The following is a 71,221-nucleotide window of genomic DNA, read 5'->3' as shown; positions in this document are numbered from 1 at the left end:
ATGACCAAGAATATATATGTAGCTTCATATGCATCGATTTAGAGATGTAGCTATTTTCTATATATTATGCATGTAAAAAATAATATCGCATTTCCACTATTATTCGAGCACCACATCCTCCAAACGATGCCGATGCCGATGCCGATATCGGCATGGTCAGAACGGCTATGCTCGCCGCCACTGCTAGGTCAACGTCGGGATACACAATGTTTAGCATAAGAGTCACTTTAGATTAAGCTGCGAAAATGGGCTGAGGCGACCCCTACAGAGCGGCTCTATATTATATTCTCTAAATAAAATAGACGACCACAGCGGTCATTGGCTGCGGAGGCCCCACAGAGCGGCAATATATAATTTTCTATAAATAAATAGACGACCCACTGGTCATTGGCTGCGGCAGCCCCATAGAGCGGCCCCATTTGTCATTGGCAGCACCGCGTATACAATCAGGAAATAAAACGGCCCACGCGTCGGCGTAGATGGATCCACCCGTCAGCACGAGACGGTCAGCGAGGAACTGACCTCACGGTAACGGTAAGGCCTCTGACCTGACGGCAACCCGCGTCTTCGAGGGGTTTCAAACTAGAGGGAGGGGAAAACTGAGGAAAAACTAACGAGCTGGGGAAAACTGAGTACAACTAACGAAGCAGGGGCACGAAAATAGAAATCCCATAGTTTTATCGATGAATTGTGAATGGTTAGTCGTCATCGGCCACACAAAGGAAGAAATGCTCTTGTCTGATGACACCGCGCTCACCGATTCCCATCCGCATTCGAATGGATATAAGCTCTTTACGTGTCCTAGAGGGTAAAGCTCCCATAATTGGAGCATATCAGCAGGAAAATCACTATCCACCTTTCGATTTGAGTAACTTTTCTTAACCCTGTGAGAGTTATGAGCGGGGTGCTTATCTCTAAGCATAACTGGAGTGTCATGCAAGCATGTATTGATGCATATCCATTCGTCCGCGGAATGGTGTGTGTGTTCCCGGTGGTTACGGCTCTTTTAGTTTGAGTTTGCTAACCCAGTGCATGTATACTACTTCCCTTCCAAAATGTAACATGTTTTACTAGGTTACAAAAGAATCTTCACCGGTGCTCCCGATAGCGGTCCCGACAGCATTTTTGGGCCGGCAACGAAAATGGGCTCACACCGGTGCGCTCCAAACGGCGCCGGTCAATTTTGGAGCCCAATAGAATCGCCGGCAACCCCGTGCCGGCCCCTTCGCCAAGGGTGCGAATCGGGCGCGCCGGCACCTTGCGGCACGTCTGAAAACGAGTGTGGGCTCCGCCTGACAGCTAGACACACTGTTTTCTCACCTCCTACACACGCCCAAGATGACTCCCATCCCTCTAGATCGCCACCGTCGCCGTCGCCGCCGCGCCCACCCTGCTTGCAATAGACACCGCCGACCGTCTAGGAACCGCCATCCATCGACACGGCCGCCACCTCCTCGAGTGGCGGCTGTTGTTTCGCCCGGAACAGAGCTCGTCGCCACCGCGATAGTATCGCCCCGCCCGCAAGGTGTTCGTTCGATTGCCACGATGGACAATTACGACGAGATGATGGTGCAGCTGTTCACGGAGGAGCAGAATGCTCAGGCTGTTCGGCGGCAATAGCAGCAGCTGATTCTGACAAACATGTTGCGCGCTCGCCAGCCTTTCTTCGTCGTGCCTCGGCGCGGCGGCTCAAAGCCAGGCAAGAGGAGGAACATCAACCGGCATCGTGAAGCCGGCGCAATGCTGCTTGACGCCGACTACTTCAACGACGACGCGACTCATTCGCCGAAGGAATTTCGGCGCCGATTTAGGATGAACAAGGACCTGTTCTTCAAGATTGTCCACGGCGTCAGGGAGTACGACACGTACTTCATGGCCAAGAAAGATTGCACAGGTTTGTGGGGCTTCACCTCAATTCAGAAGTGCACTGCTGCAATGCGTTGTCTTGCATACGGAGCTCCTCCAGATACAACCAATGACTACCTACGAATGGTAGAGTCGACATGCACATAGACTCTCTACAGGTTCTGCCGAGCCGTCATAGCGGTGTTTGATAAAGACTATTTGAGAGCACCAAGAGCAGATGATACAGCTCGGATCCTGCAGAAGAATGCAGCAAGAGGATTTCCTGGTGTTGTGGGTATACTTTATGGGTATATCAACGGCATGGCCTAGATCCGGCAAGCCCGGGTGGCCCATAGTTGGTGATGAGGCATGTGGCCCATCGGGCGGCCCAGTTGTTGTAGATCCTGAATGATGAAGTCCAGCCCAGGAGCAGGAAGCCGGATCCCAACCGACCTACAGATGAGGCCGGATCCGTGAAGGCCCATGAAGTATCTGGATCCAGCACGTACTTAGGGGAAGGCGGATCCTTGACGTACACGGCAAGACTTTGTACCGTAGTTAGGCAACTTGTATTCCGGCTAGGACTCTCCATGTAAACCCTAGATCCGTGCGCCTTTATAAGCCGGATCCCGGGAGCCCTAGAGGCACAACCACAACTCATTGTAACAACGCGAAAGCGCCCAGATAATTCCAGACAAGCAGCAGTAGGCCCTGTCATCGTGCAGGTGTTCCGAAGCTGGGTAAATCGCGTACCATCGTCCCGTGTGCACTCCGCCCTATGGCCCCTACTTCTTCTCCCCCTCGTGAGGATCCCTCCTCCGAGGCACCGTCGAATAGGCAACGACACCTGGGATGCTCGGAAGCATTGACTGTATGCATTGAGGCTGGAAGAATTGCCCTTTCGCTTGGCAGGGGATCTGCAAGGGTCATACTGGTGAGTGCAATGTCATTCTTGAGGCGGTGACATACCAGGAGCTTTGGATTTGGCATGCACTTTTTGTCATGGCAGGAACAAACAATGATATCAACGTGCTGCAGCGCTCTCCGGTGTTTGCCAGGCTAGATGAGGGACAAACTCCTGCCGTGAACTTTGAGGTAAATGGCCACGCATACAACAAGGGGTACTATCTAGCTGATGGTATCTACCCGACGTATGCTACATTTGTGAAGACAAATCCCTCTCCATCAAACAAGATGGAAGCCTATTTTGCAACATGCCAGAAAGCATCACGCAAGGATGTTGAGCATGCTTTTGGGGTGCTTCAGCAGCGTTTCTCTATTGTCAGGTACCCTGCTCTCACTTGGTCTGAGACACAGATGTGGGAGGTTATGAACGCATGTGTGATCATCCACAACATGATCATTGAGAGCGAGCGCGATGCACCTGTGAAGGATGATCATCCATTTGATTATCAAATGCCACTAGATGAGGTAGAGCATGTGCCCAAAAAAATTGCTGCTTTTCTTCATATGCACAATGAAATTCGAGATGCAGGTGTTCATGCACAGCTGAAGGTGGATCTAGCTGCGCATTTATGGGCGAGGAGAGGAGCAGCCAACAGTGCATGATTTATTTCTATTTTTTTGGCTGGAAGAATAATTTAAGTACTATTTATTTGTTGGGTTGTACGAATAATTTAAGTACTATTTGTTTGTTGGTTTGTATGAATAATTTAAGTACTATTTGTTTGATTGATTATATGAATAATTTAATTCTATTTGTGTGATTCTATGAATAAAATATGATTGATATGTTGTTTCAAAATATTGTAAAAAGAAAAGAAAACTTGGGGGCCGCCGTTTGGGAGGCGCCGGTGTGGGAACAGCGTCCCTAAATGGAGGATGCACTGCCGACGCCCTCCATACAGCAGTGTTGGTGCTCCTGCCGGTGACTATTTGGGGTCCATCGGTGGAGATGCTCTAAGGTACTAAGGTAACATATCAGACTATGCTTTTTGGGGAAGAAAAAAAGATAACCTACAACGTCTAAACAGTTTAAAACAGAGGTAACACATCCGAATAACCAGGATCAGTCCATCTAACGGTTCAACGAATACGGAAAAAAATTCTATGGGACCGGCCCGTATGGTGCCCCCGTGGGTGCCCCTCCCGTGATTGCAACACGTCAGGTTACAACACTAATCTCAAAGCCTTTCATCCCCTAATCCTTTCGTATGTATTCTCTCTATATACATAACTCAAGAAAAAAAAGGCATGGATGTACCGTAGCGTACCCGTTGGTAACATGGCACATCCTCGTCTCCAAGTTAAAAAAAAAGTCAAAAAACTTCTGGCGACGACGAGCATGGTTTCCTAGCTTTGAGATAAGTATTGTAACCTAACGTGTCACAATCACGGGAGGGGCCTCACGAGGGGCACCATACGGGCCGGTCCTATAGAATTTTAAGTCAAAAAACTTCTGGCGACGACGAGCATGGTTTCCTAGCTTTGAGATAAGTGCTGTAACCTAACGTGTCACAATCACGGGAGGGGCCTCACGAGGGGCACCATACGGGCCGGTCCCATAGAATTTTTTTCCAACGAATACCACTAGAATTTCCGACGGATCATTGCTTCCGACAAGAGAAATTTTATGTCATATAGTAGTATTAGTTATACTAGAGGATTTGCAATTTTACTTTTGCACAACGATACAAGTTCTGGTGAGTTAACATGGGACCTCTAAAAACGGATTAAGTAATCAACAGATGCACTGCACGATTGCAGCCCCAAGAGAATATAGATGCATCTTTCTTTTTCTGGTCGCTCTCCTGCTAGTGTTTCTTGTCCCAGTCGTGGACTTAGGAGTAGAAAGAGACGCGCGAGCCAAGTTGAGCCCCTCATCTTGTGATTAAGACGGCGCTCAACATTTATACTCCGTTAACTGTATAATATACAGACCAGTAAAATTTATTTTTCGCCGTGGATTGCATTGTGAGGTGTAACTTGTAGTGACAAGGTAAGGAAATCAAGCAAGCAAGAAGGTTCTAGAGTAATTCCATCGGACAAGGTACCGGTGCATATTTTATTTGTGGTCATATTGCTTGTCGTAAGGACACTGGCGAGGCAGAAGCAACACCAACACCAGCAAGCTGAGAGCTTCCCGACCTACACGTCTATTTTGAATTTTACGATTCGATCGCCTCGACAAGAGAATTTTGCGTTTTTCCTTCTTTCTAAACGACAACCTCTTGATTGTTGTTTGCCATGGTACTTTTTTTTTTTTCTAGTATTTTCACCTGCTGATATCGATTGTTGTACTGTGTTTATTTGAACAGTTGCTAAAATAATTCCTCAAATGTCTGCTGGTAATTGAGAGGGTAAATCTAACTTGTAGATAGACTATTAGTTTATATGTTCTCCTCGACTGATTTTTATTTTCTAATTATTGATAGACTATTAGTTTATATGTTCGATTGGGAAGTGAGCCTAGCTCAACTGGCTGGGGGAGTGGATGTACAAACCCAGCACCTGAGTTCAAATCCTCACGGATGCGAATTAAGGTTCCTATTTTTACTTAAGGCCCAGGCTGGTCCTGGTACTCATGCAATTTATCTTGAGGACTATGCTTTAATCTTAACAAAGATTAAAAATCTTAGTACTCATGCCAAATGGCTGTGTGCATCCCTGGTTGGTGCAGAGGCCGGGAAGTGAAATTCTCCCCATTTAAACCCCGCGAAGGGGGACTCGCCTGGGGCTGCTGTGATACAGGGGGCTACATCACCTTCTACCCCTGTATCGACATGCGGCGTAAGGCTGAGAAGAACCTCGACACGGCAGGTAATAAGCAACCATCCAAGTCGTTTAATTCGTTTTCAGATACTCGTATTTCTTCAAATTTGAGTAGCATAGGAGTTAATATGGGTAGTAGGTCTGATGAGATTTCAGTTTCGGCCAATGTGTTGAGACAGACGGAGCTTGACCGTCTAACGGTTGTTCCGAATGTTTCCACTGGGCATGAAACAACAGTAGTAGACGATGAGGAAGAGGATGACATCCTAGATGGTCAGCTTCTCTCGGCTATTATTGGTAATATTTCAGAAGTCGATTTAGAACACGTGGAGCTTAGTTCTGATCTACAAGCTTCTGAACGTGGTTCTCGATCGTCGGCTGGAAAGAAATCTCGTAGATATAGCAAGAATAATAAATCTAAAATAGTTTCTCGATGAATGGCATGTTTCGGAATAGCAGAGGTCTTGGTGACTTGGCTAAACATTCCCACATTGCCGATTGTTGTAGAGATTATGATTTAGATTTCATTGCTATATCGGAGACGGGTAGGCGAAATTTCACACAAAGTTTTCTCGACCGACTGTCAGGTGGGATTAACTTTCAGTGGTTTTCTCGCCCGCCTCGTGGTAGGTTCGGTGGCATTTTACTTGGCGTCCGTATAGACACCATGACTGTCTTAGCTAGTTCTGATGGAGAGTATCACATTAAGCTCGACATTCAGAATAAAGCAGACGGTTTCACGTGGAGTCTGGTTGCTGTGTATGGTGCCGTCCAGGATGCTTTTAAGGCTGACTTTTTACGTGAGTTGGTAAATCTTACAAAAGATAATCCTTATCCGATTTTAATCGGAGGCAATTTTAATTTGTTGAGATTTCCTCACGATAAAAGTAAAGGCTGTTTCGATGGACATTGGCCTTTCTTGTTCAATGCTGTCATTGATAGCCTTGACTTAAGAGAGGTGTTTATGTCCGGTCGACAGTTTACTTGGGCCAACAGCTTGCCTGAATCCACATACAAAAAACTAGATCGCGTGTTGATGGATACCGAATGGGAAAATAAATACCCTATGGTATCAGTCCGTGCACTAGAACGTATTGAAAAACTGTCTGACCATGCTCCCATCCTCCTAACCACTGGGAATCCCCGTCCTGTTTGTAAACGGCCGTTCAAATTTGAACTTGGCTGGCTACATCGAGAGGGATTTCATGATATGGTTAAGAAGGTTTGGGAGAGACCGGTCGGGGGCAGCACTCCAATTTTGAGATGGAATAATAAGGTGCGGACAATGTGCAAACATCTCTCTGGTTCGGCTGCCCATACGGCCGGTATCCTTAAAAAAGAGAAGGCTCGCTTATCAAATGTAATTGATGAGCTTGAGGCTGTTGCGGAGGTTAGACCGTTGTCTACGCAAGAGATTGAACTTAAAAATCAATCAAATGCGTAGATGGCGAGTCTTCTTCGCGAGGAGGAACTCAAATGGTATCAACGTTCCAAAGCTCAATTCATATTGGAAGGAGATTCAAATACGCGATATTTCCATGGCTTAGCCAATGGGAGACATCGAAAAAAACGTATTCATTCTCTTATTCAAGATGAAGGGTTGATTGAAGGTCATGAGCAACTCAAATCTTACATTACTAATTATTATAAAGGTCTGTTTGGTCCTCCGGAGGAAAGCACCTTCTCTCTTAATGAGGACTTAACGGACGATATTCCCCAAGTTTCTATGGAAGAAAATGGTCTACTAACTGCACCTTATACTGAGGAAGAGGTTCAGAAGGCAATTTTCCAAATGGAATGCAACAAAGCACCGGGTCCTGATGGTTTTCCAGCGGAGTTTTATCAAATTTTCTGGGATACGATTAAATCGGACCTTCTAGATTTGTTCAGTGACCTACATATTGGACAACTAGAATTATTTTGTCTAAATTTTGGTGAAGTAATCTTGTTACCAAAAGTTAATGAGGCAGAAAGGATTCAACAATATAGACCTATTTGCCTCTTAAATGTAAGTTTCAAGATTTTTACGAAAGTGGCCACCATTAGACTTAATACGGTTGCGGATCATGTTGTCCAACCATCACAGACAACCTTTATGCAAGGAAGGAACATCCTTGATGGATTGGCGGTCTTGCATGAGACGGTACATGAGATGCATTCTAAGAAATTACATGGGGTTATTCTAAAACTAGATTTTGAAAAGGCGTATGATAAAGTTAAGTGGTCTTTCCTACAGCAAACACTCAGGATGAAAGGTTTTTCTCTAGAGTGGTGCGCTCTAATAAATGATTTTGTGTATGGAGGTAATGTTGCAATCCGGGTTAATGATGACACCGGCCACTATTTCCAAACACGAAAAGGGTTACGCCAAGGGGATCCGTTATCACCGATGTTGTTTAACATTGTAGTGGATATGCTGGCTATACTCATAGAGCGGGCCAAGGCTGATGGCCAGATTGAAGGAGTGATTCCACATCTGGTTGATGGTGGTTTATCTATACTTCAATATGCCAACGATACAATTCTGTTTATGGATCATGATCTTGAAAAAGCTCAAAATCTGAAATTAATTTTGGCGGCTTTTGAGCAGTTGTCAGGATTGAAAATCAATTTCCATAAAAGCGAATTGTTCTGTTTCGGTGATGCCCAAAACGATACGGCTCTGTATACAGAGTTGTTTGGTTGCGGGCAAGGCCAATTTCCTATTCGTTATTTGGGTATTCCGATTCATTATCGGAGACTTACAATCGCGGAATGGAAATTAGTGGAAGAAAGATTACAAAAATGCCTTAGTAGTTGGAAAGGTAAATTGTTGTCCCTGGGAGGAAGATTGGTACTCATTAATTCGGTAGTCACAAATATGGTACTGTATATGTTATCATTCTTCATCCTACCGAAAGGAATTCTGCATAAACTCGATTACTATCGATCCAGATTCTTTTGGCAAGGGGACAGCGAGAAAAAAAAATCGACTGGTTAAGTGGAGTATAGTTTGTAGTCCCAAAGATCAAGGAGGGCTTGGAGTTCATGACCTGGAGGTCAAGAATTCAGCTCTTCTGGGTAAATGGCTGTTTAAGCTACTTACTGAGGATGGGACTTGTCAAACTATTCTTCAGAGAAAGTATATCGGTTCGAAGACATTATCCCAAGTAGTTTGAAAACCTGGGAATTCTCACTTCTGGGCTGGTCTTATGGCGACAAAAAATGTTTTCTTTCGCCATGGTACTTTCTCAATCAGGAATGGAGCACATATACGGTTCTGGGAAGATGCTTGGCTAGACAATGCACCCTTAAGTGAACAGTATCCTGCTCTGTATAGGATTGCTCGTCGCCAAGGTGATACCATTGCTACTGTAATGGCTACCTCACCTCCGAATGTGACGTTCAGACGGGTTTTACTTGGACAAAGACTTGTGGCATGGAATACCCTAATTCAACGGCTCAGAGATATTCATTTATCACCTGAACCAGACGAATTTAGATGGAACCTTCATGTAGAAGGTACCTTTTTCGTAAAATCTTTCTACAATGCGATCCTTCTGTCTGACTTACCAGTTGACAACAATAAGAAGATTTGGAAGATGAAGATACCATTAAAAATTAAATTTTTTGGATGGTATCTTCGTCGTGGGGTTATTCTCACCAAAGACAATCTTGTTAAGCGGAATTGGCATGGAAGTACACGGTGTGTTTTTTGTCATCAGGACGAAACAATCAAACACTTATTCTTCCAGTGCCAGTCGCGAGATCTATATGGTCTGTCATCCAAGTAGCGTCTACCTTGTATCCTCCGACTAGTGTCGCCAATGTCTTTGGCAATTGGCTTCGTGGTATAGATTCAAGGTTTAAGTTGCTTCTTAGGGTGGGGGCGCTAGCAGTTATCTGGGTGCTTTGGCTATGTAGAAATGACAAGATCTTTAATGACAAAAATTGTTCTTTGTTGCAGGTCATCTACAGATGTACAGGTATTCTCCGTTCATGGTTACCTCTACAGCGAGTGGAGAACCGACAGCTATGTACGGAGGTCTGTACACGGTTGGAGGCTACGGCGAGGGATACTTTTTCCCTACATGGGTGGCAGCATAGTCTACGGATAGATGCCCCACCTACACTTTAGGCGTTATATGATTCATCGTTCTGATATGTATCTCGCCTAGTTTTTATTATTTATCCTTTTGGACTTGAGACAACAAAACGGCTGTGTGCATCCTGGTTATGCAGAGGCTGGATGTAATTGCTTATTAAAGTAATAAAGCATCCTTTATCGAAAAAAAAAATTATTGGTCGATCGATATCCTTCTTTGTTTCCCTCATCTATTGCTTAGGGCTTTAACATACTAATTAGAATCCCAATAACAAGTTCAAGAAACAAACAACTACAAGCCTAATTACAACTTAACATTAAATAATTAAGTAAAAATATTAAATTTAAATTTTAAAACCGTGCATATGTATACTATTACTCATCCATGTGCAAATGTGCAATTGCACAAATATCTGCTAAGATCAAACAACTACAAGCCCCGTTACAAGTTAACATGCAAAAAATTAAATAAAAAAATATTACATATATAATTTAAAATTGCACACTATGCAGATTAAAAATACATACTATTTAATATTCAAACGCGGTTACACGAAGGTTTTATCTCCCATTACAATTTGTGTCAACTGCAGGTCTGCAGTTCACATACTACTACTTTTAGAAATTGCATTCTGCTGTGTAATTGCATGCTACCTGGCATACTTATGTGGCAACTGGACTAAAGAGTTCATCTGCACTTGCTTGCTAATGTACAATTGTGTGCTCCCTCTACTACAAATAAGTGTACATGCGGGTTTTCCAAGATAAATTATCAAGTGGAGTGAAAAATGCATTGGGAAAATGCATCTCTCCTCTTTAATTCTTTCACCTTCAATAAGCTAAGTGCATGTATAAAAACAATGAGGATATGTGCACAATATTATTGTGTTTGATTTCCATACGATGAGAGGGACGCAATTAAAGTGCATTGGAAAGATAGGAGTACACACTTTTGTGAATAAAGTTTAGAGTTAGATTCCACTTATTTGAGGACGGAGAGAGTACTATTTAATGCCCCAACAAATAGATAAAGTAACAAGAAAATATCTCTGAAAAGAAATGAGAAAGGCACTAACAAAGAAAAGCAACCCAACAAAAAGTCCAAACATCTTTCTTAAAAAAAAGGCCTAATAACAAAACTGACTCAGCCCAACAAAAGAAGCCCAAAAATTGACAACCAAACGGACAAAAATAAAACCACACACGAAAATTATCAATCGAGAGCTACTCCCTCTGATCCCTTATAATTGACTCGGATTTTATACTAAATCCGAGTCAATTAAAAGAGATTGGGGTAGTTTAATTCTCAGCTCGCTGAAAGTTTTTTTTTTCTTGTGCGAAATACTCATCAAGTCCGACTTCTATTTGTGGCATTGAAACTTTATGTAGATGAGGAAATGGCGAAGCGAGGTAGTGGTGAAGAGAGCCATTGAAGTGGTTGCCTGAAACTTTCTGTAGATGAGGAAATGGTCTGTAGATGCAGTTAGCTGTATTTGAATCTGTTTCTCCAACTAGCATTATTTGTGCAATTGCGTCAGATGATGCTCGGAAGCAACACCACAGTCTAGTGTCCGAACGGAGGTCACTCACAAGATTACAATTCATGATCTATCTCAAGTACCTAGCTCCTGAGAGTAGGCCAAACCAAGGACTACATATCGACCTCTGTCACTTGAGACTGAAGATCTACAGCAAGACACATTTTTTGGATAAAGTACAGCAAGAGAAACATAATGACACAGTGCATACTAACACATGATAATTATTCTCCTCAAGTTCACAACAAGCAATCCTTATCCTTCATAGACAGTTTCACTTTCACCAGATCATCTCACAATTCACCCATGCAACATCAGTTTCATTCAGAGTTCAGATATCTCCCTCTCTCACTTATTCAGCTACTACATGGTACTCTCAGTATTCAGATCTGCCAGTTGAAGGCAACGGGGCTCCTCACCCGGTGCTTCCTGTTCTCCCAGGAAATGTGGCCGAAGTCCCATGTCCCGGCCGGCCTCACCTTTCCTTGCGCCTGGACGCTGAACTCCACCGTGTAGCTCCGCTTCTCGTTCTTCCTGATGAACTCCAGCGTCGTCGGCGTCACGGTAACCGCCACGCCCTCAGGCGCCGCGAACGTCACGTTGTACGTCTCCGGCTTCGCCGACACCTTGGTCACCGTCCTCGTCAGCGTGCGGACGCCCCCGTCGGCGCTGCTGCTGCTGAACACCACCACGAAAGACGGGTAGTTGACGTTGGCCACGCCCCCGGGGATCCTCGACCTCGCGCCGCACCCGGTGCTCATCTCCGGCGCGAACTGCCGCATCTGCTTCGCCGTGTAGTTGAGGGTGCAGAGGAAGTCCACGTAGTCCTGCGTGCCAGCGTCGTACACCAGGCCCGGGTCCATGGCGAGCCGCGGAAGGACGAGCCCCGCCCCGGCCGCCAGCGGCGTCGCGTCCATCGCGGCGCCGCCGAAGACGGTGCCGCTGTCGACGATGTCCCTTCCGTTCTTGTCGAGCGGGCCGGCGGTCGTCATCAGCGCCGACCGCACCATCGCCGGCGTCCAGTCGCCGTGCACCTTCTTGATCAGCGCCGCCGCGCCGGCGACATGCGGGCACGCCATGGACGTCCCGGAGAGGATGTTGAACTCGACTCTCCGCGTGTCATTGTCCCAGCTCGACGGCGGCGCGTCGCCCGACCAGGCCGCCAGGATGTTCACGCCCGGCGCGACGAGGTCCGGCTTCAGGATCTCAGGGGCCAACACGCTGGGGCCCCGCGAAGAGAACCCGGCCACCATCGGCGCCCGGTTCTCGCCGGTCACCGTGTCGCAGGCGAAGGCGAACGACGCCACCGGGTACGGCGACGACGCCATGTAGTCGTTCAGCTTCTTTTCGGCAGTGTGGCTGATCATGACCCCGGGGAGCGTGAAGGTAAGGGCCAAGACGGCATCCGAGAACCGGTTCGTCCCGTCCGGGGACACCATCCCTGCTCCGCCGGCTTTCTCCACGTAGAAGCCGGTCCGGGGTCCTGCCATCCGCGTGCACACCACCACCTTGCCCATGACCTTGTCGAGCGTCAGGTCATCCTCGCCGCAGGAGCTGTACACGAGCTGGAGCATGCTCGTGCCCTTGGACTTCAATGTGTACAGGGACTGGCCCGTCAGCTCCACACCATTGCCGAGCCTGAGTGTCGCCGGGAACACCCGGTCCGTGGTGGTGGCGCCGACGGTGGTCATCCATGGCGCGACGTTGGACACGGAAGACGCCTCGGGACCGCTGTTGCCACCGGCGAGGACGACGAACACGCCCCTGCGAACTGCGCCGAATGTGGCGACGGCGAGGGCGTCGTTGTAGAAGGGATCGTCAGCGCGGCCGCCGAGGGAGATGGAGATGAGGTCCACGCCGTCACTCACCGCGGCGTCGATCGCCGCCGTGACCGCCGAGTCGGGGCATCCTACAAGCGGGTCCGGGACGCACGCCTTGTACATGGCGATCCTCGCATTGCGCGCCACGCCGCTCGCCCTCCCGCCCGAGAAGCCGTACAGATCGGCCCGGGGAACCTCCGCGCCGGCGGCCGTCGATGACACGTGCGTGCCATGCCCTTCGATGTCCCTCGGGCTCGGGTCGTTGTAGCCCTCCAGGTCCGGCATGTTGATGGTGAAGGACTTGGCGCCGACCAGCTTGTTGTTGCAGGATAAGGTGGCGTTGAAACCCGCGGCGTCGACGCAGTTGCCCCTCCATGTGGAACGAACGGGGCCGAGGCCGGTGTCGTTGAAGCTGGCGCGTTCCGGCCAGATGCCGGTGTCGATGAAGCCGATGATGATGCCGTCGCCGAACTCCGAGTCCGGCCACGCGCCGAAGTCGTCGTGGAGGCCCATGAACCAGGGAGACCTCGTGGTCTGGGTGTGGTACACCCTGTCCTTGTACACGTGGGTCACGCCGGGGACGGTCGACATGCGCCGGGCCTCGCCGTCGGTGAGTCTGACGGTGAAACCATGCATGACGGTGCCGTAGGTGTACAGGATGCGGTCCGTGGCGGTGGTGGCACGAGGTGAGTAGGTGTCCACCATGGACGCGTACCAACGCTCGAGGGTGGCGAACTTGGATGGCTTGGCCAGGTGGTTGGTTTGGACGATGTAGATGTGGTCCGAGCTCCAAGGACGATCAGGCTTGGGCTCGGCAATGGAGTTCTTGGGCTCTGGGATGATGGCTGAGTGTGTGGACTGGACAAGGACGAGAACTAGCAGGGAGTAGAGCGAGAGGAGGGAGATCATTGAAGCCATTGTTGATGTGTGTGACTGATCTTGTGGTGGAGGAATGCATGAGCGTGGTACGGCTTTTTATAGAGCGTGAGCCTGGTTGGGCAACCGGCAACCTGCGACGCCACCGTACAACAGGCAGGAGACTTCATCGCTGAGAGAAAAAATATTTCATCACCCACACATGCATGTGAGAGGCTCATCTTTTGCAGTATAGCTTTTGGAATTTTGCAGCCACTGATGTGCCTGCATTGCCATGTCAAGCTATCTTCATGGGGTCTCAGCTAGTGGGAGCTAATTTTGATTTTGGCCGGGAACAATTTTGATTTTGGACGACGACGAAACGTCCTTCCAAACCAAACAAGGAATGAAACGGCCTCCACTCTCCTTTTGTCTCTTCCTAAAATCAGAACTTTCTTGTCTCCACTGAGGTACACTAATATCCCAATTTTCAGTTAACATTCTAACTTAGTATCAGGGATGAAATCAACTGCCCCTCACAGAGTACCAGTAGTACCACATGAGAGCAGACAAGGCAGTTTCGGTCCCTAAATACAGACACCAAAATGTTTCACTGCAGCTCTCGTGAAATTCAGGTTGAGATCACAGTCATCCAAAACAGAGACCTAGTGGATGCTACTTGTGAGTTTTCTTCATGCACAATTCTCAGATAGTGGGAGCTAAATGCAGCAGCGAAACAAAACTGAATGGTGTATGTTTGCCCAAGAACAACTTTGATTTCGGACGGCGATGCATGAAACGTCCTTCCAAAACCAAACAAGGAATGAAACGGCCTCCACTCTCCTTTTGTATTTCCTAAAATCACAACTTTCTTGTCTCCACGCTGAGGTTTTTTTGATTTTCAGTTAAGATTCTAACTTTGTATCAGGGATGATATCAACTGCCTCTCACAGAGTACCAGCAGTAGCACATGAGAGCAGACAAGGCAGTTTCAGTCGCTAAATACAGACACCAAATGTTTCACTACAGCTCTGCTGAAATTCAAAATGAGATCACAGTCATCCAAAACAGAGATCATGTGGATGCTACTTGTGGGGTTTCTTCATGCACAATTCTCAGCTAGTGGGAGCTAAATGCAGCAGCTAAACAAAACTGAATGGTGTTAATTTTAATATTTGCCCAAGAACAACTTTGATTTCGGACGGCGATGCAATGAAACGTCCTTCCAAAACCAAACAAGGAATGAAACGGCCTCCACTCTCCTTTTATCTCTTCCTAAAATCACAACTTTCATGTCTCCACCGAGGTACACTAATATCCCAATTTCCAGTTAACATTCTAACTTAGTGTCAGTGAGGAAATCAACTGCCTCTCGCAGAGTACCAGCATTAGCACATGAGAGCAGACAATGCAGTTTCAGTCCCTAAATACAGACACCAAATGTTTCACTACAGCTCTGGTGGAATTCAGGATGAGATCACAGTCATCCAAAACAAATACCTATGTAAAAATAAAAATAAAAACCATTCCAAGATGTACGTATGGCACAGTGGGTGTTTAGATGGATTAAGATTTTAAAATGGGTATAGATACAAGCTCTGCATTGTCTTGAACAATGTGACCTTAGCCATATTTTACAGTTACAGGGTATCGGAGATGAATCTGCACAGTTATGTTATGACCATTAGCTACCAGGTTTCTACTTTGGCATGCACGGGCATAACTTTTACATCTCATCAAGTCGCCACTGGGCTACATTTCACGGATCGGGTCAGCGTTAGTAGCAGGACTGTGATTTACGTCGTTGAGGCGATTGAATTGGTTTGCGTCATTCATATTAGCAGATGAAGAGCTACCCAGCAACACAATCAGCAGTGAAACACAATTTTCGTTTTGATTTTGGACGGCGATGAAACGGCCTTCCAACCCAAAACAAGGAATGAAACTGCCTGCATTACCCTTTTGTCTCTTCTTAAATATCCAACTTTCTTGTCTCCATTGACGTACACTAATTAAACACACACACAAAAAAATTAAGATCCGCAGGAGCCAATTTTAAAGATAAAAACACCTCCACAACACCAACATAGAATTTGTTTTGTTTGACAACGGCAGAAAGAACGAATATTTAAAAATAAATAGACTAGTCAGAAAATTCGATACAATTGGGCTTAAATAGAATTTAATAATGCTCGGCATGTTTTTTACTTATTTTCCAGCAAACCCATGTATAAAATCAAATAGTGAACAACAAGGTCCCAGAAAAATAGCTACTCTATAAATAACAACATGAAATAAGTCCCAATAGAAAAACCTGGAATTTCAAATTCACATCATAAACCAAAGGGTGACTTGAATAACAAAGAGGAAATCTTTTTTTATGGAAAACAAAGTTCCAAATATCTCCACAAAACATGGAGCTAAGAATAAAAATAGGTTCAAAATAATCAACCTGGAGATAGTTGAAATGTAGGGTATCCCCAAGATTATGGTTTTCCTAGCTCTTGTATTTTTCATCTCCCATCATCTCCATTTTTTTAATCAAACCTTAAGAAGATTTTACCCTCCCAGAAACTTTTATTGCCTACAAAATGTTTAGTTTTCCAAAAAGATTATAATTATAACATCAAATATTTAGCAATAATTTATAATGAAGGCTCCTTAATTCTAAATAGTGGGTCACATACAAAATTGAGCTTCATGTCACACAAACATTGGAAAAAACAATAGAAAAAATAAAGTGAACTTAAAATTATATTTTCAGCAACCCTTGGCACAAACTTGATTCTAAAATAGAACTTTCACTTGTGTGAAAAAAGTATAAAAAAAAGATACATGTATGCAAAAAAAATCCATGTTCTCATAAGATGCTAAATTTTTTGAACACTAACAATTATGTTGGAGATTTTCGCAAACAAGTAACTAGTTTGTAAATTCTTGTGCTAAAGTTGATTATTTGAATAACATTATTATGGCAACCAATATAAGTTAAACAAAAGAAGATTTTTTTTAGTTTTTCGGGTATTTTATAATGATGAAATATTTGTATAGATTCCATAGGCATGAACAAAACGTTCAAGGTCGACCTCTAACTATCGAATGCTCATCTTTCAAATGGTAACTTTAATTTTCTATCCCAATTTTTCAATGTAATAATGGTAGCTAAATTTATAAAATATAAAGACCCCAATTTTTTTAATACAATCAAGGTAATAAAGATTTTGAACCAAAGTAGAGCACGCCCAAACAGAGAACATGCAACAAAGAAGTGTTGCTCTCTTCCTATTTATTAGTTTTCATACATGAATAAACTGAAATAATAGAGTGGATACTGATGTATCTCAAACGTAGACACTTGCAATGTAGCTAAATTGAAACATAGGGAGACCTCTATATCCTCTTCTCTTCGTAATAGTTGCAAGAATTAGAAACAAACATAGAAATATAATTTGCGCTAGAATCTTCATGAGAAAAAGCAATTGCAAACTACAAATATAATCCTAAGCACATGCACAGTTCTCATCTAATACTAAAAGAATGTAAGGCATACCCCCCCCCCCCCAAAAAAATATGTGGGACGATACATCCCTAAAGTACCTCAATTTATTTTTCCCGTCGGATATGTCGTGGTATTATCGATACCAGCACAAAAGTGTACCATGGTAGGTGACAGGCAAGAGCGGCATGATTTGATGACGTGGTTGAATGGACGCATGTACTTTTTAATTGCGTTGTGGATTCTACATGACCTTCACAGTGGACCCAATGCGGGTGATTGGTCAACCGCGTCATATTGACGGGTAAGCCCGCGTCATACTGATTGGTAAGCCCTACCAAGAAAGTTGAAGGATTGGCTTGTCAGTTTTTAATAGCTGACCTAGCATAGCTGTATTCTCCAACAACTCCATTTCCCTTCAATCCTGAAAGGACAAGATGTCGCCTAGAGGGGGGCTGAATAGGCGTTTTAAAAACTCTTACGAATTTGGCTTGTAAGAATGCGGAATTAAACTAACGTTTAGTTTACAAGCACAAATCCTAAATATGCTAGGCTCATCTAAGTGAAACAACAACTAGAGCTAAGCAAGATAGACACAAGATATATGTAGCACAAGTGATAGCAAGATATATGTACTTCAAGCACGATGGCTATCACAAGGAAAGTAAGCTCGGGTATAGAAATAACCGAGGCACGCGGAGACGAAGATGTATTCCCGTGTTCCCTTCCTTTGCAAGAAGGTCACGTTTGGAGAGGTGGAGGTCCCACGAAGGATTTCTGATGTCTACGCACGCTTCTATTCCTGTAGACAGTGTTGGGCCTCCAAAAGCAGAGGTTTGTAGAACAGCAGCAAGTTTTCCTTAAGTGGATCACCCAAGGTTTATCGAACTCAGGGAGGTAGAGGTCAAAGATATCCCTCTGAAGCAACCCTGCAATTAAGATACAAGAAGTCTCTTGTGTCCCCAACACACCTAATACACTTGTCAGATGTATAGGTGCACTAGTTCGGCGAAGAGATAGTAAAACACAGGTGGTATAGATGGTGGTAATATTGCAGGAAGTAAAGATGCAGTAAAACAGTAAACAAGCGATGTTTGCAGTATTTGGAAACAAGGCCTAGGGATCATACTTTCACTAGTGGACACTCTCAACATTGATCACATAATAAATAAATAACTTCTCCTCACTTGTGCTACATACACTCTCTTGTTGGATAACAAACACCATTCATTGTGTAGGGCTACAAGAGCTCCCTCAAGCCGGAGTTAACAAGCTCCACAACATTCGGAGTTCATATTTAAGTAACCTCTAGAGCATAATAGACCGTTGCAATTTAGACCGAGTACTAACATAGCATACACACTGTCACCTTTAAGCTATGAAAGGGGGAATAGATCACATCAATACTATCATAGTAATAGTTAACTCCATAATCTACAAGAGATTACAATCATAACCTACGCCAAGTACTACATGATGCACACACCGTCACCTTTACATCATGAAGGAGGAATAGACTACTTTAATAACATCACTAGAGTAGCACATATATTAATAGTGATACAAAGCTCATCATATGGATCTCAATCGTGCAAGACAGTTCATGAGATCATTGTACTGAGGTACATGAGAGAGAGATTAACCATATAGCTACCGGTAGAGCCCTTAGCCTCGAGGGAGAACTACTCCCTCCTCATCATGGGAGACAGCAGCGGCGGTGAAGATGGCGGTGATGTCGATGGAGATGCCTTCCGGGGGCAATTCCCCGTCCCGGCGGCGTGCCGGAACAGAGACTTCTGTCCCCCGAATCTTGGCTTCGCGATGGTGGCGGCTACGTAACTTTTCTCGTCCCGTGGCTTATTCCTTTAGGATTTTCGCGACGGAGGCTTTATATAGGCGGAAGGGCAGCCTCGGAGGAGTCCTGGTGGAGCCAGACCATCGGGGGGCGCCCCCCCTTGGCCGCGCCGCCAGGTGGGGTGGGGCCCCCAGGGCTCCCCCCTGGCCCCTCTTCGGTGCTCTGGAAGCTTCCGGGAAAAATAAGATACTGGACGTTGATTTCATCCAATTCCGAGAATATTTCCTTTGTAGGATTTCTGAAACCAAAAACAACAGAAAACAGGAACGGGCACTTCGGCATCTCGTTAATAGGTTAGTTCCGGAAAATGCATAAACACGATATAAAGTATGAACAAAACATGTAGGTATTGTCATAAAACTAGCATGGAACATAAGAAATTATAGATACATTGGAGACGTATCAAGCATCCCCAAGCTTAGTTCCTGCTCGCCCTCGAGTAGGTAAACGATAACAAGGATAATTTCTGAAGTGAGATGCTACCAACATAATCTTGATCAACATTATTGTAAAGCATATGAGATGAATGAAGTGATTCAAAGCAATGGTAAAGATGATGATTAAACAACTGAATCATATAGCAAAGACTTTTCATGAATAGTACTTTCAAGACAAACATCAATAAGTCTTGCATAAGAGTTAACTCATAAAGCAATAGATTCAAAGTAGAAGGCATTGAAGCAACACAGAGGATGATTAAGTTTCAGCAATTGCTTTCAACTTGCAACATGTATATCCATGGATAGTTGTCAACATAAAGCAATATAACAAGTGCAATAGGTAAACATGTAAGAATCAATGCACACAGTTGACACAAGTGTTTGCTTCTAAGATAGAAAGAAGTAGGTAAACTGACTCAACATAAAGTAGAAGAATGGCCCTTCGCAGAGGGAAGCATGGATTACTATTTTTGTGCTAGAGCTTTTATTTTGAAAACATAGAAACAATTTTGTCAACGGTAGTAATAATTCATATGTGTTATGCATAATACATCTTATAAGTTGCAAGTCTCATGCATAGAATACCAATAGTGCTCGAACCTTGTCCTAATTAGCTTGGATTAACATGGATTATCATTGCATAATATATGTTTCAACCAAGTGTCACAAAAGGGTACCTCTATGCCACCTGTACAAAGGTCCAAGGAGATAAATCGCATTTGATTTCTCGTTTTTAATAGATCTCAACATGGACATCCATACCGGGACAACATAGAAAACAGATAATGGACTCCTCTTTTAATGCATAAGCATTCAACAACAGATAATATTCTCATAAGAGATTGAGGATTAGTTGTCCAAACTGAAACTTCCACCATGATTCATGGCTTTAGTTAGCGGCCCAATGTTCTTCTCTAACAATATGCATACTCAAACCATTTGATCACGAAAATCGCCCTTACTTCAGACAAGACGAACATGCATAGCAACTCACATGATATCCAACAAAGGTGTAATAGTTGATGGCGTCCCCAGAAACATGGTTACCGCTCAACAAGCAACTTATAAGAAATAAGATACATAGCAACATATTCAATACCACAATAGTTTTTAAGGCTATTTTCCCATGAGCTATGTATTGCAAAGACAAGGAATGAAATTTTAAAGGTAGTACTCAAGTAATGTACTTTGGAATGGCAGAAAAATACCATGTAGTAGGTAGGTATGATGGACACAAATGGCATAGTTTTTGGCTCAAGGATTTGGATGCACGAGAAGTATTCCCTCTCAGTACAAGGCTTTGGCTAACAAGGTTGTTTGAAGCAAACTCAAGTATAAACCGGTACAGCAAAACTTACATAAGAACATATTGCAAGCATTATAAGACTCTACACTGTCTTCCTTGTTGTTCAAACACCTTAACCAGAAAATATCTAGACTTAGAGAGACCAATCATGCAAACCAAATTTTAACAAGATCTATGTAGTTCTTCATTAGTAGGTGCAAAGTACATGATGCAAGAGCTTAAACATGATCTATATGAGCACAACAATTGCCAAGTATCAAATTATTCAAGACATTATACCAATTACCACATGAAGCATTTTCTGTTTCCAACCATATAACAATGAACGAAGCAGTTTCAACCTTCACCATGAACATTAAAAGTAGCACTAAGAACACATGTGTTCATATGCAACAGCGGAGCGTGTCTCTCTCCCATACAAAGAATGCTAGGATCCGATTTTATTCAAACAAAAACAAAAACAAAAATCAAACAAACGCTCCAAGTAAAGCACATAAGATGTGACTGAATAAAAATATAATTTCACTAGAGGTGACCTGATAAGTTGTCGATGAAGAAGGGGATGCCTTGGGCATCCCCAAGCTTAGATGCTTGAGTCTTCTTGAAATATGCAGGGATGAACCACGGGGACATCCCCAAGCTTAGACTTTTCACTCTTCTTGATCATAGTATATCATCCTCCTCTCTTGATCCTTGAAAACTTCCTCCACACCAAACTCGAAACAAACTCATTAGAGGGTTAGTGCATAATTGAAAATTCATATATTCAGAGGAGACATAATCATTCTTAACACTTCTGGACATTGCACAAAGCTACTGAAAGTTAATGGAACAAAGAAATCCATTCAACATAGCAAAAGAGTCAATGCGAAATAAAAGGCAGAATCTGTCAAAACAGAACAGTCCGTAAAGACAAATTTTTCTGGGGCACTTAACTTGCTCAGATGAAAAAGCTCAAATTGAATGAAAGTTGCGTACATATCGGAGGATCACGCACGTAAATTGGCAGATTTTTCTGAGTTACCTACAGACAGGACTGCTCAATTTCGTGACAGTAAGAAATCTGTTTCTGCGCAGTAATCCAAATCTAGTATCAACCCTACTATCAAAGACTTTACTTGGCACAACAATGAAATAAAATAAAGATAAGGAGAGGTTGCTACAGTAGTAACAACTTCCAAGACACAACAAAACAGTAGCAAAATAAAAACATGGGTTATCTCCCAAGAAGTGCTTTCTTTATAGCCATTAAGATGGGCTCAGCAATTTTAATGATGCTCGCGCAAGAAATAAGAGTTGAAGTAAAAGAGAGCATCAAGAAGCAAATTTAAAACACATTTAAGTCTAACCCACTTCCTATGAAAAGGAATCTTGTAAATAAACAAGTCATGTAAGCATGCAACAAGCATAGAAAGGCAACACAAGCGCAATTTCAATATTCTCAACATAAAGAGGGGAAAATTAATATTATTAAGATGCATATAACCATGTTTCCCTCTCTCTAATAACTTTCAGTGGCATCATGAACAAACTCAACAGTATAAGTGTCACATGAAGCATTCTTATTCACATGCATAAAAGTATCATTACTCTCCACATAAGCATAATCAATTTTATTAGTAATAGTGGGAGTAAAACTACCATAACCATCATTGTAATCATCATAAAATGCAGGCATGGTATAATCATAATAACCTTTATCCTCCATAGTAGGTGGCACCAAAATACCACTATCATTATAATCATCATAAATAGGAGGTAAAGTATCATCAAAGAAAATTTTCTCCTCAAAACTTGGGGGACTAAAAATATTATTTTCATCAAAACCAGCTTCCCCAAGCTTAGAATTTTCCATAGCATTAGCAACAATGGTGTTCAAAGCATTCATACTAATAACATTCCCATTAGTATGCATATAAAGTTCCATGGGTTTTTTAATTCTCTCTTCAAACACACCATGTCCTAATTTAAGATAAAGTTCATAAAGATCTCTCATTTTGTTGTTGTTTTCCATTAAGCCTAACTAGTGAAAACAAGAAACAAAAAGATATAATTGCAGGATCTAAAGGAAATATCTTCGAGCACTCACACACCGGCAACAGTGCTAGGAAATAACTTAGTAGTCGGAGGATGTGAATACCTTTTACCTTACCTTCCCGGCAACGGCGCCAGAAAATAGTTTGATGTCTACGCACGCTTCTATTCCTGTAGACAGTGTTGGGCCTCCAAGAGCAGAGGTTTTTAGAACAGCAGCAAGTTTCCCTTAAGTGGATCACCCAAGGTTTATCGAACTCAGGGAGGTAGAGGTCAAAGATATCCCTCTCAAGCAACCCTGCAGTTAAGATACAAGAAGTCTATTGTGTCCCCAACACACCTAATACACTTGTCAGATGTATAGGTGCACTAGTTCGGCGAAGAGATAGTAAAACACATGTGGTATAGATGGTGGTAATATTGCAGGAAGTAAAGATGCAGTAAAACAGTAAACAAGCGATGTTTGCAGTATTTGGAAACAAGGCCTAGGGATCATACTTTCACTAGTGGACACTCTCAAGATTGATCACACAATAAATAAATAACTTCTCCTCACTTGTGCTACATACACTCTCTTGTTGGATAACAAACACCATTCATTGTGTAGGGCTACAAGAGCTCCCTCAAGCCGGAGTTAACAAGCTCCACAACATTCGGAGTTCATATTTAAGTAACCTCTAGAGCATAATAGACCGTTGCAATTTAGACCGAGTACTAACATAGCATACACACTGTCACCTTTAAGCTATGAAAGGGGGAATAGATCACATCAATACTATCATAGTAATAGTTAACTCCATAATCTACAAGAGATTACAATCATAACCTACGCCAAGTACTACATGATGCACACACCGTCACCTTTACATCATGAAGGAGGAATAGACTACTCTAATAACATCACTAGAGTAGCACATATATTAATAGTGATACAAAGCTCATCATATGGATCTCAATCGTGCAAGACAGTTCATGAGATCATTGTATTGAGGTACATGAGAAAGAGATTAACCACATAGCTACCGGTAGAGCCCTTAGCCTCGAGGGAGAACTACTCCCTCCTCATCATGGGAGACAGCAGCGGCGGTGAAGATGGCGGTGATGTCGATGGAGATGCCTTCCGGGGGCAATTCCCCGTCCCGGCGGCGTGCCGGAACAGAGACTTCTGTCCCCCGAATCTTGGCTTCGCGATGGTGGCGGCTACGTAACTTTTCTCGTCCCGTGGCTTATTCCTTTAGGGTTTTCGCGACGGAGGCTTTATATAGGCGGAAGGGCAGCCTCGGAGGAGTCCTGGTGGAGCCAGACCATAGGGGGGCGCCCCCCCTTGGCCGCGCCGCCAGGTGGGGTGGGGCCCCCAGGGCTCCCCCCTGGCCCCTCTTCGGTGCTCTGGAACTTCCGGGAAAAATAAGATACTGGACGTTGATTTCGTCCAATTCCGAGAATATTTCCTTTGTAGGATTTCTGAAACCAAAAACAGCAGAAAACAGGAACGGGCACTTCGGCATCTCGTTAATAGGTTAGTTCCGGAAAATGCATAAAAACGATATAAAGTATGAACAAAACATGTAGGTATTGTCATAAAACTAGCATGGAACATAAGAAATTATAGATACATTGGAGACGTATCAATTCCCCAACGGCACGAAGGCTCACCTTCTTCTCGGAGCCAAACCCGCAAAGGATAAAGACCCTTTCCTTATGGTTAGCTTTTCCTCCACTCCGGAGATGGCAAGCTCCACAACCACTTCACAAGCTCCACGAAGGAGAAGCCCAGGCCTCTTCACAATCTTCCACGAAGAGGTCACCGAGACAGCCACCAAGCCAACTAGGAGGTCACCCTCCAAGAGTAACAAGCTCACGGTCTCTCACTCGAACTAATCGTGGTAGAGAGCTCAACACTATGCAATGATGCAAAGCAAGAACACTAGAGGTGTTCAAATCCTTCACACTCAAGTCCCACCAAAGCAACAAATGTTAGGGTGAGATTAGAGAGGAAGAACAAAGAGGAAATCAACAAATGACTCCAAGATCTAGATCTAAAGAGTTCCCCTCACTTAGAGGAGAGATGGATTGGTGGGGGTTGTAGATCTAGATCTCCTCTCTTAGATCCCCCAAGAATGAGCAAGAATCATGGGGGGAATCAAGAGATAGGGCAAGTTCTTCAAAGTCAACAATGGAGGAGAGAGAGTGGAAGAACTTATGCAGCCCAAGGTGGAAGAAAGCCTATTTATAGTATAGGGAGAAATATAACCGTTGGGTGAGTTACAGCTCAGCACAGTCGAGGAGGCTGGTCAACCGGGCCTGGGGCCGGACCGTTCGGTCCAGGTGCCGGTCAGACCGGGCCACAGGCCGGACCCGGCCGGTCCAAACCGGGCCTGTGACCGGGCCATGACCGGGACACTTCTGTGTCTTACAGTACATGGCCCCGGTTGGAACCGGGCCATCCGGTGGGACGGTCGGTCACGCCGGGCGAGAAACCGGGCCAACAGGAAAACATGTTATACAAAAACCGTGATAACTTTTGTGTCCGGACCCCGATTGTCATGAAACCAATTTTGTTGAAAAGATAACGACGAATAGAACCCCAACAAAATTGGAAATATGACAATTTTGTTGGAAATATGGAGACTCCTCACAGGATATTTTTAGATGTTTTTAGAGAGGGAGTCTCCCACCGTCAAGAAACGGTGAAGACGTCCAAACTCAAAAACGCAATAGAAGATGCATGCGAATTTCGTTTGGATGAACTTGGGCTTGTTCTAAAGCTAGCAACAAGCTCAAGAACCTCTCAGAGAGAAACACCAAGAAGCAATAGGGATATGCAAAGTATGCAAAGGATTGAGCTCCCTAAGACGATGTGATCAAGTTACCCAACCGAAAGTCCCTCTTGATAGTGCGGCTATCTATCCTATAATCCGGTCTCCCATCAACCACCTTGAGACCGGTAAAAGGAAAACCTATCAAGGCCATACCTTTGCCTTGCGCATCCCGCTTGATCTTGATGATAACTCTCCAAGCTCCACTCAAGCCGGAATGCCTCACTTGATCATTGTTGCTTCGTGAAGACTCACAAATGCTCCCCCATACACTATGATGGGAAATATCCATTGAGCACATCTTCACATGTCCATTATCACCAAATGGACGGCAAACTTCAAGCATATGATCCTCTCGAGATGATCAACTTGAAGTTGCCCAACTCAACCTTGATGACGATCATAACTTGACGTCATCCTCTCATGGGCTATATGAGATCTCACTTTTGATGCATGCCCATGGAAAGATACCTAACACACATAGACAACACAAGGGAACATATATGATGGGTTAGTTCATAAAGGATGATTGACACGGCTTACCATACCACATGACTTCTCGTGGCACATTCTTCACATGCTTCATGTGTTGACCAAACTTGAATCTATTCTTCACTCTTTGTATTGGTCAACCTTGTATCTTCTCATGCTCTATCATACTATCTTGAGGTGTATAAAGAATTCTTCATTTGTTTGCATGCTCTAAACCTTAGTCAACCATAGCTCAACTTATGAGACTATCATGACACTGACTTAGAGCCATAACTTGAATTCTTCACTTGGAATCAAGCTCTCAAGATCTTGATCATTCATTGCTTATCACATAAGCTAGAGCATGGCTAATATTGAGTTCCACATAAGAACTCTATCTTCATTTCTTCTTCTTGATCATATCACATATATATCTTCAAATCGATGATCTTGATACCAATACACAATGTATATCTTTATCTTCATGGCATCCATACCATACTTGAATCCAACACATGGAATACAAGTTGTACCTATAGAATATTTCTTCATATAAACTCAATGAAAACATTAGTCCATAGGGGTTGTCATTAATTACCAAAACCACACATAGGGCAATATACCCTTACAAATCCCTCTTTGGAGGACAACTTAAGTGGGTGCGGTGGGCGAGGCATTAGTGCATTTTTTGGCTTATGAATTTCTATTTAATATAACATTTACGTCCTTGATCAAGATCGATCTGGGTTTTCACATTTGGGAAAAAACTCGTTTTTACATAGTTCATCACCCTCTCATAATCTCAATACTAGTTTGCGCCCGATGCTATTGAATATTGATGATGACCTGCAATGGAATGATGTTAGCCCGAACCCAGTGCTTTAGTGGAATGGCGACCTTCCACCATGTCGCTACGTTGCGTGCAACAGGTATAGGCCATCTGACACTGGATGCAGGTTCCTTGGATGCAGAGTTGAGGTTGTGATTTGCAATTTCGTGATATGACAAGATCAGAGCATAACTCTCCGCATCTTAAGAGTGCGTTGCCTGCTCTGTGAAATCGAGTAAAAATATAACACAAAAGCAAACTTCCAAGAAAAGATCCTCCAGTGATATGTAATCAGCGACAAAGCACATGATGAGGCAAAGAAGTGGATGAAGATTATTACTAAATTAAGAAAAGTATATTATTGTGGGGAGGAATGCATGAGATGTGGATGATGAGGATGAGGATGATAGTGTGAACGGGAGTGTTTATCAAGTAGTATCGAGTATTTAGACATGCATTTTTATTAATATATGATGTATGAAGGATGAGAGCGACCAAGCATACCCAGTTTTAGATATCAACCTAATTACACCCTCTGATTCATAATAAGTTAACTAATTTGAATCAAAACCCCGATACTTATTATGAATCGGAAGGACTAAAAGAATCCCCGACCTATCATATAAATATGGGAATCCCTAACCAATTTCCACCCTCGAACTCTCTGGTGCGATGCACACCTCTGTGACACCCTTGACCTCGACTCAAGGCAGTTTTTCGACGACCATTGTGGGCATGGCACATGTCTAATGACCTCGACCGAGGCGGAGTGCACCCCTCGAAAAACCTCGACCGTAGTGGCATCTAACTATATATCCACCATCGATGGACCGCGCTGTCTGCCTCGAACACACCTCTGGTTGTACTAGCAGGACCCTAATCATTAAAATTGGCCATTTGTTTCAAATAAATTAGGTTTATTTTATGTTGGGTGATGATTAAATAGCCCTTGTCTAAACAGTTCGCAATATATGGATCCCGTCTGTTGGTAATTGGTTAGTCTATATGTTGCTCACGATGTTATTTGAGTTGGTCGATGACAATGTCAGTTTCCGATTCTTTATATTATCTTTAAACCGACTATGATAAACGCGAAGAACAACTGATGACAAGGTACCTAGTTCTACTATGTCCTGCCCTCTAAAATATGAGGTAAGCTGGTGAGACTTCATCAAAGTTGTAATAACATGTACATATATGTATGCAAAATAATATTGGTTTCAGATCCATATGCCACGTACATCCTTCACTATATATGACATGAAATCAACATCATGCAAGTCTTACATGGGCAGGAGTGTGTTTAGTAACTTGGTAACTAAGTTAATATTTCTTGGTATGTATTATCTATAACATATCGGAAATTCAAAACGGAACTCGGGTCCAGATGATCCCTATATCTGGACCATTCATTTTCGTCGTGATCTGTGTGCTAGACAGTATAGTGGGTAGTATTCCACAACGTATATCAGTTTTTGAACAGTACATCTCTGCCACACAGTGTCCTCATTTAAAGCAAACCAGACGTTATCCCGCTCTAGGTCCGTCAGTCCATGACGAAGTGGACCATGCGTGACCACAAACTTATCCACTGTTCTCTGAGCTGTCAAACCAGCCATTGCATGACCAGAAACTGATCCACTGTTCTCCATGGAGCAGTCACCAACCTTTCGCTTACCATCCTTCACACTAGTCAACATGGATAGGCCGAGGACTTCATAAATGGGCATTCAAAATAAAAAATTACAAACAAAAGTTGGAAAATAGTGAGAAAATCAGGGTTCAAACCCAAGACGTGTTGATGCATGCTATCTTCCTCTAGCCAACAGACCAACCAAATGCTTGTGTCAATACTTGGATTGCATTTTATACAATGTAGATAATAATTGGTAGTTGTATAATATAATTTGAAAAGTTTAATAAAAATTTTGGCGAATACCCAAAAATACACATAGACCCACCCATGATGGTCTGTCCTCCAAGCCAAGGCCATCCCTTGTTTCTTCAAAAGCCATGGTAGAAAAGGTTCTCCTTGTATAGGACTGCTAACTTGTCACAAGCTGTGGCACTTGTATCTCCTGCCTAACAAGTTCCATTGCTTGTATGTATAGAATGGAATGCCTCTTTGTGAAATTTTTCCACGCTGCCTGGTCACGCTGGTAGTGCCGTAGGTGTTCCGGAAGCACACCCCTTGCATCTCTCGTCCACCACTTGAGGATATGCTTTTTAGATATCTCAGTTGCTCCAACATAATCCATCACCTGAGACCAAAAAAAAAGGAATCAGGCAGGCTTTCTAGGCAAAACCGATACAAAACACTGGCCCGCTTTTTTCAGTCTAGGTATCAGGATAAATGGAACATACCTTCAGAGCATCCCCACAAAGCATCCCCCATGTGTGCAAACATTCCGCACTCACAATCGAACTGCTCCCCCTCATCTAGTATATTCACATCAAATACTCTGCTCCACTTCTCCCCCCTGGAGGCATCTGTGTGTGTGGTTCTGTAAAGTCTGTTCTTCTCCACCTCCTCCACCTTGTATGCGCATGCTTCGAAGATCATCTTCCCAAATTGCTCGAACATTGATATCGTGTACACCTTACTGGCATGTCTTTCAATTGTAAAATTATATCGCACGACAGCCCCGCTATACACAGTTAAGTTCAATCATCAGATGACAATTCTACGTCTTAAGTTCAGCTTTTCGTACACAGGTAGAAAGTATTGCTAAAACGGGAGAAGTTACTTACAACTTGTGTACGCTTCTCTTCGTAGCTTTCATCTGCTTCACGGTCATATAGCACCTCATGTAGACGGACAAGCATGTGCATCGAACAACCTTTGGGTATGTACTTCTTAAGCATACTGTTCGCACTCTCGCTTCTTTGTGTGCTAGTCATTTTTGCACAGAAAACCACTTTGAAATAAGACTTAGCCCATTTCTCTCTGATCTCATATAATTGTGTCATGTAGGGATGTGACCTAAGCTGGTACTTCTCAAGCATCAAGTCCCAAGCTTGCTCGAACTCATCCACCGTCAACATTTCATTTACCACTTTGCGGAATTCTGCTCGAAACGCATGCCACCTCGTGAATAATGGGCCCAGGCACTCCTTCGCTTTCTTCAGCACGTGCCATTTGCACCAACGATGCGCTTTCTTCGCTTTCTTCAGCACGACTTTCTTTATGGCTACATCCATTGCTCGACACTGGTCTGCACAAAGACTCGCTACATCAGGAAAGTTGTAATAAGAATAACCATTTCCACTACATGAACGAAAATGAATTCACCTCTGAGTATGGTCTTTGGAGGCACACCCCCATCATGCGGATGAATTCTGTAAACACCTACTCGAAGCTCTCCACCTGCTCATCTCTCACCATCACCCCTCCTAAAATCACGCTCTGGAAGTGATTATTAACACCTACGAATAGACCGAAAGGCATGTCACACAGGTTGGTTTTATATGTCGTGTCAAATGTTACGACATCACCAAAATATTATATTGCAGCCGTCCTGAGGTTCTTGATCCTGGTATCCGTGTCAGCCTGGACTCTCAACACAAAATCTGGGTCCTTCCCACCTATCTAGTCAAAAACTTCAATTGTTTTTCTTACATCATCATTGGCCTCTTCTCGACTAAGCTGGCCACACAAATTACGAAGTGATCGCTTCGTGAACGGTAGGTTGTCAACGCTTCCAAAGAAGCTACCAATGATGTTGTAAACCTTGCCAATATTAATGTTTGTTGGCTCTTAGCTGTTTCACCAAGTCCTTTGTGAACATGTCTATGTTCACGTCTCAGTCAGCACAAGGTTATGAGTGACCCGGTGCTCTGTAATGTGCCAACCATTATCTACGGACCTCAGCAGCCGGATCATGGCAGGGCATTCACACCGACAGGACCTTGTATTCTCCGCAGTGGGTTTCCCCTGCAGCGCACAACAACAGCAAATTGGCATTTCCATTACTCATTTGCCGCAAGCCCGCGACCAAGATTAGAAAATTGTTACGAACACTGCAAAATGTTATTCTAGGCCCTTACCGAGGAACCGCAGACGATTTCTGGCATGCATTTTGTTTTCTCTGCGTTTAACCGGCTCTTTCCATATCTGATCCCAAAGCCATGCTCCCAGGAGTACAGGTTATAAAAAATTTAGGCTTCACTCAGGGAGTCGAAACTTGTACCAAGCGAAGGGTCAATGACATTGTCTCCCAACTTCTCTGCATAACACCGGACCAATTTCTCTAGTGCGCTTTGCATGTCCACGCAATGAGTTCTGTCTGGCGGGGCACAGCCGACCCGTACCTGAAAAGAAAATGGTGACTCGTGGTATCAGATGTAGCACCTCTAAAAACAGCATTGACACTTTTTTTTGCTTAAATAAGATCATGTATTATCTCCGCGCCCCTCTAACTGGCAATATGTATCCTGTCATTCCTGCGCCAGAACATCCTAATACTCGTTACCTACAGCAGTAACTCCTACGGTGCGCTCGCATACGCCCACAGAAAAAAATCAATTTTCTCTACATAATTTAGCAACTTTTCGTGATGCACACATGATTCCTATCATTGTTCATTCCAGAGGCTCCGTCAGAAAAAAAACCTGTTCTTACCTCAACATGTGCCAAAAGGGGAATGAATAATGTCTTTAGCCTAGCACACAACAAAACTAGATAATTCAATCCAGCCATTTGCCGTACTCCCAACTAATTAATTCTTATTTGTAATCCATTTCATGCCCAAAAGTATCAGTTCCATTCCCCATTAGGAAATATGTGCACCTTTTTATTGCAGAGACACACTTCCGAAACAGAGTCACACATATTTTTCACCGGTTCACATACTGTGGGCTAAAAAAAATATTTTACTGAATCTAACCTTTTTGTCCAGCCAGGCGAACTGGGATTCCCGTGCCCAGTGGACTCTGCTGAATCAGCGGGTACCGCATCCTCCACACCGCCAGCTCCTTCGTCCAGCAGGTCTCCAAGAACTGACATACCCGCCGCCGCCGGACCAGCATTGCTGCTCACCGAGTCCTCCCCTTGTAAGCTCATCAGCGTTGCATCAGATGGATACTGCACGTATATAGGCATACTACAACCCAGAATTTGGAAATCGTAAAATCAGCAGCAGGCCATGTATCACATGGAATCCGAACAACAGATCACACGCCACAGCCTAAAAAAACTAGCGTACCTGCTCACCGCATCCATGGGAAATCCATGGGTCCGAAAAAAAAATCTTGGCGCAACCGGGAGACGGGCGACAGCCTCGCGCGAGGAAGAAGATAACAGGCTAGAGGGGCTGCAGGCGGGTTGGTGGTGCGCAGACGCGGCGAGGCGATGCGCGGGCGGGGGCTTGCGTAGAGGCCAGAGGCGGCGCGGCGGTGGGCGGGGGCCGGGGCTTGCGCAGAGGGGCCGGCGGCGGCGGCCACCAGATTTCTCTCGGGGGTATCCAAAACCGAATGATCTGGACTACTTTTGTCCTGGTCCTCCACCGTGCCCCAGATCATGGACCACTGGTACAGCAAATCCCGCCGTCAAACTTGAACCAACGCCGGCCGTCCCGTTCGTCGTATTCCTCTTTGTCTTTCGATTTTCTGCACGCTGTATTTGCCCATAATAACAGGCTGTAACGGATCCCAAGACAACATTCAATGATCAAGATATAGGGATCATATGGACCCATGTTCCAAAACGCCCCTCCCCATATCCTGATAAGCAAGTGGCTAGCCTGGCACCATCGATATTTAGCTGGGGCTAGGCCTCCATCGAAAAAAAACTATGGAGATTTGTTAAAAACAAAGTGAATATTACTTGGTAACCAAGTGACATAGTACTGTATATGCTCGGGCAAGTAGGTGACTAACCTCACAACTATTGACAATTTTTTTTTCGCGAAACAACTTTATAAACACATAATATGTCAAGATCGTACATGTTAATTTTATGTTTGATTTTTTTAATTTTAAAAAACCTTCAGAAATCATTTTAAAAACCTAAAGCATAGCATGTGCATATTCTTCTGGTGCAAAAACGCCTCGTCGGTGAAAATTGTTCTTTTTTTTGACAATCAATACGACATATATTTATAGTAACAAATAGTACGTGGTAATGAGACACCAGCTGACTTCAGCTAGTACAAAATAAAGTACGAAAGAAATCAACAAATTTTGAGGTCTTCAAACTCTTTCTTCTTTCATGATATAATCTTGTAGTTTTCTCGAGGCAACCGAAGATACAAACCAAACCACGGACCTAAAAATAGCAACGATGATTCTTTCATAATTTGAATTTGAGCCGCAATGCCAAGGCTTACCGCTCAAGGAGCGGGAACTGCCATTCTAACTCTTCTTGGGGGATTTCATCCACAAACTTCATGCACACGCGCAACCATTGAAGTAGTCAATGGCTATTGGCAAGAGTACGAACACTAGCATGTCAGCAGGAGCACTTATTCGGGAGCATAGGGAGTGTTTGTCGCTGCGTCATGCATATATATTCCGCACGTATCGTCGGTGATGATGGCGGAAGCAATGACAATGCGTCATGGACTAACTCTCGCGAACTCTATAGGATGTAATATGATTGAAGCCGAATCAGATTCATCTGAAGTGATCAGCTAGCGAAGAAGAAATTTGGAATGAAGCCACAACGGTTTTTTCGGACTATTTTGCTTCTGCAGCTCAGATCAGGAAGGTTGATTTCAGGTATTGCTCAAGAGAGATAAACAAAGCGGTTCATGAAATAGCTAAGATCTATTATATAGATAAGTCTTCTTGTAATTGGGTCGATGAGTCCCGTAGTTTCATTTTGCAAACTCTCCTAGATGATGTAACTATACTTTGATCTTGGAGCAGCAAGTTTCAGATGCACTATTTTTCTTACCGAAGTGCCTAAGGGCTTGTTTGGTACTAGTGTTTTAGTGGGAATTAGTGGGGATAATACTCTAGAGTATTGGGTGAATCACTTTTGTCACCCAATTCCCACAAAACTCCAACCCCAATCCGCTAGGTAGGGGTAGAGTATTGGGGATTGAAAAAATTACACTAAACTTTGGGGAAAAGTGGGGAAAAGTGGGGATTAAACTCGCTCATACTCTAGCACCAAACATGTATTGGGGATAAGTGGGGATTTGAAGTTTGGAGCGGATCATCCCTGCTAATCCCCACTAAAACTCTAGTACCAAACAAGCCTTAAGGAGGCTGGAAGGTTTTTAATGAGGCGGCTTGCTAACTTAATATATTATATGTTTACCTTAAAAATACTACTAATATGTCAGGGAAAAACAACTGAACAGCTAAAAGGGTTCTTGTTTGATGCACAGCTGAACCACATGGACTGCTGTCCCAGCCTATTTGACTAGTCAACCAACTCTCAAGTGGGTCCCATATCGCCGTTTCACTTCCCGCCTACTCATCTTCTCCCAAACGCCAAATCCCCATCCCTGCCGCTCGCAATCCCTAGCCAGCCATGGAGCCGCCGCCGGAGGCAACCGCCCCTCGCCGGCTCGCCGTCGCCGACCTCCTCCTCATCCGCCTTCCCACAACTGGTGCATCCTCCCTCTTCTCCTCCTCCCCCTCTCCTCCCCGCGCCACCTCCACCTCGCAGCCCCGCAAAAAGCCCAAGCTTTCCCCTCCGAATCCTGCCCCTACCACGGCCCCCTTCGCGCCAATCCCCCACCCCGTCCTCCTCGCCGGCACCCTCTCCCTCCCTCCCGCCTCCTGCTCCGACGGCTGCCGCAACCACTGCCTATCCCTGGCCGACCCATCGACCGCCGTCTCGGTCTGCTGCTACCTCCTCGACTTCGACCCCGCCGCCATCGGCCGCGAGATCCTCATCCTTGCCTGGAACTACCTCCCATCCATCCGCCACAACGAAGCCGGCGTGCTGGAGGTGGTCCGGTGGCGCCTGGCCGAGGTGTCCGGCCCGGCCCCCGGCCCGAGCTTCCTAACGTCGATTCTGCTTAACTGCGTGGATGCGGAGCCTGATCCGGCCACCCGCGGCCGCGCTTTCGGGGTGGTGACGTCGGTGAGCGTGGTGTTCAGCGTGCCGCATACTGCACAGAAGAGTAAGGCCGGCGACCTGGTCGGGTTCATAGCAGAGATGATGTGCTGTGGGTGCCGCCAGTGCAAGGCATCGCAGCCGGAATCCGGGCAGGATCACAAGTTTGAGGTGGAGAAGTTTGTCTACTTTGTGGATTTGACGAGCAGGTGGCGGCCCGTGCTGGCGAGGCTGATTGGGAGGCCGGTCTCTGTCACGGGGCTAAGGAAGAAAATGGTTTCTGTTGGGAAGAAGGGCTCGTACACCATGCTGGTGTCATCTGCAAACACCATGGTGGCATGGTGCCCATCCTATGCAGGCGTTCCACAGTCGGATGAGTTGCCAGGGAAGTGCGCTGGAGTGTACTGTGGGATTGTCTCTGGAATTTACATGCATGGCATGTTGGTCGAGCTGGATGGGATCGCGTGGCTGCTAATTGATGATAAGCAGCTTGTGCCGCCGCATTCTCTTCGGATCGGTGCTGTTGTACGTTGCTAATTTACAGTTTTGAACACTTTTTTTTGCAAATTATTCATCTTTTTCTTTAAATAGTATTAGATTCCAGTGTAACTGTTCTTGTCCTCTTCTGTAGATTTCTGTGAAGAAACTCCGGTTGGTTCGTCTAAAATTTGCTTGGACGACAGTTGTTCTACTTGGAACATGCAGTAAAACTAGCATCACTATAAATTCTTTCTCCCTGATGGACTCCAAGTAAGATGAAACTTTTCGCATATCAGTAATTCAGTATGTTATGTTACTGGAATTACTCAACAGTTTTTGCTGTTGCTGCAGATTTCATATGAGGGCAGAGAACAAGGGTCTGTCGGGGAAGTACCTTAACTCTTTGGATCTGTCTGCTAGATTTTGGTATGGACTTATGATACTAGTTCTACTTCTCTCAGATACTTTAACCATGATTGACAAGAATACAAGATACATATTTTTTTTTTCTCATCTCATGGTATGGCCTTTTTGTTCCATCATTTTCCAGGACATTACTTTTGACATCATGCTTTAAGCAGAAATTCAAGTTAGGCTACGAGAAAGAGATTTGGGGCTCAAAAAATGTAACTTTCGCTAATTTTTACTGCATTGTATAAAAGTTTATAGACCAGAGTAAATAATATACCACTCCGTTGCATTTGCGGCTAATTTGTTTAACTGAAACTCTTGAACTGCAAGGTATTAACAGAAGCAAGGATTGGCTCACATCTATGCTGCTAAAGTTCTCTCTTCAAGGGGATTTGAACCTCAGGCATGTTCAGCAGTTGTACATGTGTTTCAATGAACCATATCCAAAGAATTATGTCGTGTGTCCACATACTTGATAGTCTGATTGTATTGTTGCTTTGTTTTGCATTAACTGATCTTGGTTTCACAGCATGCAAAGTAAATTATCTCACCTTTCTTACTGCCTTTTAAAATTGTCGCAACATATATTTGCTCTACTAGCTCAGTTTTCTTGACAATATTTTCCCCTGAAACACATGTATGAGTCATGATAACTATGGGCATCTTTTGACTCACACCTCATATGGCTTATACAACACCCAGGGCTTGATAGGATACCATGCTAACAAGATGCATCTTCTTTTCTGGAAGCTCATCTCGAAAGAACCTCTGGGTTAAGTGTGCTTAGCCCGGAGTAATTTGGGGATGGGTGGCCTCCCGGGAAGTTTCGCTGGCTGTGCAAGGTTTACACGAATTAGACATAATCTTGAATATTTCTTCTGTAGGTAAATTCTGGATTGTGTCCGGCCTACTCATAGGATGTGAACTGATTCGTCTTTCTGGAAGTAACACGGCTCTTAGGCATTAGCGTGTTTCTTTTGTTATTATTTCTTCGATTATAGTTTGGTACTTACATGGTAATAGAACTGAATGTTGCTCTACTGCTCATTGTATTAACCCTTTGTTATGTTTTAAAGCCTATTTTCCTTGTGGTTTACTTACCTGAATCTGATTGCGCAGCATGATGTCCTTGTGAAATTCTGCAATCATAATTGTGACATTAAAAGCTCAGGATCAAACTTGGAAGCCTGTAAATTGGTAATAGTTCTCCTTTAATTGTATGCAGTATACATGAAACTAAATTTTGTTTTTATTTCGTTTATCCATCTAACCATTTCTTTTTGGTTAGGTAATACCCTTTGCTAATTTCATCTGCAAGTGTGAATCATTGTGGATATCAATAATGCTCAAATGTTGGAACGGTATGGAAAAAGTGGGTAACAACCAGGGACTTAACCAGTTTCTATGTGATGGGCTTCCTTATCCTGGTACCACCAAAAGGATAATTTCAACTGCGGATCTGGGCTTTGTATTAGTGGGTAGCATGAAGGTGACTTCAAAAATTTGATGACACCTGCTTCAAAAATTATGATGTTGGTTTTTATTCAGTCCACAAATACTAGAAGTACCATTCATGGAACGTGTCCTACATTTTTTTTAACGATTTCTAAAACTCCAGCATTCTTCACTGCTTTCATGTCGCCAATCGGAGGTGGCAACCCACTTAATTAATTTATTTGGTTAGAAGTAGAGACTTAATTTTTCTTGCATCTTATGGGGCATCCCTGAAGCTTGCTATAAACAGTCCATTGATTATAGTTGGCAGATGCTTTTACTTGTGCAGCCTTATTGTTGGATATAATTTGCATGTTGACAAGCTTATAAGGGTCACTTCTTTTGAGCTTATGCTTATGAAGAAGCCGGCTTATGGATTTCGGTGGGGAGAAACTCCAGTGTGGAGAAGCTCGAGAAACTGTTTTGGACCCTTCTTTTCAGCTTATGAAAATTGAGCTTATCTTTTGTATTGTGTTGTGTAAAGACTGTAAAGCCCCTAAAATTGCATCCATACAAACAGAACAAATTTGCAATGCTTACAGTCAAACAACGATATGTGCAGGTTTTTGAATTGCATTAAACATGATCAAATTGCATCCATACAAACATAGTACCGGCCCAAGTTTTGCAAAAACTAGGCCGAATGTCGACCGGCGGCGGTGGCTGGGCCGAGATGTCGACCGGCGATGCGGAAGAGCGGGGGCGGTAGCGGGAGAGGCTGCGAGCGGCGGCGGCGGGGTAGGCGGTGGTGGAGCGGTGGCGGCGAGGACAAGGTTGGTCGGGGACGAGCTGGATGTCGTCGGTGGGTAAAGGCAAGATCGAGGCCGCGGCGGAGAGCAGCGACTGCAGGAAGCCGCGGATCTGGGGGAGTGGCGGAGGAGCGGCAGCGTGGAGGAGCGGGGTCGGCCGAAAAGGAGAAGGAGATCCGGCGGCAGGAGCGAGGAACCCTGTGTCGCTATGTCCAGATCTTCGATGCTGGAATCGCTATGTGCGATGCGGGAGCAGTTCCCCTGGAATCGTTATTTTTTTCCTTTGATTTAAGATGGCTGAACCGTTATGTTGTGGAGGGGCATTCTGCTGTAAATAGAATTTCAAACAGGGGCAATTTACTACACCGTTTCGCTTTGCTAACTCAGAAGCTCGGGAAACTGGTGCTGGGGAGATTCTGCAATTGCACTACAACATGGCTTCCCGGTGAAAATAAGCTCGCAGGAAGCCAGATACTTCTTTTCAGCTTCAGCGGTTCCCGACCCGAAGCCATATAGGAAGCCCAAAAGAAGTCAGCCTAAACAGATTATGTCAATTGATTTGATGATACAATGTTGCCAAGTGTTTTGTTTACTTAGGCTTTTGAAGTTTTTAGAGTTATAGCAAATAAAAGTTGCTAATTTTGATTAGAAAAAAGAATTATACATTTTTCCTTTTTGGATGATCTATCATTATTTACACAAACTGCAGAAAAAGTTAGTTACGTAGATGCCTCGTTTTCATGACCTAGTGTTGAGATCTTGGATTATTACATTCTGTGACCACATCTTTTATGAACACAGATATCTTCACTGCCAAGGAGGCTCCAGTTGGTTGATGACACAGGATGCATAGATATTGTTGTACCTGATCTTCCGCCAAATGTTTGCTTAGATGGCATCTATGAGGTGATGGTCATAATTTACTTACAATATCCACAAAGTGATGCATTTTGTGTATTAATTTCATTATCGATTGACTGCATGTGCATGTCACTCACTTGAACGTCAGAACTAAGACCATACTGTTCATTTGTTAAGAAATATGGCATATGTTTGAACTCTGTCCTGTACAATTGCCTTGATCTTGTTAGGCAGGTTGATGATTCATGAATTCTAACTATATTAGCAGCACAGCAAAATGCTGATACTGCTATTGCCATGTACCAGTAGGGTTCACCGAAGCAACACAATATGCAGTACAATGAAATGATACACTTTCAACTGTAGGGTTTCTTGGCTTACGTGTTGGCTTATTATATAATTAGAGAACTCAATAGCCTTACATTGTACAGCTGAATAACTCTTTAACATCTACGGTTTCTGTAGTTGTGTTTTCTGTACTGATTTTTTTCACATTTATGTACACTGAAATGAAGAAGTGTAGTAGAACTGGCGCTATTGATATTACTCAATAACCAACCTTTTGAGTTTGTTAGGCTATTTCACACATTCATTCAACCATTTTTTTTGTGTTATATATATTCAACATCCTGATTTTCCTATTGCCACCAGATAAATGATTGCAAACTAGCCCTTGAAGGTCCAGTGGCTTACCTAGATCATTATGGTGTTTCTGATCCACTATCCTGCAAGGCTGTGTTTCAGAACCTCTCATTCCGAAAAAAATTGCATCATCTCAAGATCTTTGTTATAGTCAACTGGAGTGAATTGAGTCGCATTGGCCCTTCCTCAGAAATTTCTTCGCAAACTAATAATCGTGGCAGGCTGTTTCACCTGCTGAAATTGTCGCACATTTTTCCAGCAATCAATAACGTGAGCACTTCTTTCGCTATCCATTGAAAATCTCGAGGTTTTTAGCATCATCATGCTCATAAGTAACGATGTTCCCATTTTGCAATTTTCCTCTTGCAGCATCAGGACACTCGAGGTCCTAGCATGTATGCTGAGGCTATGATACTGCCGTACAATTTGAAGTTTACTGGGCAAGATGATTGCATTGAGCATGCTGAGAGCTTTAGAATGTCCAGCACTCGTTCACTTTGTGATTCCAAAGTGCCTATGGAGAAACCATGTTATATTCCATGTTCCCTAAGCTTCAGAACCACCAGTCTATCTGGCACTCTAGTGTCTAGCTATTCCTGTGGATCTGATGGTACTATTCTAATTGATACTAGTTGTGAAGAACAAGGTTGCCCATCAAGGATTTTATTGGAGTTCAAGGAGGGGCGTTTACTGGAGTATCAGGTGTAGTTTTTATATGAAGCTTATTTACAACATTTAGCCCTAGTTTATTGCTAGATTTACTGATTTATCTGATCAAACTGCAGTTACTGCGGATTGGTGGCTACTATCTGCTCGAATGTCCTAGTGATAGTTCAAGTTTTGCCATAAAAGGCTGTGGATGTTTTCAATGCAGCAAAATTTCATTAGATTCTCAAGATAAACTTTGGAGCCTTGCCATTTCCTTCAACAGAAATGGAAACATTAAGCAGGGTATTGTAGATCAGTATACTGGGGAGGTGGATCAACCATTTTCCAGAAATACCTTCCATAATGAGATAAGATTAGTACAATCTTGGAATAACTTCCATCAGCATTTGGATTTTCTATTGAAGTTTTATTGTGAAGCAGTGAGCGGAGAGATGGAAGAATATAATGCCTTGTGTTCTGTATTAAATGGATTGTGCTCTTACTCAATTGAAGTGATTACTGTCTCTTCATGCACTGATATTATGATGCGTGAAAAGCCTTTTGGTTCTTCTAACTTGCAAAGTGAAAAACTTGTCCAAGGAGATTTAATATCATTACACGGGAAAGTAGAAAATATCCATTCACATGACTGTAAGGATCGGCGACTTACACCTGGTAATGAGGCGCACAACATATGTATCCATCTTGCTGATGATAATCAAACGGTAAATGACTAGGTTATCATTTGAAATGAATGCTCAATTTGGCATTCTATTTAATGAACTTCATTGCAGGTGCGGCTCCGTGGATACTTAAGCAAACATTGTTATCCTGTTGGCATAGGACGAGGGGCATCAGTGACATTCCACCGCGTCCTCTTGACACGGTGTGTTGTGCTCCTTCCTTTCCTGGCTTTCCATTATCATGTTAAGTTGGCTGTAAGAAAATTTCGTCTATGCAGAATTGTGGCTTGCCTGCATAATTGGCATGGGAACTTAGCTACGAACATAAAAGGGCCTCTGCATCTGCATGTTTTGTACTAGATGTTAGGTTGCACACATCCTTAGTAGAGTGGAGTTGCACTCCTTTGTCAGTAGAAAGATATGCATTTCTTATTCATACTTTGATTGCCCTCACTGAGGGTGTAGTCAGTAGCTATACTTGGCAATTTTGTATTATTTCCAAGGTAAGTAAGCCCCGTAGAATGGGAATTAGTGTATGCAGGATCTTCGTATGCAGCTAGTGTGAGAGCTGACATGAATTTCAGTGTAGATGACCTATTTATTGTCAACCAATAAAACAAGTTGATGCATTATTCCTCCAAAACTATAAAGTTATTGTTGTCAAGTCTTACTTGCTAAAGGCGACGAATAATAATGATTGATGATCCATGTTATTACTGATAATAGAGCTGATGGTCTTTCCGCATAATGTTTAACTGAAAGTGAATCTTATGAAATGCTGCAGCATATTCTGTGTTGTGCAAATTTGAAGTGACATATTCTGTGCTGTCTAAAGTTTTTTTTTTTTTTTTTTTGCTACAGACATGAACTGTTGTTAACCCCAGTAACATATATTCAAGTTACATCCATCAGTCACACTGAACTGAATAGAGAACGTGCTACTTCTCCACTCATGCCTGGTGGCTTAAAGGACAGTTCACTGAGCACAGTTTTGCCGTGTCCGATCTTACGCGAGAAGCATTTTAAAGACAGTAGGCCCATGCAGTTTCAGTGCAGGGTAGGTTATATTTGGCTTGTATTTTGGCCCATTTGTATGTCTCAGCTGTACCATGTTTGCCAACATCTACATTTGACGGGCAGTGAATAAATTATAGTTTAGTCATAGTTTATGGTTTTAGGCTCGATAATTCCCTCATTTGACGTCTCATTTCTTTATACAGGTAGTTACCATCCATTTGTTGGTGTTGGACAGTTGTTTACATGACTTGCAAACTTCAGAAGCAGCTAACAAGAGTAAAATACTAGCAGTACAAGTTCCAGTAGCTGGGTTTATTGTTGGTAAGAGATAGTATTTTTATATCCTAAATCAAATTTGTTAATTTATGCAGAGGGATTTTTGCTTTTATGTTTTATGTACTTGGAGAATCATGTATAAAAATGGTACTTCTCCTTTTGAACAGATAATGGAACATCTTTATGCTGTTGTTGGGCTGATGATGCAAGGGCTGAACTTTTGCTCAGGCTCCAGGAAATCGCTGCCTTAGATGCTTCTGCTGGTTTGAAGTTTTCAAAAGATAGAAAGAAGGCAAACTTACAACAGACTTTTGGTTCTTGCCTACTAAAAATGCTGAAGAAGCACAAAAATGTCATTGTAAAAAACTATGGAATTCCTCCGGACACCTCATGCCGAGACTTGGAACTATCTTCTGGTATTGGTCACGTCTTAAATAGCCTGGAACAGAAACTGCTGAAATTTATCATCCTCAACGCTTGTTGCAAGGGAACTCTGGTGAGTTTATGCTTTTTTAATCAGTTATTGGTTGAGTTATTTGTCAGTTGCATAGGATGTTTGCAGCCAGTTATTTTTAGAGAACATAAGGGCACTGTACACCTAGTGTTATTGTGGAAGATTATGCCCTTGTATTGTGCGGTTATAGGTTGTTGTAAATTTTATGGATCCACTACTTCAGTCTTGCCAGATGCTTTTGTATGTTGCCAGGTCTCTCTTACTAGCAACTTAGAAAGCTGCTGCATGGTTAGCTTACTCAGGCGTTGAGTGATTGAATATATTATTACTCTACTAGGATTGCCAGAAGGGAGTGTGGTTTAATGAGTTTTTATACCTTTGCAGAATGTTATCGCATCAGCTCTCGATCCAAACGCAATAAATGCATCAAATGTAGGGTTTCCTGATGTATATCCAGTACAGAACATGCAGAATTTTTGGATTAATGAATCATTTCAAGTGGATCCTTTGGAAGAGGCCAGAAGATTGGTTACCACTTTGAAGAACAGTTGATGTTATTTTGACCAGTGAACTGTCAGGTATTCAGATTCCTGATCAAGAAACAAATGGAAAATTCCTTTTATAATTGTGAAGAATGCAAGAGGGGCGGGTAGTTCATCGTTGGGTCAATACCCAGTCTGACCCCCCGATATTTTAGTCATCAGGGTGGTGGCGGCTTCCAGTTTGGTGAACACATTGAGTTGCAAGTATGTAGCGAGAACCATGTGGTCCTGCAGGGAATAAATGATTCTTTTTGGTAGGAGGGGGTGGTATTTGACTACGTTAACAAATGGACGGGTGATGTAAAGCTGATTCGATTCTTTTTTTTTTTGAGGGAAAAGCTGATTCCATTCTTACCTGGATCTGTTATGTGGTTGTCACTTGGAAGATATCATGATGATATAGTCCATGGCGAAAGTTGTTTTTGCTGGTAGTTAAGTTCTCTGATAGTCATTGTATCCGTTGCCAAATTATGATGCCAATGGAAGAGTTGTATAGTTACTGCTTATTCCTTTAGGCAGTCGAATGATGTACACTTCTGTTAAGTGTTGATATAATGAGACCAGGTTATTATCCTGGTCTGTTCATGTTTATACACCTTGCGCAAGCTGATGAAATTGTGCCAACCAAAGACCAAAGTGCTAATTCAGATACGAAATAAGCTCCTTTTGCAGGTTTGGAAACGCAAGAAGATGGTTCCTAGAGTAAAGACTTTTGCATGGAGACCGTTACGAAATTCAGGTTTGGAAACGCAAGAAGATGGATCTTGATTCTTGATCGTTAAATCATGAGGTTTCGCTGCGTTTCAAAATTCAGGTTCCTCCTCACTGGATGTGGCGGCGCCATCTGCCACACCATGCCGGCGTTCCATAAATTTATCACATGTTGAATGCGTTACAATTTTGTATGTTGTTTCATTGTGTTTCAAAACCTATCGCGGCGTTTCGATATTTTTATTTTGACAAATGAATCACTTTCAAATCTGGGATTGAAAATTTACGAGGTGTACTAATAAGTACCAGCCGTGCGCAGCGAATGTGTTACAATTTTGTATGTTGTTTCATTGTGTTTCAAAACCTATCGCGGCGTTTCGATATTTTTATTTTGACACATGCATCACTTTCAAATCTGGGATTGGAAAATTAACGAGGTGTACTAATAAGTTGTGCAGCCATAGCCCATAGCACAACGTGCATGCAAAACGGCATAAAGTAATCAGACCACCACAATACTATCAGCATCAGCTAGAGAATCCATGCACGAAGCAGTCTCAAAGTAATAATCCTAGTAATTAAAGCGCATCAATAAGGTACGGGGGTATAGGGCGCACGGTGCGATTCACGCGTCGCGCCTCTACGAGCGTGGCAATGGAGCAGAGGAGGAGGAAGAATCCCAAGGCGAGGAGCGAGAACACAAAGATGAGGAGCGCGGCGCCGATGACACCGATGGCGGCGGCCGGAAGATGCGGCAGGAAGCGGTCGCGGTTGATGGACTTGAGAAGCAGCGACACAAGTGCGCCGGAGACGCACATGAGCGCGACGCCGGCGCAGCCGAGGACGCAGGCCATTGCCAGCCACCTGCTCCGCCCTTGAGGTTCCTGGGGCTCCGGCGGCGGCTGCTGGTGCTCATGCCCACCGTCGGCCATCGTAACAAAGCTAACTTGTAGATGTAACTGATTATCTGGTGTGTTCTGAGATTGATTAGGTTGGTGATTATAAGATGCCTGCGGACGTACACAATTTTTTTTTTTGAGGGGTAAGTTTCATATCTGCAGCGATAGTTTGGAAATGGTTGGGCCTTCCCACTCCAGCCCACCCGGGATAGGTGTTTGCTGCAGCACAACCTATGCTTCAGGGATCCAAGCTAGACGAAGAACTCAAGACCAACGTTATGCTGCAGGTTCAGCTCTGGATCTGCACATCAAACCATCAGGTGTTGCCCATTTTCAAGCAAAGCTTGGTGCTAGGATTCAGGTTCAGGATATGCCTTTCTCCTTCAGGTGCCCCGAGGAAGGTGTATGTTGCACCTTCAGAGATGTAATCTCTGAATTCTGTGATGCTATAAGCACGCTTGCCTTTGTAAAATGTTGCTGAACTTAATGGAACTTTATTTTCAAGTAAGAAGATGATGAATTGTGGAAGGCCAGCGCTAGGCTGTGAACCCCCGACAAATGCAAATTGTGAGGAACGGCATCAGTTCAAGTGTAACATGCAGGAAGGTATCTAAATTTGATCATATGTCCAATATACTTATTTGCATGATCCGATTGCCGAAAGGTCAAAGCAACTCCTACTAGTGATGATAAACCCAGTAGCAAAGATAGACACAAAGAACAACAATGTTATCACGTCATAGTTGGCTGCACATTCATACAGAAAATCTTTATTCGTGAATCTGGACCAAAATTGATTTCAGTTTGCTACCACATACCAAAAGCCTAAATCACATGTTCAATGCTCAAGACTGGGAGGAATTGAACATCACAGAGAGAGCCCCCAGGTGAACCTTCGGTACATAATATATGGCATTCCGATCCCATGCACGATGAACAACTATCCAGTCAAAGTTCAGGGCTCGACCCTTTCTTGAACAGCTTGATTTGGTCGCCGTAGTAGTACGCGCTGCCAACCATCAGAGCAACCGTTACGCCTTGAGCAACCACACGGGCCCTCATCAGCTTCTGGCCTAGTCGAGAATTCCCGTACCGGAAGCTGACTAGACCAGCAGTCAGGACACCCGCAGTGACCAATGCACCTGAAATAAGAGGAATTTGAGTGAGGTTATCCATAGACAAATCAATACCGACACTAGTATTCCAGCCACGTTTCCATTTGCTCTGACATGGATATAGTTAAAGTAGAACACAGAAAGGGAGGGGCAAACATGAAGCAACACTATACTTCTAGTACAATAAAAAACATATGAAGTGGACTCAGTAAATGATCGCAGGATCCAAAATATGCAAGTTGACATTCGATTATTGAATGTTTAAAGGAGATTTGAGCAAAGCAAGACATGAAAAGATCATAAGTGATTCTAAAGGTCATACGGCCATCATCTAAATCGAGACTTAAAGCCTAGCTGATATAGCTTACAACACCAGTGGTTGCCCAATAAGCTGAACCGTGATAAATGCCACAAAAAAGTTTTGTAAACACCAGCCTGTATGTTCTATGACCAGCCACCTCTTGAAGAAGCTTCATGTATAAGCCAGAAAATAGACATGTCAGCCACAGGCAGTAAGGCTCTTTCAACTTATAAAGGCATCTTCAACTTCAAAGTGGTTGATTCTGGTGATGCTCAAGGAGGCGAGAGTGTGATGAACAAGGTGCTGCACATCATCCTTCTACTGCACAAGACTACTTAAACATCTAGTCTTTATTCATACAGACCAACTGAAACATACCGACAGCATGTTCCCTACACTTAACTGAAGTTCCTCATCACAATCCTTGGCACTTTTGAGCTCTGATTTCCCTTGACTGGATCGGTTAACTATTTTCATTTATACCAAGCAGTCCAATGACCATGTCATTGCCTGAATTCTCATACACCCTACCAAGTGAATACTTCTACTATTCCATAACCTGCTTTACATGTTTTGGTAACATGAGTTTAAGTGACTTTACAATCTAGAACTCGATGAACAATGAACCAAGTCACACCCTATAAGACTAAGAACATCTGAAACATAGAAAAAATCAAGCTCATAAGTCCCTTGAACATGTGCTGTGCTGACTGCTCAGCATATTATTCTTGCCATACATCCACATTGAGCTGGATCACCTCAGCTGAACTTAAGGCTCCGATGTCTGCCCTAGACTATTATCTTAGAGCGTTAAAAAGCATAATAGTAGAAAAGGAATAAAACTACCCATGAGTCATGACACAGCAATATACATTTGATCTACTTGATGAACTATCCAAATCCAACAAAGCAATTTGATGAACCCAACACATATAGCATGACAAAACTGCCAGTCGTTATCCTTTAGTCCTATGCTACATTGATACCAATACGACTATAATACCTTACAGTCTATATCCAATTTTCCATTAACCTGTAAGCGTGATTGCCCATGAAATTCAAGCAGAACTCCTAAACATCAACGGGAAGTTGCCCCTGTAATTTCAAACCGATCGAGTTCACGCGTCATTCCAACTTACAGGAAAATTCGCAGTTCCATCAATTCATCACAGATTCGTACACAGCACATGATCAAATGCCAAGATACTAACAGCATTTCATGATTTAAGAAGATATTGCACCAGCACATTTCACCAATCGTTCTGTTTTACACGATCTTAACTCTTCACAGCTGCTGATTCGTAAAACTAGATTTTTCTCAATCCTAGTATCATTAACAGCCCCCATTCATGCCGAAAGATCCCAACAGCAACAAACACCATACAAGAATCACTAGTACCAAGCATAAAAGGGATATAAATACCCATGAGCCATGACACAGCAATATGCATTTAATCAGTTAATGAACCATTCAAATCCAACAAAGAAAATGTTGAGGAACACAATAAATATAGCATGACAAACTACGGTTATCCTACCCTGTACATTTAGAACTATCCTATTATTAGTCCGCGATTCATAGAGGGCCACCAAAAACCAATTGTTAATTTTTAATCCTGTGCTAAATCGATAACGATACAACTATAACACTGTACAGTTTATATCCAATTTTCCATTAACCTGTAAGTGTGATTGCCCATGGAGTTCAAGCAAAACTCCAAAACATCAACAGGAAGTTGCCCCTGTACTTTCAAACAGACCAAGTTCACGCATCACTCCAACTTAGAGGCAACATTTGCAGTTCCACCAATTCAACACAGATTCATAGCGCACTTAACAAATTAACATACACGAAGAGCCTTGCTGAAGTCAACTCTGTTCGGTTTGGCTCTGGCGATATGGGCGATTTTGCCCTACCGCCGCCGCCGCCACCCTACGAGAGTCCAGCGGAGCGCCGCAAGGCGGCGAGAGAGTCCAGGCGCGCAACGCGACACGCCGTGAAGGAAGGGGAGAGGAGTATCCGTCCCCGATACGAGGAAGGAGAGGGGGTTGGGGACGCCATAAAGCCCAAGCCCTGGGAAGTTTTAGATCGCAACTTTCCTACACCACCACCGATTCGATCTGCTGCGCCCCCTGAGCGCGGAAAGGATCGTCTCTCCCCGTCCACGATGGCGCCACCAGGAGCCTCGACGACGGCATCGAGTGCTGGCTCGAGCCAGGGAGGCCGGCACAACAGCCATGGCGCGGCCGGGCCTCTGCCCCAGGGGATTGGGGCCTCTGTACAAATCCGTCGGGAGTGCGCGCCAAGATCAATTGGGCTGCTGATGCCACCGCCGGTGGGTGGGGGCGATCAAGGGGGTCTCGTTGAGAGACCTACCCGCCCGAAGCCTACTGGTGGCGGCGCATCGGAAGCTCCATTGCTGCGGCACCAAGTGCTCCTGGATACTGATTCACATATGAAGGAAGATGGCAATTGGGATGAGGGGGACGAGATGGAAGGGATGGGCTTCAACCAAGGAGAGGCCTCGAAGATTGGCGGCATTGTTGATATGGAGGATGATGTGTACCTGGAGTTTGATGAGGAAGAGCCTGTCAAGGAAGAACCGAAGGAGCAGTCTACATGGCAGATTTTGGCAAGGTACATGGCCAACTTTAAACCAAATACTAGAGCTATGTTTAATCACTTCATTCATGAGGTTTGGCACCTTCGTAATGGGATCAGTTATTCGGAAAAAGGCAAGAACTACTATGGAATTACACTCTTTTCAAAGGGAGTCTATGACTTTGTAATGCGAGGAGGGCCATGGATTTTCAACAAAAACGCCTTGTTAGTTACAGACTTGGAGGAAACTGCACAACCTTCTGAGACCAAGCTGGACTCAGTACCAGTATGGGTAAGGATATATGATGTTCCTTGGGGGAAGCAGGATGAGGATTGGGGTATGAAGTACGGTAATGGTCTTGGAAAAGCTATGGAGGTTGATGTACCGGCGAGTGTGCAAGAAAAGAAGGAATTCCTTCGCGTACGTGTGCGCTTGCCATATGACCGGCGCCTGCAGACACAGATCACTACCGGGGTGAAGGGTAAGCCTCGCGAAGTGAAGGTTTTTAAGCTGAAATACGAACGAGTACCCTACTACTGTTCCCATTGTGGCTTCATGGGCCATAAGAAGGATGCATGTGAGAAGATGAGGCTGGGTTTGCCATCGCTAGACTATGATGCCCATGAACTCAGGTGCAGCCCATACAAGAAGTTTGAGCACCGTACATACTATGCACCCCCTGCAGGTCAAGCTTCGGCAAAGAGAAATCTCAGTTTTGCTAGCTTTGGGAGTGCTGAATCGTATAAGCGTTTTGACCAACGCAAATCCAGGGAGCAGCCCCAGTGTACAACTCCAGAGCGCATCAATTCCCAGTCGGGTTCTGCGAACAACGACGACATGCCACCCCTCATGGATGATCCGGCGATGCTGGGCGGTGATCTGGCCACAGTTGCTGAGTGTGTCAACGAGGGATCTGTACAACAGGATGTGGAAGAGAATCTAGCAGTACGAGTGGACGCCATCCTCATGGATACGCGCCAAACTAATAACCAATATGTCATTCCAGCAGGTCGGGATGCGTCGCAGCCTATCGTTCAATTCCCAGAAGAAGAGGGGCAGGGTACGGCGGAGCAAGGGGGCCACATCCAAGTTACCATGACGAGGGATATGTTAGCTAAGCTACAGAAGGTGCAGGCGCAGTCTCAGCAGGGGGCGAACTCGGGTAGTGGCAGCTGGGAATATGGACCTCGGCCTAGTGACATGATTCCGGCCCTCCAGGGTCTATCTAGCCTCCAGGTATCATTTGGTTCAGTGAATGACATATCAATGCCGCCGGCGGATACTATCCTGGGAAAGCGAGTCGCAGATGATCAGGAGGCCCAAGGTGGGTGTCTTGAGCTGTCCCTTGGCCTAGATTATGGAAGCAAAAGGAATGGCACCACACCAAAGAAGGGGAAGACACAAGAGATGGAGAAGACACAAGGCCGGAGGCGTGTGGTGGACGTGGTCTACCAGAGGCACAAGAAGCTGGCGGCTACTGGACACAAGCCAGCTGATAACCTGACGAGACCTAATGTCTGGTCTCGTCAGGAGCAATGAATTGTCTCTCGTTCAACTGTCGGGGTGCAGGGAATAACCCGACAGTGCGTGAACTTGCCATGATTTCCCAAGTTTGGTGTCCCCGTTTACTTTTTCTTTGTGAAACTAGACAAAATAAAAATAAGATGCGTCGTCTGCGTCATAGGCTAGGTCTTAAGGGTTTTGTAGGTTTTAGTAGTGATGGTTTAAGTGGAGGTTTAGCTCTCTTCTGGCATGATCAGTTAAATGTACAAGTCCAAGCAGTTAATGAAAGATATATTGATGTGTATGTTCGTGAGTCCCCAGATGCGCATCAATGGCGTCTTACTTGTGTTTATGGTGAGCCACGTGTCGAAAATAGACATCGTATGTGGGATAATTTACGCCACCTAAAAACTCTTTCTAATTTACCATGGCTGGTCATGGGTGACTTTAATGAAGCCTTATGGCAAGAAGAGCACTTGTCCTGTACTCCCAGACCAGTTAACCAAATGGAAGCGTTTCGTGAGGTCCTTTATGATTGTAACCTGTCTGATCGGGTGCCGTATACATATGACAATAAGCGCAATGGAAGGGCCAATGTCCGGGTACGCTTGGACAGAGCTGTTGCCTGCCCGGAGTGGCGCGACCGCTTTGCAGATACACGAGTGCAACATCTCACTTCTCCGGTGTCAGACCACTGTCCAGTACTGGTGGAACTAATGCAGGAGGTCAGAGTGCCATGCCGTGCGTCAAAACGACAATATGAGATACTCTGGGAAAGGGAATCTGAGTTGGGAGAGAGAATTGCTGCTGCATGGGGTGAGGCTGGACAGAAGCGTAACCTGTCGGATATCATGATGGGGCTGGATCAGGTGATGTCCATGCTACAAGCCTGGAGCAAACGCAAGTTTGGGAATGTGCTAAGAGAATTAACCAAAGCTCGTAAACAGCTCGAGACCCTACAGTTAAACAATGCCAGCCAGAGAGAGATACGCCAAGCAACTGACCATATGCAAGAGCTGCTTTACAAAGAGGAAATGCTATGGCTGCAACGGTCCCGCGTTTCTTGGCTAAAAGAGGGGGACAGGAACACTAGGTTCTTCCACCAAAAGGCTGTGTGGAGAGCACGCAAGAATAAAGTCAAGAAACTTAAAGATGATGATGGGGTTTGGAAGGAAGTACCCACAGACATGGAGCGGATGGCAACAACCTATTTTCAAGAACTGTTCACAAGGGATCCCTCTCTTAACTCTGAAGCTCTGCTCGCCATGACGCAAGCGAAGGTGACAACGGAAATGAACTATGATTTGTGCGAGGACTTCACTGATGATGAGATTAGTGATGCACTTTTTCAAATTGGTCCCCTCAAAGCCCCAGGCGTTGATGGATTTCCAGCACGTTTTTATCAGCGAAATTGGGGTACAATTAAAGCAGAGGTAATTAATGCGGTAAAGTTGTTTTTCGTTACAGGACATATACCTGAAGGTGTTAATGATACAGCAATTATCTTAATACCAAAGAATGAGCAGCCAGAAACCTTGAAGGACTTCAGGCCAATCAGCTTATGCACGGTTATCTACAAAGTTATTGCTAAATGCATGGTAAATAGATTGAGACCGCTGTTGGACGAGATTGTTTCCATGAATCAGAGTGCTTTTATCCCTGGGAGACCAATAACGGATAACGCGCTCGTGGCTTTTGAGTGTTTGCATTTCATTGAGCAGAATACAAATGTGGACAAGAACTTTTGTGCTTACAAGTTGGACCTATCTAAGGCTTATGACAGGGTAGATTGGGATTTTCTAAAGAAAATGATGCAAAGGTTGGGATTCTCTCATCGATGGGTGGACTGGATAATGGCATGTGTCACATCGGTGAAATATCAAGTTAAATTCAATGGAACCCTCCTGGAATCATTCTCTCCTTCTCGGGGCCTCCGACAAGGTGATCCTCTCTCTCCTTTCCTGTTCCTTTTTGTCACAGATGGGTTGTCTACCCTGTTACATATGGAAGTAAGCAACAATGGCATTGCCCCTGTCCAAATTTGCCGTTGTGCGCCTGGAATCTCTCACCTTCTTTTTGCAGATGATAGCCTCTTATTTTTCAAGGCGCAAGCGGAGCAAGCGAGTAGGATTAAAGGGGTCTTGGACCTCTATGCTTCTAGTACAGGACAATTGATAAATCCTGGAAAATGCTCGATAATGTTTGGAAATTCATGTCCAAGTGAAAGGAGGGTGGAGGTCAAAGGAATCCTAGAAGTGACGCAGGAAACTTTTGAAACCAAGTACTTGGGCTTACCAACCCCAGATGGAAGAATGAATAGTGGAAAATTCCAAAGTCTACAAGCCAAATTAGCTAAATGCTTGGTTGAATGGGATGACAACCATAAATCCCAGGCGGCTAAAGAGGTCCTGATCAAAGCAATCGCCCAGGCCATTCCGGTCTATGTAATGAGCGTTTTCAAGTTACCCATGGGGTTGTGTGATGAACTAACTAAGATGATCAGGCGATATTGGTGGGGTGCGGAAAACGGAAAAAGGAAGACACATTGGATTGCCTGGGATATCATGTTACGACCGAAAGATTATGGTGGCGTCGGCTTCCGTGACATGCGCCTATTCAATCAGGCATTACTTGCGCGCCAAGCCTGGAGACTCATCCAATTCCCAGACACTCTATGTGCTCAGATACTGAAGGCTAAATATTATCCTAATGGATCCTTGATTGATACAGTCTTTGCAGGGAATGGATCGTCGACTTGGCATGCTATTGAGTACGGGCTAGAATTGCTCAAGCAGGGAGTCATCTGGCGTGTGGGTAATGGAGCGCAAATAAGAGCTTGGCGAGATCCATGGATCCCAAGGGATGCAAGCCGCCTACCGAGAACATCGCAGGGGCGCTGTAGGTTTCGCTGGGTGGCGGACTTTCTTGAACCTGATGGATCCTGGAATATACAGAGAGTGCAACAGTATTTTGTGCAAGAAGACGTTGAGGAGATCCTTAAAATTCAGACATCTCGGCGTAATGACAATGACTTTATAGCCTGGCATCCGGAGAAGCGAGGCATCTTTACAGTCAAGAGTGCATACCGTCTGGCTTTGAATGCGAGCATGCAACATCAAGATATCGGGGCCACAAGTGCCAGGCCTGATGGTATGAGACCAGGATGGAAGGTCATTTGGAAATGCCAGGTGCCACCAAAAGTGAAGATCCTAGCATGGAAAATTTGCTGCAATGCGATATCAACTCAAACCAACTTGGTAAGGAGAGGTATGGCAACACTCAGGCTTTGCCAAGTGTGTGGAATGGAAGATGAAGACTCGTTCCATGCTTTTATGCGATGCCCTCATGCTCGTCAGCTTTGGCTGGCTATGGCTGAAATCTGGCCACTCCCGAGGGATGAACTGCTTGTACACACAGGAAAAGAATGGTTGTTGCACCTGTTACTGTCCATTCCTGAAGCACAGAGAGCGCCGACACTAATGACCATTTGGCGCATTTGGCACGCGCATAACGAAGTCACACATGACAAACCTTGTCCACCAATCGAGGGTTCCCGCAGATTCTTAGTAAGTTATCTCAACTCGCTTATGATGATCAAACAGTTTCCTGATGCAGATATAACAAAAGGGAAGATGGTGGTAGATACCAGCCAAGGCTTTAAACGTGTACCTACTGATGCTGATGGAAGACAGAAGGAGCGTAAGCGGTGGTTACCACCAGACCAGGGGGCGGCGAAGCTGAACGTCGACGGTGCCTTCGCAAGCGATGGGGCAGGTGCTGGCATGGTCCTGCGTGACCACACTGGTGAAGTTATTTTCACAGCATGTCGTCAGATCGTGCACTGCCGAGATGCAATGGAAGCAGAAATCAAAGCTATCGAAGAGGGGCTTCGCCTGGCCTTGCATTGGACAAATCTGGATCTCCAAATCGAGTCAGATTGCGCTGAAGCTGTCGAGCTTATTAAAGATAGTACCCCAAATACTTCAGTTTATGCGTTTAGTATTACAACCATTCGAGAGTTGTTAAGGGAAAGAGAGTCTAGTGTAGCTAAAATTAACCGAGAGGCTAATGTGGTTAGTCATGAACTTGCTAAGCTTGGTAGGATGCAAGGTAGAACCGAATTCTGGCTACGCGACTACCCCAGGGAAGTGGCTGTAGCGGTGGCCAGTGATTGTAATCCTACATATATTTAATAAAGTTCTCTTTCCCCCGCAAAAAAAAAACAAATTAACATACACAGCACATGATAAAATGCCAGGAAACTAACAAGATTTCATGGTTTAAGAAAATATAGCACGGGCGCAGTTTAGTAATCGTTCTGTTTTACACGACTATAAACTCTTCACAGCTGCTGATCCGTAAAAGCAGTTTTTTCTTCTTCTTAATCCTAGCATCACTAACAAAATACAGACGATACTTAAGAACCAATAGCCAAGATTCGTTACCCCCCATTCATGCCGAAAGATCCCAACAACAGCAATCACCAGTACGAAGCAGGCAAGCACAATTCACCATAAATTCTACCGGAATCTACAAGGCCACGAAGCAACCCTGCCGAGGCCAGGACAAGGCGACCGATCCACGATCCTACCAGTTCCCAGAGCACTCTGTAACACAGCGAGGACGCGCGAGATGCGTACCGATGGGGACGAAAGGGTTCTTGACGGGCTTCTTCCCCTCGAACGGGAACTCGTCGAACTGCGGCATCGGCGGCGGCCGCGCGCTGCCTCCCGCGGCGGCGCCTGAGCCCTTCTCCATTCGCGTCGCCTGGGAGGAAAAAAGGAGGAAGCTTTTGGGGAACAGCGGTTTGCAGGAGCAAACCCCGCTTGCACGGTTGCGCCGGTCTTTGGTTGGTCTGGGGTCGATGTACAGCCGTCGGATTGAGATCTGAGGGTCTAAATTCTTTGGGATTAGTCGGCGAGTGGAAATGTGCCTGTGCGGTGCTAAACGTGCCAACCGTGGCCACTTTATTGACAGGGGCTGATTGCGACCCAGAAACCTCTGAAGAAACTTGCTTTGAAAAATGTTTGAGGAATTTCGTCAGTATAAGTATTGATTTTGGCTGAGGGAACCAATTAATTTTTTCCTGCTCCGTGATGGCGAGCTTGGCTCTCGTAGAGGTGGGGTTTTATCGGGTGGTGCGATGGGTTGAAACCGTGTAACCAGTCGAAACCAAACCTTCTAAACGCTGAGTTTAGGTTAGTTTGCAGGAACCCGTCCAAAAACGGCTAAACCGGCGATACACACCCTTATTCCTACCCATAAAGTACGGGACAAGATCTTTAGAGGTATACTAATGCCCTAGTTATACCATTTCATGTGGATTGACTATGAGTTCATAATGTTTATTATGTTTTTTCCTATTCATGCAAACTAATCACATAATTTTAAAAAGAACAAAGTGTATCCCTCCTCCACACTGTCAAAAAATTTACTTGGCACATATCCCCCCACCTATTCTTTACTTGGCTCACTAAACCTCTCTAGACTAGGAGTAATGGTCTATCTAACCGACTCGCCTAGCTCAAAAGGTTTTCCAAATCTCTAAGTTTAGGGGGTTAAATGGACCATTACTGATAGTGTAGGGCGGTCTAGTGAGTCAAGTAAAGTTTAGGGAGAATCAAGGTGAAATGTTTAGGGGGCAGGGGGTAACCTTGTTCTTTAAATAATCGATGTGTTTCCTAGTCCTCTATTTTGCAAATATATTCATATCTTGTTTATATATTTCATTTCCATTCCAACGTTTTCAAAATCATGCACACCAAAGAGGACTTAAATGGAACATAATGGTTTTGTAACACGGAGTCACTCAAGTGTATGGTTCATGTAACAAAACAAAGTGGGTGGAACAAAGTGGTTCCACCTTATTAAAACATATACCATCAATAAGCGAAACTAGTATGTTCATCTTGCTTTACTCAGGTTGTGGTCCCGCCGGTTGTCGGTGCCAACAATTCTAGATGAGACAAAAAAAAAGGTGGAAGGAAGAGGCAAGTAAGCTCTTAGTATCCTTAATTTCTTACCATGTCACAACATTCTCCCATGTCCGCCCCAAGAGACTCATGAGACCGTGAGAAGTAATCAGGGGACCGTTGATCACAAATTAATTCTTCCCAATGTTCCTGGGAGGAAAATTAATTTGTTTAAGAAAAACAACTTTTCAGATCACAGAAGGAACAAGTAGAAGTCTAGAAGAAATCAACCACAAGTTATGATAAATAGAATAAATATGAGCCAAAAACTAAACCCCTGTAGTAGAATGGTACATCTTTCTACACAAAATAGTTGAATTACGAGTAGTATGATCCTGCATGTGAAAACACTAAGTTATATCCTAATACTTGGCGTGTTCGTTTTCGCTTAAAATTATAGTATTATAACAAACTCATGCAATGGTTGTTGACTTATCCTAAGTAGACATTTTTCGTAACAACATACATTTTATTGTTTTATCTTTTATAACCCTAAAGCATATGTCGAGATTTCGTGCTTTATGTTTTCTTTACTTTTGTCCTAAACATTTGAAATCAGCTATCTTGCTCCTTATTTTTCATTCTTTTTTGTTCCTCTTCACATAATGAAGTAACATTCTCCCACACTTCGTACCCGAGAACATATCCCGTGCACCCTAAGTTTTTTTTTCAACCTATGCACGTAATGTGGAAACCTATTTTTGCATGTACTAAAGCTTTATGAAAATAAACGACAGTATAGACATCATAATCTAACATGAAACAATATTTCAATTACAAGTTCAACTTACATCATGAGAAATATAAAGGCTAACACATGGAACACACTATAACTCTAACAGTTAGTATGTACGTCCATGTAAGGATCACAAATGACTTTCGACCACACCACATGTAGTTCCCCTATCATCTGCTTCTATCTTCGAACTCCACCACACCTCTGAGTTACTCTGTTCTTGAGCTACTTCTTTCTCCTCACCTTGTATCCTCCAGAAGGAGGACCAGGATGCCATATTGCCTCCGCCAAGGCTACCGAGGGTGAAAACCCTACCCCCGCGCCGCAAAACCCTCCTTCCTCCCCTTTACCCTCGTCTTCCCTAGAGGTGGCCACTGAGAAAGCTCGTGCTCGGCTGGTGAAGGGGGCATATAGGATCTAGCATCTTGAGCTCGTGGTGCGACTATCTGCAGGGGCAGGGCGCGAAGGCACGAGATAATGTTGATGCGGCTGCTTCATCCGGCGGCATGACGTCGCACCGGTGGCATCGCGAGGATGTCGGGCTCGATAGGGGGCGCTACCAGTATGTGGCGCAAGGACCTCGAAGCAGTGGCTCTAGACACGGTGGTGCCGATGCCCCTTCGTCAGGGATGAATGGCCAGAAGGTGGCTCCATGTGGCGGCTACTAGGGGAGGAAGATCATGGAATCTCAAGCTCGTGAGTTCATTGCGGGAGGAGCATGGCGGCCAGATATATCTCCCGCATCGAGGACTATGGATGCAGGAGAACCGCATCCTTCCGGGTGTCTATGGATCGGAAGCGGGGGTGGTGGCTCCAGATGATGGTGGTGACATCGACCTCCTGGTTCATGACGATCTAGCCAGCCACAGGTTTGGGGAGGCGCCACTACCGGTGAAAACTACGCCGAATTTTTCATGGTGGACGATGGTGGCATGTTTTTGTCATTACCTTGTGAAAAGCATCGCTGATGTAGCTCTGGTCTTCACACGCCCGAGTTGCTCCGAGGAAACCCTAGATTAGGGTCTCCTGGATCTAATGATGGAAGAACGTGACACTATTCCCCCTTGTAATGTCCCAGGTTTAGAGACGATCGAGGGGTAGATTTTAGAAAGGGATGTGCATTGCATGGTAAATTCTGGGGAAATTTCGCGCTTTTAAACAAAAACTGCATCGAAGGGGAACAAGTTTCTCTCTCGACACCTTACAGGGTTAGGGTTTCGAGAGTGCGACAAACTTGCATCTCACTTAATTAGTTTAGGGTTTTGAGAAGAGAGGGGAGAGTTTGCATCAAACTTAAGTTGCATGGTTGAATTCAAACCAAAGTTGAATTTGAATTTCAAATTCAAACATTAAATAATTACCCTAAATATTTGAATTGTGAGGAAATTCATTAAGTAAATAATACATAATACACATTATGAATAATTCAAACAATAAGACAAGCTCATTAGAGAAAACCTTGAGCTTTATTGATATTCACACAAAATACAATGTCAATTACAATATCCAGAATTGAAATATAAATTTACAACACATTACAAGAATTGGAGAAATAGAAAAATAAAAGAAAATAAAAAGAAAAGTACAAGGATGGATCCTATCCTAAATACTACAAGATCATCTTCACTTGATCTTGGATTTGATGACCTCCATATTCATTTTGATCAATTGTTGATCCCTGCACATAATCACAACAAATAGAAGTTATGCCAAGTGGCATAGCCACTTGGCAGGTTAGAAAGAAAGGAAAAATTGAGCAGATATGATCAACTCTGCCGAGCTGATCCTCTCCAAGCCAAGTTCAAAGTATCAGGTGCACACACACACACACAGGCAGCTCACACTGCATGTGTGCATGCTGTACAACACACAAGCCAGAGAGGAGTCACCAAGGGTGGCCAGGCCAAGCTGTCGACCAGGGAGCAAAAGCAGGTTCATATAAAACCTTTTTCCACCGCCGGAACTAGCTCATTCATCGACAGGCAACTTGGTAAGTCATCAGATAGCAAGAACACCTAGAACAGGAAGAACACATAGCCAGAACCCTCATCCAGGAACAGCTCTAGCAAAGAACTGTTTCCTGTTGAGAAGCAAACCATGGAGTAGATCAAGCACAAGTCACAAGGAGGAGCAGGGCAAGTCAAACCAACCACCAGAAGCAAAACCTCTACACCAACACTATTTCTAGGAGCTGGAGTGAGGTATACACATCATCATGAACAAACCAGATGGTTTTGTTCATAAATTGCACAGGCATGATCTCAAGCACACCACAAGGGTAGAAACCCTATATGTGAGTCATCATATGGCTACTAGCCAAATTGGTGCAAGTGAACAAGAGGGAAACAAATAGGAAAGCACCCTGGGAACATTGGCTATGCCAAACCAGTGACATAATCAAAGAAATCCAACAAGGGATGATCCTATCTAGCTAGTCAGATTCACTTAGCACCTATAGCCACTACACCATCAGACAGATAGACTATCAAGTGTCTATTCATGTTTATCAACATCAAAGGAAACTGGAAAACCACAAGGATTCTTCCAGTGAGATATTTCCCAAATCACAGCAAGCCAACACAGGTGGGAGCTACCCTAACAGCAAGGAATTGCTGACAGGGCCACCTCAACCACTTTACCAAATTCCACAGAGAAGTCATGCACTAATATCATCACCCTGATGGGTTCAAAATGGAGCCAGGGTTCCCAACAGATGTTGGCATCCTTCTAGCTCAATCAAATTAACTGTCAGATGATCACAACTGCAAGCAGTTCACATCATTTATCCACTTAGCCAAGCAAGACAACACAGATAAATGAATTTATCAGTAATCAATACACTGTAGCTTTGCGGTGGATCCAATTGATCACTGCAAGCAATAGAAATTGCTTGAGCCAACCACAGCTCACACTAGCACAGGTATGTGTGTCACACAGACACCAAGATGAGCATCAGATAGGCACTGACAGTAGATAGTGAGCAAAACAACATGCAACAGATGATCACTGGATCATCAGTGCTTGTCAAACTAAGCAAGTGCTTGTCAGAGACAAACCTGACATCAATTCATGAACTACATAAAATAAACAGCCACAGACAAGCAACAATTGAATCACAGAATAACCCATAAACCATTTTTATGATTGTATCCAGAAGCACTCCACCAAGGGATGGAGCTGCCAAGTCAGTAACAATGCTCAATTGAGCATGATCATGAATTATAGCACAGAGATAGCACACCAGGAGCACTGGCACTTGCCAAAGGCAAGGATCATGCATCATGATCAAGCCAGGGAGAAGTAATTGCACACACAGGAGAGGCAGAAGCAAGATAGCAGCAGCAGTAATAAATGAATAAAGCAAAGCATCACAGTATGCTCATGAGCAAGAGCTCATGAGTTACAACAGCAAGCTATAGAGCACAATAGCATAGCACAGCAGCCAGAATCCATGGCAAATGCACAGCAGTAGCATGAACAGCATGAGCAGCACCGCAGCAACAGCAGCACAGCAGTAGGGCTAGCACAACGGCTAGCACAAGAACCTGCTAAAGGTGTAGCAAAGATAGCAAAGACGAAAGCGGAACAACAGCATCCCGGCATGGCCGCACCTCTATGAGGCACGGCAAGCCAGTGACCGAGCTAGACGGAGAAGAGGAAGGGAAGGAGTAGAACAGGCAAAGAAGAGAGAGCAGGAGGTGGCGCACATACCCGGGGCTAGCAGACGAGCAGATGCGGCCATGGCGGCCACGGCGGCGCGCGCCGAGTGCTCGGTAGCACCTGGCCAGGCCAGGCCATGCGCCGACAAGCGCCGCAGCGCCCCACACCACCGTGGCGAAGCCACGGCGGCGCCATCGCGCTTGGAACCCTTGGAGCAGCAAGATCGCCACGATCCCGTAACCCTAGCCGCCGCGAGGGAGATCGGAGACGCGATGGAGCAGCACCCGCTCCAGATCGACGCGGATGAAGATGACCGCCGTCGTGAGGCGCGTCGATTGCGCATCATGGCGGGGGCTGGCTCATGAGCTCGCCGAAATCGAGCGGCGACGGCGGAGGCGACGCGAATCGCCAGAGAGGGATTAGGGTTAGGGTTCGGTCGCGCGTGAGAGGGAGAGAGAGGAGTGGGGCTGGTCGAGCCGGACCAGGCCGGTCGGTTCGACCTAACCCACTGGGTTGCACCGACAGGTGGGCCTAGGGGCATTTTTGCCATTTCACAATTCAATTTAAATACATAAACTTTGAAAAAGCACCATAAATACTTAATAGCTCTAAAAAAATAATTAAAAATATGAAAATTGATCAACATAAAATTCTCTACCTGAATAAAATATCAAAGAGAATTTTTGAAGACAACTAAGAATAAGACTTAATTTGATGATTTAAATAATGATTTAAATCACACATATTATTTTCAATAATAAAAATAAGTCCATTAATGCAATTGGATTTTAATAAAAACACCTTGACAACATTTCAAGGTTGTATTTACCCTAAATTGAGTATCTCCAAATTATTCTTAGTATTAACCTCTCACATGAAATAATAACGACATCGGAAGGGGGGAACAAACCCTAAAATTGGAATCATGCATAACTGCTTCTTTAACCATTGCCCTTATCGGACAATGATGCTATTTTTCAGAGACAGAGGACAAGGGTCAGTCCACACCTTCCAACTGCAAAACTTTGCAGTGTTCAGGCAAGTTCATCACTTGCTCATGTCATTTGAGTATTTCTATCAAATTACTTGCAAAGTACTATGGTTATCACTATTGCATAAAAACCAAAACCACTACTTTCATAACTATGAATATGACTATGTGGTGGGCAATGGAACCATGGATTGTGTTGATATGGTGGAGGTTCCATTGCACGGGTTTATATCCATCTAGGATTAAACAACAAATGTCGCCAGTGATTCTTGTGCCGTAATATCCGTGTTAACCATAAGATCTGGAGTGGGACGGAGTAGTCAAAAGTGTTTCCACCTCTCGTTCATCAACGGATGCGCTTACCGTAGCAGTTGTATCTTGCGGAGCAACTTGTGGGTGGGGAACCCATTCTAAGTCCCCACGGTTATGCAGTGCATATCGTAGCGGTTGCGGCTTGCGGAACAACTTGTGGGTGGGGAACCCATTCTAAGTCCCCACGGTATTGCGGTCTATGATGGGTTGCAGCTACCGGCGAAGGAGTTTGGTTCGATCCCAGACTGTCGTCGTGGTCGGGGTCCACCCTGAAATATATGGGAATAATGGGACCGGCGAGGACCCAGGGTCGGGGCATGCAACAAAGGGTGGGTGTTCGAGGTAGCGGAGGAACATGATTGGCTAGACCTTATACCGGGCCTCACACCGAAGGAAGTGTGGACGGGAAAGCTGCCCGGTTGGCACCAAGGTTAAGATCTCTTATGGGTAAAGCAACACACCTCTGCAGAGTGTAAAGAACTGTGACCTGTCACTCCCTGTTCTGGGATTGAGGAACTGCGAACGCGGCCGGAAAGGAGCTCCATGAAGTTCTAGTAAACCGGTGAAGGCTGACGGACATAGCTCTTTGAAATAAAAGCAATCTCTTGAAGAAATGTTTATCAAAACTTGCATTGGTATTAGATTTTCTGGTCTAATATCGTAGCTAGTGCATTAAACACCTCTTATCTATAATGAACTTGTTGAGTACGCTCATACTCATACCACTCTTAAATCCCATGCTTAGATTGCCTGAATCATCTGGAGGAGGACTACAACAACAATGAAGGAGCCGAGATCATCGGCTACGAGGAACCAGACCTCTCAGGAGGTGTTGAAGGCGTAGACTATCTCATAGTCTACGGAACCGGGGAGGCTTCCAGAGGAGATCAAGCCTAGAGATACCCAGTAGTAGTAGTAACCGAGCAGCCCGAACTCTTAGTATTTAGCTGCTCGAGGAAATAAATGTTTAGCTTAATGAGACTCTTATATTGTAAGTTAAGTTGGGTTCGCCTCGAACCCAGGAGTATTCCTCTTAGGACCCAAGAGGAGCTCCAAGATGACATGTGTATGATAGTTGTAATAATAAATGAATGAATTATGGACCTGCTATGTTCTGTTGTACTACTCTGAGGGATGTAATATTTGCGGAATGGTACTTCGTGAATGTTATATCAACGACTGACATACTACAACATGCAGTGGTATGCAGGGTCACCACAGTTGGTATCAGAGCAAAAGCTTTGACCTTAGGTTGGAACCTAGTAAATGGGACCAAACGTTAGGAGTCAAATAGGACTAGTAAAGAATTCTCTAAAAATATGGTGTATATTCAATTGAGAATACAACAATCATATATTTTAGTGCGATAATTCTTTATTATCTCTATTATGATGCATTATTACTAATCTTATAATCTTTCTATTTCTACAGCCAACATGGCAAGTTCACGACCGGGAAGAAACGTGAAAGTGATGGATTCCACACTGAGCGAATACCAAGGAGGACTTGCAGATATCCTACGAGCCATGTTACTTGAATTTGGGTGCGATCCCCAGATTCAAGTAAAGAAATACATGTACTATGATGGTACTGTATTGGCCAAGTGCAGGGTAGGACTGCGACTTCCCGAATCTTTGGGAATGAGCGTAGTCATGCCAGCAGGGGAAGCTAGGACAACCAACACAGCCTACCATATAGCTGTTATGAGAGCCATAACCGACATACGGGAACATAAGACGAAGGAGCTTATGGATTCCGAGTTCTCCCATATTCCTCATAATCAGGAGGAAGAAGATCCCATGCTCAACCACTACAAATATGCCAAACGCAAACCCATAGCAGCGGCAAAATATATGGATAATAGCCGCAACTTCATATCATTACTCTTTCAGTTGAACCATCATCTGATAGGAGCAATTGATACGATGCTAGAGGAATTTACTGAACCCAAGGAGGAGAGTAGGGGAAAAGAACCTATGGAGAATGTGGTGCACACACCAGTTTACTCAGCTGGTGACTACATCAGTATTGATCCACTTGAGCGTGAACCTACACCTGTTACACCTGGGAACTATCTGGGTAGTTCCTATGGGGGATACGAGGGCGGAGAGGAATCCGGAAACAACCAGCGTTCCGAGACTCCTATCGAGAATTCCACGGGTTGGCGTTGGGGACCTGATACTGGAACCCATAGTACTTCTGTGTATTATGATGGGGATATGAATGATGATGCCACAACCCAGAACCAGAGTTATCCCAGTAATGAAGGAGTTGATGGTGGGTATCCGACACAGGTTGAGTCGGGTATGGGTGTTGGTAACACATATGGTGGAGCTACAGGGGAGTACACCCGATGGGTGGACTATGATGCACCCAACGATCAGTTTGTGAACACTGATTTCTCCCTAGGATCATCATCTGATTCGGATTACAAGCCAACGGGGAGACCTTATGTTCCAGGGTCTATCAGGAGGACGACACGTTCGACCGGATGGAAGCCTGGGATGTACCGGGAGTGAAGATCGACTAGAGTCCACCAAGGGAGGCGAGGCTATAATACACAAGTACCACGTGTATTATAGTATGTAATATTTGTATAAATTTGTACATATACTTTAATAAGTGAGTTTGCATACTCACATCGACTTGAGTATTGTAATAAGACCACTTAAGTATGTATATACAGGGTATATGTTTTGTATGATTTGGATTTGCTTCTTGATTTCCATTGCGTGACTAGTTCTGTGCACAAAGTTGAGCTCAGAAAACTTGCGCATGGAGTAATTATGAGTATCATCTTGTGTTGCAGAACTAGGGGGGTATGTCGGGAACGCTAGGAGACGAGACCGAAGCGCAGCGCATGGAGCGCGAAGCAAAACAAAAGGAAGAGGCTGAGGGTGCAGCCAGAGATCAGTTTCCACCACCACCACCACCCATGACGCAGCAAAATTTTATCCAGTACATGCAGCTGGTAGAGGAGAGAAAGCGTGTAACACTGGAGCAGCAGAACAAATTCTTCCAAGATTTGCTGCAGCAGAACAGGGTGGAGAGACCGGAGAACCCGGGAGTCACCTTAGCAGATTTCCAAAACACCAAGCCTATATCTTTCGCATACGCGCCCGAGCCAATGGACGCGGAAGATTGGCTTATGGATACTGAGCGAAAGCTCAATACCGTTGGATGTAACGACCAAGAGAAGGTTCGTTATGCTACCCATCTGCTGTGTGGACCTGTGATGTCTACGTTCCCCCTCCTTTCCTGTAGACAGTGTTGGGCCTCCAAGAGCAGAGGTTTGTAGAACAGCAGCAAGTTTTCCCTTAAGTGGATCACCCAAGGTTTATCGAACTCAGGGAGGAAGAGGTCAAAGATATCCCTCTCATGCAACCCTGCAACCACAAAGCAAGAAGTCTCTTGTGTCCCCAACACACCTAATAGGTGCACTAGTTCGGCGAAGAGATAGTGAAATACAGGTGGTATGAATATATAAGAGCAGTAGCAACGGTGCCAGAAAATAGCTTGCTGGCGTGTAGTTGATGGTGGTAGTATTGCAGCAGTAGTAACACAAAGAAACAAGAAACAAGCAGCGATAGCAGTATTTAGGAACAAGGCCTAGGGATTACACTTTCACTAGTGGACACTCTCAACATTGATCACATAACAGAATAGATAAATGCATACTCTACACTTTTGTTGGATGATGAACGCATTGCGTAGGATTACACGAACCCTCAATGCCGGAGTTAACAAGCTCCACAATTTGTTCATATTTAGTAACCTTATAGTGTAAGATAGATCAAAAGACTAAACCAAGTACTAACATAGCATGCACACTATCGCCTTCATGCATATGTAGGAGGAATAGATCACATCAATACCATCATAGTAATAATTAACTCCACAATCTACAAGAGATCATGATCATAGCCTACGACAAGAACCACACGGTGCACACACTAGTCACCTTTACACACGTGCAGGAGGATGAGAACTACTTTAATAACATCACTCGAGTAGCACTTCGATATAGTGTGATACAAACCTCATATGAATCTCAATCATGTAAAGCAGCTCATGAGATTATTGTATTGAGGTACATGGGAGAGAGATGAACCACATAGCTACAGTGAAGCCCTCGGCCTCGTGGGTGAATTACTCCCTCCTCATCATGGGGGCAGCGATGGCGGTGAAGATGGCGGTGAAGACGGCGGTGGAGATGGCTCCGGGGCAATTCCCGTCCGGTGAAGTGCCGAACAGAGAGTTCTGTCCCCCGAATTGGAGTTTCGCGATGGCGGCGGCGCCTGAGTCTTTCTGGAGTTTCGTCAATTGGTGTCGAGGTTTTAGGTCACGACGGCTTAAATAGGCGAAGAATCGGATTCGGAGGGGGCACAGGGCTGGCCACACCATAGGGGGCGCGCCCCTTGGGCCGCGCCACCCTAGGGTGTGGGGCCCCCCTGGCACTCCTCCGACTCTCCTTCGGTGTTCTGGAGCCTTCCGGGAAAAATAGGAGGTTTGGCGTTGATTTCGTCCAATTCCGAGAATATTGCCCGAACAGCCTTTCTGGAACCAAAAACAGCAGAAAACAGCAATGGCCTCTCGGCATCTCGTCAATAGGTTAGTTCCGGAAAACGCATAAAAATGATATAAAGTGTGAACAAAACATGTTGGTATTGTCATAAAACAAGCATGGAACATCGAAATTATAGATACGTTGGAGACGTATCAGCATCCCCAAGCTTAGTTCCTACTCGTCCTCGAGTAGGTAAACGATAAAAGATAATTTCTGAGGTGACATGCTACCAACATAATCTTAATCATACCATTGTAAAGCATATGAGATGAATGCAGCGATTCGAAACAATGTAAATGCAATGAGTTAAACAATTGAATCATATAGCAAAGACTTTTCATGAATAGTACTTTCGAGACAAGCATCAACAAGTCTTGCATAAGGATTACTCATAAAGCAATAAATTCTTAGTAAAGGTATTGAAGCAACACAATGGAAGATTAAGTTTCAGCGGTTGCTTTCAACTTGTAACATGTATATCTCATAGATAGTTGTCAATGCAGAGCAATATAACAAATGCAATAAGCAAGTATGTAAGAATCAATGCAGTTCACACAAATGTTTGCTTCTTGAGGTGGAGAGAAATAGGTGAACCGACTCAACAATAAAAGTAAAAGAATGGTCCTTCAAAGAGGAAAGCATCGATTGCTATATTTGTGCTAGAGCTTTGGTTTTGAAAACATATAGAGAGCATAAAAAAGTAAAGTTTTGAGAGGTGTTTGTTGTTGTCAACGAATGGTAATGGGTACACTAACTACCTCGCCAACCGGACTTCCAAGAGCGGCTCCCATGAATTATTTTATTTTTGGGTGGCACTCCTTCCAACCTTTCTTTCGCAAACCATGGCTAACCGAATCCTCGGGTGCACTGCCAACAATCTCATAACATGAAGGAGTTCCATTTTATTTTAGTTTTATTATGATGACACTCCTCCCAACCTTTGCTTACACAAGCCATGGCTAACCGAATCCTTCGGGTGCCGTCCAACAATCACATACCATGGAGGAGTGTCTATTTTTGTTAATTAATTTGGGACTGGGAATCCCATTGCCAGCTCTTTTTGCAAAATTATTGGATAAGCGGATGTGCCACTAGTCCATATGAGAGTCCGTCAAAAGTAAATGACAAGGTTGAAAGCTAAACACCACATACTTCCTCATGAGCTATAAAACATTGACACAAATCAGAGGTGATAAATTTTGAATTGTTTAAAGGTAGCACTCAAGCAATTTACTTTGGAATGGCAGGAAATACCACATAGTAGGTAGGTATGGTGGACACAAATGGCATAGTGTTGTTTGGCTCAGGATTTGGATGCATGAGAAGTATTCCCTCTCGATACAAGGTTTAGGCTAGCAAGGTTGTTTGAAGCAAACACAAGCACGAACTAGTACAACAAAACTCACATAAAAGACATATTACAAGCATTATAAAACTATACATCGTCTTCCTTGTTGTTCAAACATCTTACTAGAAAATATCTAGACTCTAGAGAAACCACTCATGCAAACCAAATTTTAACAAGCTCTATGTATTTCTTCACTAATAAGTGTAAGGTATATGATGCAAGAGCTTAAACATGAGCACAACAATTGCCAAGTATCACATTACCCAAGACATTATAGCAATTACTACATGTAGCATTTTCCAATTCCAACCATATAACAATTTAACGAAGAGGAAACTTCGCCATGAATATCATGAGCTAAGAACACATGTGTTCATATGCAACAGTGGAGCGTGTCTCTCTCCCACACGAGCATGATGTAATCCAATTTATTCAAACAAAAACAAAAACAAAAGCACACAGACGCTCCAAGTAAAGCACATAAGATGTGACCGAATAAAAATATAGTTTCAAGAGAAGGAACCTGATAATTTGTCGATGAAGAAGGGGATGCCTTGGGCATCCCCAAGCTTAGACGCTTGAGTCTTCTTGATATATGCAGGGGTGAACCACCGGGGCATCCCCAAGCTTAGAGCTTTCACTCTTCTTGATCATAGTATATCATCCTCCTCTCTTGACCCTTGAAAACTTCCTTCACACCAAACTTCTCATAAACTTCATTAGAGGGGTTAGTACATAATCAAAAACTCACATGTTCAGAGGTGACACAATCATTCTTAACACTTCTGAACATTGCTCAAAGCTACTGGAGTTTAATGGAACAAAGAAATCCATCCCACATAGCAAAAGAGGCAATGCGAAATAAAAGGCAGAATCTGTCAAAACAGAACAGTCCGTAAAGACGAATTTCTAATAAATACTTCCGTTGCTCAGATCAGAAAACTCAAAACTAATGAAAGTTGCGTACATATCTGAGGAACACGCACGTAAATTGGCATATTTTTCTGATTTTTCTACAGAGAGAAAATTACAGATTCGTGACAGATAGAAATCTGTTTCTGTGCAGAAATCCAAATCTAGTATCAACCTTCGATTAGAGGCTTCACTTGGCACAACAAAACACAAAACTAAGATAAGGAGAGGTTGCTACAGTAGTAAACAACTTCGAAGACACAAATATAAAACAAAGTACTGTAGCAAAATAACACATGGGTTATCTCCCAAGAAGTTCTTTCTTTATAGCCATTAAGATGGGCTCAGCAGTTTTAATAATCCATTCGCGGGAAATAGTATTTGAAGCAAAAGAGAGCTTCAAGAGGCAAATTCAAAACAAATTTAAGTCTAACATGCTTCCTATGAAGAGGAATCTTGTACACAAATGAATTCATGAAGAACAAAGTGACAAGCATAAGAGGATAAAACACGAGTAACTTCAAGATTCTCAACATAAAGAGGGGAAACTTAATATCATTAAGATGCATATAGCCATATTTCCCTCTCTCATAATAACTTTCAGTAGCATCATTGATGAAATCCACAATATACCCATCACTTAAAACATTCTTATCATGGTTCATATGCATAGAAGTATCATTAAATTTGGCATAAGAAGAGTTATTCTCATTAATAGTAATTGGAGCAAGATTATTATCAAGAATTTGAACATGGTAAACAAGTTGCCTATTAAGGGAATTGTTTTTGGTAATCCAATCATGACTATGACAAGTTTCATAAGGATAATTAGAACCTACATCATAGCATTCTTTATAATAATCATTAGAGATCGGAGGCATAGTGTCATCATAAGAAATAGAATCAATTTCCCAGAGATTTGTAATATCAAAAGTGGTGTGCTCATTCAAATCATGATTGCTAATGTATGTAAAGGGCATAGGAAGATCATCATATTCAGATTCATTATCACAATAATCATTAGGAGCAACATACTTACGGTTACCTATTGTTATCTCATATACGCGGGGATATGATGTTACCTCTTTCTTTTTATTCCCCTTCTTCTTCTTCTTCTTCTTCTTTCCCTTCTTCTTCTTCTCTTCCTTCTTCTCGTTCCCTCCTTTAGGTGGAAGAGGCTTGAAGGGTGGCTTGTCCGCATAACCTGATTTACTTTCAGAAACAATAGAAGAAACTTGGGGGAATCCCTCCTTTTCATTAATTAGTTGAAAACACACAGCAGTCCTATCATATTTTGGCAAGGTGTCATCTTCTAAAATATTTTGTGTGTAAGTATTTGTATGGCTATTATCAATGCAATAAGAAAAACACCCATGCAGGACATCATCAATATCAAGATCACTCATATGTAACAAAGAGATTTTTCTCGACAATTCTTCACACCCCAAAAATAAAGTAAGTTCATCATGCTGATTAGGAGTAATTTCATCATCACAATACAAATTTGCAGCACTCATTGGGTTCAATATATCACTGGAGGAGCATTGAAAATTAAAATGACCCACTTCATGGCAAACTTCACAAATAAAAGGATAGAGGGCACAAACTTTTTTACCAAGATCATCTAGAGCCCTAAACCACTTTCTAGTTTTTTCATTAGCATGATGGATACAATATTCATCTTTGATTTGATTAATTCCACATGGTCTATGTATTCCACAAAAATTAACATGCTTATAGGAAATAGCACTCTTAGGAGTTTGAGCATGCTTATTGCAATAATTAACAACAATTTCATTCTTCATGCAAGCCTCTTTAAAAGGTTCATGATACTTATCAAAATTGTTTTTAGGTAATTCAAAATGAGAAGCAAAGGCTTTATAAAGATTCGCAGCAACTTGAGAGTCAAGACCATAAGTAGCACTCATATTTCGAAATTTATCGGTATCCATAAAAGCTTCAATGCATTCATAATCATAATTTATACCTGACTCTTTACCTTTGTCGTTCTCCCATCCTTCAGCGTTGTCCTCAATCCGATCAAGAAGATCCCACCTAGCTTCAATCTCCTTGCTTGTGAAAGATCCCTCCGAACAAGCATCCAGATAGTCCTTGTGTTGTCCTGAAAGTCTCGCATAAAAATTGTTAACAATAACATTACGGGGGAGCTCATGAATGGGACATTTGAGCATTAGAGATTTC

At 43.8% G+C, this 71,221-nt stretch overlaps 6 protein-coding genes across 8 annotated transcripts; 3 read left to right on the top strand and 3 right to left on the bottom strand.

The window, feature by feature from the left end:
- The first annotated feature begins 1,545 nt into the window (after positions 1–1,545).
- Positions 1,546–2,013, top strand: LOC127303888 (uncharacterized). The gene is made up of 2 exons (XM_051334601.1): positions 1,546–1,605; positions 1,660–2,013. Exons 1-2 carry the CDS (start codon positions 1,546–1,548, stop codon positions 2,011–2,013), a joined length of 414 nt encoding a protein of 137 aa, XP_051190561.1.
- A 1,026-nt stretch (positions 2,014–3,039) lies between these two features.
- LOC139831687 (uncharacterized) lies at positions 3,040–3,414 on the top strand. The gene has a single exon (XM_071821005.1). It carries the CDS (start codon positions 3,040–3,042, stop codon positions 3,412–3,414), a length of 375 nt encoding a protein of 124 aa, XP_071677106.1.
- Positions 3,415–11,407: 7,993 nt separating this feature from the next.
- On the bottom strand, positions 11,408–13,975 carry LOC127301204 (subtilisin-like protease SBT1.7). The gene has a single exon (XM_051331428.2). It carries the CDS (start codon positions 13,935–13,937, stop codon positions 11,583–11,585), a length of 2,355 nt encoding a protein of 784 aa, XP_051187388.1. The 5' UTR covers positions 13,938–13,975; the 3' UTR covers positions 11,408–11,582.
- A 14,938-nt stretch (positions 13,976–28,913) lies between these two features.
- On the bottom strand, positions 28,914–32,309 carry LOC127301203 (uncharacterized). 2 transcript variants are annotated; one of them, XM_071820210.1, is made up of 6 exons: positions 32,008–32,253; positions 31,169–31,432; positions 30,414–31,055; positions 29,873–30,336; positions 29,486–29,769; positions 28,914–29,382 (listed from the first exon to the last, which is right to left on the bottom strand). In XM_071820210.1, the coding sequence occupies exons 4-6, from the start codon at positions 29,929–29,931 to the stop codon at positions 29,357–29,359; spliced, it is 369 nt and encodes a 122-aa protein (XP_071676311.1). In that variant the 5' UTR covers positions 29,932–30,336; positions 30,414–31,055; positions 31,169–31,432; positions 32,008–32,253; the 3' UTR covers positions 28,914–29,356. The 2 variants fall into 2 exon arrangements, 1 of the variants encoding a protein (XP_071676311.1); XR_011745322.1 differs by having other exon boundaries at positions 28,915–29,382; positions 29,486–29,724; positions 32,008–32,309.
- Positions 32,310–34,538: 2,229 nt separating this feature from the next.
- Positions 34,539–43,980, top strand: LOC127301202 (CST complex subunit CTC1). 2 transcript variants are annotated; one of them, XM_051331426.2, is made up of 16 exons: positions 34,539–35,657; positions 35,764–35,882; positions 35,964–36,038; positions 36,163–36,238; positions 36,364–36,426; positions 37,143–37,220; positions 37,312–37,512; positions 39,068–39,172; positions 39,779–40,039; positions 40,139–40,471; positions 40,555–41,142; positions 41,212–41,303; positions 41,962–42,161; positions 42,325–42,438; positions 42,561–42,889; positions 43,232–43,980. In XM_051331426.2, the coding sequence occupies exons 1-16, from the start codon at positions 34,602–34,604 to the stop codon at positions 43,397–43,399; spliced, it is 3,858 nt and encodes a 1,285-aa protein (XP_051187386.1). In that variant the 5' UTR covers positions 34,539–34,601; the 3' UTR covers positions 43,400–43,980. The 2 variants fall into 2 exon arrangements, with proteins under 2 accessions (XP_051187386.1, XP_051187387.1); XM_051331427.2 differs by lacking the exon at positions 37,312–37,512.
- Positions 43,981–45,709: 1,729 nt separating this feature from the next.
- Positions 45,710–55,351, bottom strand: LOC127301201 (RING-H2 finger protein ATL48). Its single transcript, XM_051331425.2, has 2 exons — positions 55,162–55,351; positions 45,710–46,141 (listed from the first exon to the last, which is right to left on the bottom strand). The coding sequence occupies exons 1-2, from the start codon at positions 55,277–55,279 to the stop codon at positions 45,948–45,950; spliced, it is 312 nt and encodes a 103-aa protein (XP_051187385.1). The 5' UTR covers positions 55,280–55,351; the 3' UTR covers positions 45,710–45,947.
- Positions 55,352–71,221: the final 15,870 nt, after the last annotated feature.

This window comes from Lolium perenne, chromosome 5 (assembly GCF_019359855.2).
Source record: "Lolium perenne isolate Kyuss_39 chromosome 5, Kyuss_2.0, whole genome shotgun sequence".
Taxonomy (NCBI): Eukaryota; Viridiplantae; Streptophyta; class Magnoliopsida; order Poales; family Poaceae; genus Lolium; species Lolium perenne.
Note: the sequence above shows the minus strand (reverse complement) of the source record. Positions and strands in the feature narration are given on the sequence as shown.

Excerpts from the sequence above, each read along its gene's own strand:
- LOC127303888 (XM_051334601.1), top strand. The coding sequence starts at position 1,546 with ATGGACAATTACGACGAGATGATGGTGCAGCTGTTCACGGAGGAGCAG. Across the intron at positions 1,606-1,659 it reads AGGAGCAGAATGCTCAGGCT|CCTTTCTTCGTCGTGCCTCG; the intron begins GTTCGGCGGCAA and ends CGCGCTCGCCAG.
- LOC139831687 (XM_071821005.1), top strand. The coding sequence starts at position 3,040 with ATGGAAGCCTATTTTGCAACATGCCAGAAAGCATCACGCAAGGATGTT.
- LOC127301204 (XM_051331428.2), bottom strand. The coding sequence starts at position 13,937 with ATGGCTTCAATGATCTCCCTCCTCTCGCTCTACTCCCTGCTAGTTCTC.
- LOC127301203 (XM_071820210.1), bottom strand. The coding sequence starts at position 29,931 with ATGAGGTGCTATATGACCGTGAAGCAGATGAAAGCTACGAAGAGAAGC. Across the intron at positions 29,770-29,872 it reads AAGAGAAGCGTACACAAGTT|CGGGGCTGTCGTGCGATATA; the intron begins GTAAGTAACTTC and ends AACTGTGTATAG. Across the intron at positions 29,383-29,485 it reads TTTGTGGGGATGCTCTGAAG|GTGATGGATTATGTTGGAGC; the intron begins GTATGTTCCATT and ends TTTTGGTCTCAG.
- LOC127301202 (XM_051331426.2), top strand. The coding sequence starts at position 34,602 with ATGGAGCCGCCGCCGGAGGCAACCGCCCCTCGCCGGCTCGCCGTCGCC. Across the intron at positions 36,427-37,142 it reads CAAGGGGATTTGAACCTCAG|CATGATGTCCTTGTGAAATT; the intron begins GCATGTTCAGCA and ends CTGATTGCGCAG. Across the intron at positions 37,513-39,067 it reads TATTAGTGGGTAGCATGAAG|ATATCTTCACTGCCAAGGAG; the intron begins GTGACTTCAAAA and ends TTATGAACACAG.
- LOC127301201 (XM_051331425.2), bottom strand. The coding sequence starts at position 55,279 with ATGGAGAAGGGCTCAGGCGCCGCCGCGGGAGGCAGCGCGCGGCCGCCG. Across the intron at positions 46,142-55,161 it reads GAACCCTTTCGTCCCCATCG|GTGCATTGGTCACTGCGGGT; the intron begins GTACGCATCTCG and ends CTCTTATTTCAG.